Source organism: Mus musculus, chromosome 16 (genome assembly GCF_000001635.26).
Source record: "Mus musculus strain C57BL/6J chromosome 16, GRCm38.p6 C57BL/6J".
Classification (NCBI taxonomy): domain Eukaryota; kingdom Metazoa; phylum Chordata; class Mammalia; order Rodentia; family Muridae; genus Mus; species Mus musculus.
The window spans coordinates 54,339,339-54,411,427 of record NC_000082.6 but is presented as its reverse complement, the minus strand read 5'-3'; the positions used below and the strand labels follow the sequence as shown (position 1 = coordinate 54,411,427).

Genomic DNA, 72,089 nt, shown 5'->3' with positions numbered 1-72,089 from the left:
GCATGGAGAGAACTTGTTAAGAAAATAGGAAACCGAGAGTAACTTGAGACACAAACTAGTCTTTCTAGTCTCTCTGATGCTATCTGTAAACTTAGCCAAGAAGGATTCTTTGAGTGTCAGGAAAGAGGTTGTTCTAATCTGTTCAGTTTCTTTGAAAGTCTTTGAGAATGGATGAGGTCCCAGAACTTGTCATTTCATTTAATGTCCCTTAGACTATGTGCTACAGTGCAGCTTCAGAACTAAAATAAAGATTGTTTGACTGCAAGAATCTAAAATTAAAAAAAACTCATATTTTATGAAAAATACACTTTGTCTCAATATGATCTGGGTAGTGAGGAAAGTATGACCAAAGATGGAAGCAAACCATCTTTGCCTGAAGTCAATTTCTGATTTGACTTTTATTTTTAAAACTTAAAGTATTAAGCAATAATCTTAGAAAGAAAAAAAAGACATGCTCTATCTCACATGTTTAATCTAAACAAAAAAGTATGTATATAGATAAGAAAATATTCATTAAGAAAAGAGAACAACAGCAGAGACTAAATATAAAAGAATGAAGAATAACTGAACACATGTAATACACATGGGTTATAAAAGCCAATAGTTTTGTCAGTTTTAATGTTCTTCTGGATATTATTGGTTTTGGTGGTAGATAGGTAGGGAACAGCTTCTTTTGTGAATGCCACTTATATTATAATAGCATTTTACTCTATGAATTTAAGTTATGGTTAATTTTAATTTTGGTATATATTTTTATTTATTAGCAAGTTTGTTTATAGTTGAATTCATGAAATGTTTATTATTTATTATTGTTATTATTATTATTATTTAATCTTTTATTACAGTCCAGTCCTTGTCCTCCTTCCAGTCAGTTCTATGAATGCTCCTCATTCCATATCTCCTCCTTCTTCTCCAAGAGAATGTCTCCACCATGGCAGGTTCTGTTTCATAGGAATCAAGGATGATACCTTTGATTTCTTGGTTGACCTCATTCTGCCCAATCTTTGCCTTCAAAAAATAACAAAAAACAAAAACAAAAAAACTGTGGGAAACAGGACTCAGGTGAAGTACGTTTTCCCACTCTACATAACTGGTGTGTACCTCCACATTCTCTCATTTACTCCGTGTTACAGGAAAAGGGAACTTGGGCCTACAGAGTATAGATGAAGTTAAACTTCCTGCCTTTTATGCGCTCTTGTGCCTACAAAACTCTCCCTAGGGGGACCTGATCAACACTCAGGGATAATTATAATTCTTATTCCTCTATCAACTGTAGACTTCCAGCTCCGCAAAGGAAATGTCGGAAGCTTCTATATAGAATATCACTGGGCAACAAGATCGCACTAATTGGTCTTATCTAAATTTGTCCCTACCTTCCTTTTCTCTTGACATATGGGAATGTACAAGAACCTAAATTCTCTGCCATCATTTCAAAACAAATGTATACCTTACATCTGCCTCCTCAACTAGATAAGTACCTTCTTTCTTCTGCTGGGCCTGCTGATCTGTTTTTTTTTTTTTTTTCTTCTTCTTCTTTTTTTCACTCCCCAGAGGATACAGTTCAAACTTAACTCAAATATCCATGTTAGCTTAGAATTTTCAATAATATAGAAACCTCAGGCTCTATAGGCTCCACTATTTGACACTTCCATTTCAATACTGAGCAAATGAGACATTAAGACAGGAATGAATCATATAGGATATTGGTGCTTTCACCTTGGTTCATTTAAACATATGTTAAAATAGACCTTTTAAATTTCTTAGCATAATGATATCATACAAGCTTATAATTGTTATCATGCCAGTGTTTGTAGGGTGTCTTATGTTAAGATAATAGAACAAAATTCACTATGTGAATGATCCCCTGAAATATCAGAGTAAAATAATCTATAGCTACATGATTTCTCTCATTCATTCTTCACTGTTCACTGAAATTTATTTTGTGTTCCTCATTTTGTATTTCTTGTCATGTGTATTTGGAAAATACATGTGTACTTGTATGTGAATATGTTTGTGGTTATAGTAAAACACAACTTTTCATTTCCATTCTTCTCCCCCCCAACTACTTCAGTGTCCGTCCTATTCCCTCTCAAATTCAAATTCATGATATCATCTTTATTATTGTTACATGTGTGTGTAAATACAACTTTATTAGTCCAGTCATTGTTAAAAAGTAACATATACACAAACACACACACACACACACACACACACACACACACACACACACACACTTGAAGAGTACAACAGAAATCTATACCCACTCAAATTAAAAGAACAACTGAACATGATGTGACGAATAACATTTGATACATTGACAACACAACAATTACACCTAAGGCTTAGAGACCATAGTGGAAAGGCATACACACAGATTATAAGCCAGGGGGCCAACACACCTGCTGTGAGAATATCTTCTATATATGACAGGGAAGCTACATCCAGAGGCTTGGAATAACATGGTCATGTTAACAAGGCCAATGCAAAGGTGTTTGATGGGAGTTCCACAAGATGCCAGTCCCAAATGAAGAGCTACAGACAACTGATGTATGGAGGGAGAGAGAGAGAGAGAGAGAGAGAGAGAGAGAGAGAGAGAGAGAGAGAGAGAAAGAGATATTTTCATCTTTTTCCAGGGATGAGGCCCCAGGAATGTTATCTAATCCATAGCTGTCAGCTCTAAGAAATGCTACATATTTCATTTTTAAAATACTCTTAAACTGAAATGTAGCTACAAAGAGATGGGTCTCTTGAACTAAGCAAGGGCCTTCTTTTTTCTGGACCTCATTCTTTCTTAGTTATCAGTGGATGCAACCCTGTTACTCTTGCTTAGACTGTTTTAATCTCAGGAAATCTGCAGCTTCCGTAATTTACAATTTCAAGTTAAATTTCCTGGGATATGTGGATTTTGAGCTAACTCCTACTTCGCAAAAGGTAATGTTCCTTCTCTAACTGAAAAAGTAGGGAATTTTGTGGTCTCTCATGTATGAACTACACCCCTCATCAGCATGGAAGTAGTTACAGAAAACACATCGATCATCATCTGTCTACCTCTCTCAGAATATTACATTTTTGGATATGCATCTCTCAAGGAGTAGGTGTGGCAATAAAGTGAAATCTTGAATAAAGCCACAATATCAACCAAAGAATATACACAGTGGGACCCATGGCTCCAGCTGCATATATAGCAGAGGATGGCCTAGTCAGCCATCAATGGGAGGAGAGGCCCTTGGTCCTGTGAAGGTTCTATGCCCCAGTACAGGGGAATGCCAGGGCCAGAAAGTGGGAGTATGTGGGTTGGTGAGCAGAGGGAAGGGGGATAGAGGGTTTTTGGAGGGGAAACCAGGAAAGGGGATAACATTTGAAATGTAAATAAAGAAAATATCTAATTAAAAAAAGAGAAAAAAATAATAATTAAATGCAGCAATTTGAAGTAAAAGATAAGAAATCCTTTCCCAGCTAGATTACGTAAAATAAACTTGGCATTCTCAAGAACAGTTCAGGATATACAACTGTAGGAGAAGGCAGTGTAATGTAAATGACATAAGAGTTCTGAGCCTTGTGGTCTCACAGTTTGGGAGTGGATATGATCTCCTTACTTGGTTGCTTACTCTACTCCTATTTTCAGAAATATTTTTCCTATTTCTAATCACGTATTGCTGGTGTGATTCTTTGTGCTGAAAAGACCCAAGAGCCTGGACACTTTGGTAGGTGGTTTGGGATTCAGATTTGTATCTGTAGCATTTATATAGTATCAATAAAATATATCACAACTGTGAAAGGATTCAGAAAACCTCTATCTTTCACTTCCATATATTATTCTTAGTACTCTTTGAATTCAAAGATCGATCTTTTGCTTTACAGAACACCTGACAGTTTCTAACTAGCTGCGACCAGTGAAAACTCCTTGAGCAGAATGGCTCATTCACATATGACATAAAGCATGGCCAGCCTTCCAGTCCAAAGCCATGTTTCAGAAAAAATCTAAATATGTTTTATATAAATATGTAAGAAATTGATGAATGAAGAGGGCATAAATAAAACCAGATTTGCCTGTTGTTGTTTTGCTTTTGACTTCTTTATGTGCAGCAAAATAATGCACTTTGGTAAATAAGTTTAGCTAATATATAAAAATTGTGTGTAGATCTGTATAAGGTAAGGTATTATGGACATTTATTATGACAGACTGAAGCTTATGAATATAAAATAAATGAATAATTATTTAGAAAATAGTGATTTATATTCAATAAAATGGGGCCTGGGTCTTGAATTCAAAACAAGGAAAAGTCAATCTTAAAGTAATCTGGAACGATCTGCTCTGTGAGCTTTAAGATATTTCCTTCTAATACATACCCAACCTCTTTGTGATAACTTTGAAGCAAAGAGTCAATGTACTTGCATCTTCATATCTGTAATTAGATGGTCTGGGTTTTAAGCTCAATATGACATATTATAAATTAACTTTTCATGTTATGAAGGAAAGTTGGTAACACTTCTCCTAATTAGCTTTTGTGAGAAACATGAATAACCTTTGGGTTCGTATGCCACACAATCTGCTTTCTCTGGAACTGAACCAGCAAAGTTAAATAGAACAGCTACCAACAGCAAGCCTTTATATTGCCCTTCGCTGATAAAAAAGTTACTGAGCTGGGAACTCTGTCACAATTAACATAGTTTTATACAAGAATGGGCCAAACAAGTGACACATTAAATAAATAATGAATGAAATCTACATAAATGATAAATAGAGCCCCAGATTTATTTTCAGCCTCACGTGGCATTCATTTTCAGAAAGTGTTCCTACATAGAGCTTGTCTTCTAATGTTATATTGATAGAATTATGGAAAATGTGGCAGAAATGAAATTTTGGCTATTAATTGAAAGATAAGAACAGTGTAAGAATATCATAGATTATGGATCAGAAAGCTGTAATTTCAGCTGTCATTGCAGGGGGATTTCCTGTGATGGACTCAAAATTTGATATGTATTCTAAATACCTAACCAGAAGTATTTAACAAGCACAGACCACAATACTGCTTTATATGTACAATTTCATATATTCCAAAACCTAAAATTATATAGAATATAATGTTGAAGAAAGATATTATCCTGTCAGTGATTCACTATATTGTGTCCAAAATTCCCTGTATTATATAGGTATATACTTACTATTTTTCCTTTTGTTAAACTTATTTATTTATTTAATATTTTCTTTATTTACATTTCAAATCTTATACCCTTTCCTGGTTTCCCCTCTGAAAATGACCACCCCCTATCCCTTGCCCCTCTCCCTGCTTACCAACCCACACACTCCCGCTTCCTGGCCCAGGCATTCCCCTATAGTGGGACATAGAGCCTTCACAGGACCAAGGGCCTCTTCTCCCATTGATGACCAACTAGGCCATCCTCTGATACATATGCAGCTGGAGCCATGAATCATACCATGTGTACTCTTTGGTTGGTGGTATAGTCCCTGGGAGCTCTAGGGGTACTAGTTAGTCCATGTTGTTGCTCCTCCTATGGGGCTGCAAACTCCTTCAACTCTTTGGGTCCTTTCTCTAGTTCTTTTGTTGGGGACCTGTGCTCAGTCTGATGGATGACTAAGCTTATCCATTAAAGTAAGTAATTTTGTAATGTATAAGTTAATCAGAAGAAAAATATTCAGACAGTCCTAATGTGTGTATTGCAATGGGATTAATACTTGAAAATTTCATTTAAGTGGCTAAATCAGGAAAGAAGGTACCTAGGTAAGAATAAAATTTATTAGTAGAAAAGAAAGATCAAATCATTGGGTTACAACTCTATAGTTATATCTTAGTCACAATTATAGTCAAGTTCTATTCAAAATCTAGAATTTTCAAAGACTAGAAAAATCAATGTATTTTGGATATAAAAATGGAATTTAGAGAGCCTCAGCGTTCAAGAACATGAAGAAGATTCTGAGACACCATCAATTTTGTGTGACACCTTTGTATTGAAGATGGCAGGAGACATTTGACATGTGGTTCTGAGAAAAGGACTATATTGTCATGGAACAGCAAGCATCCTGAGCTTCACACTTCCATCAGTTTTTCTTGTTCTTGAGATTCTGCAGTAGGAATTCAGGTAGATGCTGTTCACATAATAGATGCATAACATATCTGAGGAGCCCTGAGTTTTGTTAGCATCAGTTGTTTTCCTGAGCTACACACAAGCATGGAATTTTTGCTTCCTGCTTGCAAGCACTCTCTTCCTTATCCAAGACTATATGTAGTATAAGCATCCTTGTAAAGGAAACACAAAACAAAAGTGCCTTTGTGCAGAGTATTGCAGAAAGGCTGGAGACTCAGAGAGAATCGTTTTCTTCTCCTGTCTTGAGGAATTCAATTATACCAGGCATGTGGGTGCTTAGTTTACTTTCCCACTCAGGGGTATATTTCAAAATGTTGGAAGCTTATTCTTCTAATTTTGTTAAATATCATTTATCCTATTGGCTTGGTCTTTTGGCATTTCATATAATTACTTTGCACACAGGGCCATTAATGCTGGCAAACCTTTAGTGGAGATATTTTTGACGATCTGGCATGACATTTTAGTGTATTTGTATACTTGAGATCATTTCTATTTTTTATTAAATTTACTATTTATAATTTTACTCTAAAGATCTGAAATTTCTGCTTTCTAAGGTGAGATCTGCGAATCCATTTAAGAAGCTAATATTTGTGTTAATTTACTTCCTCTCATTTAAAAAAATATGAAAATGCAAATCAAATCAAGGTAAAATCTGCATCAATGTCTTTTAATTTCACCTGGTTTGTGTGTGTGTGTGTGTGTGTGTGTGTGTGTGTGTGTGTGTGTGTGTGTGTGTATGAGAGAGAGAGAGAGAGAGAGAGACAGAGAGAGAGACAGAGACAGAGACAGAGAGAGAGAGAACGCTTACATACCAAAAACAGTTAGTCATTAGAAGACACTCATCCAACACACACTAGGAAAAGACCTAAGTTTAAATTTTTCTTTGTTAAATAAGCATCCAGCAAATATAAGAGTCAGTAAAATACTTGGCCTTTATGCTTTGATGGTAACGTGAAGGACTAATTACCAAACTATCATTTTCTAGTTATATTAGAACACCAATATGATTCAAACCACCTCTCTTACTAGTCAACAATTCAGACTTCAGAGACAATGTAATGTATGATCATTGTATTGCAAATTTATTCAATGTTGTCATTTCTGTAAATATGAATCTATTATTCTCATTATAATTGCTTTAAATCTAGGTAAATTAAAGATATACTTATATACTTAGGAATATATGTGTACATGAATATAAAAACATATATAAATTTGCAATTCTTCTCTAAGGAAAAGGACACTGTCAGCAGGACAAAACAGCAACCAACAGATTGGGAAAAAATCTTTACCTATCCCATATCCGATAGAGGACAATATCCAATATATACAAAGAACTTGAGAAGTTAGACTCCAGAGAACCAAATAACCCTAATAAAAATGGGAAAGACAGATAAACAGAGAATTGTCAACTGAGGAAACTCAAATGGCTAGGAAGCACCTAAAGAAATGTTCAACATCCTTAGTCATCAGGGAAATGCAAATCAAAACAACCCTGAGATTCTACTTCACATCAGTGAGAATGACAAAGGTAAAAAAAACTCAGGTGACAGCAAATGCTGTCAAAGTTCTGGTGGAAAAAAAAGGGAGAATCCTCCATTGCTGCTGGTTTTGTAAGCTGGTACAACCACTCTGGAAATCAGTCTGGCAGTTCCTCAGAAAATTGGACATAGTACTACCAGAGGAGCCAGCAATACCAATCCTGGGCATATACCCAAAAGATGCTCCAACTTGTAATAAGGACACATGCTGTACTATGTTCATAGCAGCCTTATTTATAATAGACAGAAGCTGGAAGAACCAATATGTCCCTCAACAGATGGATACAGAAAATGTGGTACATTTACACAATGGAATACTACTCAGCTGTTAAAAACAGTGACTTCCACCTATAGGGAAGGGTTGCAGATTCCCCCAGCTCCCTGAGTACTTCCTCCAGCTCCTCCAATGGGGGCCCTGTGATCCATCCAATAGCTGACTGTGAGCATCCACTTCTGTGTTTGCTAGGCCCTGGCATAGTCTCAAAAGAGACAGCTATATCAGGGTCCTTTCAGCAAAATCTTGCTAGTGTATGCAATGGTGTCAGCGTTTGGAGGCTGTTTGACTTTATATGCCTCAGTACAGGGGAATGCCAGGGCCAAGAGGTGGGAGTGGGTGGGTGGGGGGAGTGGGTAGGAGGGTATGGGGGACTTTTGCGATAGTATTGGAAATGTAAATGAAATAAATACCTAATTTTAAAAATGACTTCATGAAATTTGCAGGCAAATGGATGGAACTTGAAAATAATTATCCTGGGTGAGGTAACTCAGCCACAAAAGAACACACATAGTATACATTCACTGCTAAGTAGATATTAGTCATCTCATATACAGTCACCAAACCTGGACACTAAACCAGGAAGTACTTGCTGATAGGAGCCTGATATGGCTGTCTCTTGAGAGGCTCTGTCAGAACCTAAGAAATAGAGGTGGATGATCACAGCCAAGCATTGGACACAGCGCGGGGGCCCTGATGGAGGAGTTGGAGAAGAGATTGAAGGAGCTTTTGGAGGTTTGCAGCCCCATAGAGAGGGCAACAGTGTCAACTGGCCTGACCCCCTTGGAGCTCCAGGGGACTAGACCACCAACCAAAGAATACACATAGAGGGGCCTATGACTCTTGTCTCCTATGTGGCAGAGAATTGCCTTTTTGGCATGAGTGGGAGGAGAGGTCATTGGACCTGAGGGTGTTCAATGCCCCAGTGTAGAAGAATGCCAGGGCAGGAAGGCAGGAGTGGGTGAGTGGGGGAGTACCCTCATAGAGGCAGGGGAAGGGGAGATGGAATTGCGGGTTTCTGAAGGGGAGACCTGGAAAGGGGAAAACATTTGAAATGTAAATAAAGAAAATATCTAATTAAAAATTGTTAAGAAATAATGAATATAAGAAGAAAAAAAAGACGACATGAGTCACTGCTTTTTAGAACTGACCTTTATTTAATTCAGTAATGATGCCAATGCAGAGCATTGCAACTGATTCCATGAACAGTATTTCTATTAATAGATATCTCACTTTTACTTGTCAAAGGTGATGTTTTAGTTCAAACTATGAAACAGTATTCTTGATTGAGACATGTATGGCAATCAAACAACTAGAACCTGTTAGTGAACGGCATCAGCACAAAAGGGATTTCCCGCTTGACTCTAGTGTCCGAGCAGTAAGGAACTAGGAGTGGGGCAAATTGGTCAGTACATGCCTTTTTCCAAGTAGAAAAGTTATCACCTAGAGTCGTCATTCCATTGTGAAAATTGAGTACATTAACTCAGGATTTTCCAAATTCAGAATTTATGTAAGCAAAATTTTGAGGCTAAGCATGCTTTAGTTGCAGACTGCCGGATTATGAGCACAGCTTTTGATAGGAAGTGGCACTTGAAGACAGTTTTAGGAAATCCTTTCATTTTATTTCTTTTTTTTTTTTTATTTAAAATATTTGTTTGTTTGTTCGCTTGCTTGTTTACAATCTATCCACTGACTCCCTTCCAGTCCTCCCTCCCACAATTTGTCACCCCATTCCTCTGGTCCCCAGTCCCCTAGAGGAATCTCCCCCACCCTGGGGCCTCAAGTCTCTGGAGGACTATGAGCGTCTTCTTCCACTGAGGGACATACCAGGCAGTCCTCTGCTGTATATGTGTTTGGGGCCTCAGACTAGCTTGTGTATGATGCCTGGTTGCTAGATCACTCTCTGGGAGCTCCAAGGGGGTCCAGTGGCTTCTAGGATGACAGAAGCAGTTGGTGGGGGGTGTTAGGCTATTCCTGAGAGGTCTTGCCTCCAAGGCAGCCTTGTCAGCACGAGCCTGGATCTTGTGAAGAAGAAAGCAGGACTCAGTCTTTCTTATGTATTCCTTTAACTAGTCTTCTCTGATTGACGGGAGAGAAAATACTCCAAAAAAAAAAGCTCTTCTATTGAACCAATATTTTCAAGGTGATAAAACAATGTCAGGTGCCATTATGTAAAACAAACCACGTTTAGAATTATTCAAATTATATTATTAGATATGGTGCGATACATTGAAATGTGGCCCAGTGTGTTGAGTAAAATTTTGAACATACTTGAATTCATTACTAATCTGTTTCTAAACAAAACAACCTAAATTTAAGGTTTGAACTTTGGAAATCAAACAATGATGTACTAAAGATTTTCTAACCTATTTTCTCCAAAAAAAATCTACTTCTTTGTATTATACTAGATTTAATCTTAGACCCTGAACATTTATTTTCTACAAGCATTAGACCACTCTAATTTTCTTTACTGTTATGTAATGTCAAAGTCCTTGTAATGGTTTCCATAAGCAACCCTGAATGTTAATAGTGGAGAAATTAATCCTTCTAGGCATTAATTATGTAAAAAATGCCCTGTGAGGTTTGAGAAGGTGTTTGTTATAGTATTGAATTAATGATTAAATAGTAATTATCGAATAGAGTGAGAAGAATATTGTAATCAAAGGCATTTGCAGAAAATTCTAATGTGAAATACAGAGATTTCCTCCCTGTAATGGGTTCTATGGAACAGGAATTCAAAATCCAGACACAAGTATATTACATGTAACCAAAAATAATCAGTAATACCTGCATTAAAGGCTTTACAAGGTTAAATTTAAATCATATAAGAGACATAAAAGTAAGATTTGGAGGATGCAATAAAAACAATTTTTAATGTTATATGTCCCTTGTTTGAGAGCCAATCTACTAGCCCTCATGGTATCCTTAATTGAATATGTCAAAAAAAGTAACAACAGTGTAAATATATTTTTTACAGTATAGATTATTTAATATACAAACAGACAGCAATTCATATTTTAAATGTACAGCAGATTGTATGTAAATCTGGAATATTGAAACACTGTTAGTGGGGTGGCTCCATTTTACTTTAAAAAGTAAAATGACTCTGCTCTTCTAAAACCTTTTATTTTATTTTTACTGTTTTGTGAATCTCTACCATAATATTCACTTGCACTTTCATAGTTTGTATCCCTACATGATTGCTTTTCTCTTAACAAACAAAAGTTCTTTTAGTCCTAACTACTTTAGTATTTTATATATATCTTAAAATACTTTTATATTCTATTAACAACTTTTAAAAATTTATTTTATTTTATAACTTAGCATACAAAATAAAAGGTTTTCTTCTAATATTCCCATACACACTTATTGTACTAATTAGAATGTTAATTGATGTCTTGTAGAGATTGTTCTATGGATATCTTTCAGAGATTGACAATTTTCATTAGTGAAGGAAGGTCCAGCACACTATGTGTAGCACCACACTTCTTTTGGGCTATGTAAGAAAACTAGCTAAACATAATGATTATAGGGAAGAGAATAAGCAACATTCTTCTGTGGTTTTTGCTTTAAGTTCCTTCTGGTCTTCCTGCCCTGATACAATTCAATTATAGATTATCACATGTAAGCATAAATAAATCCTTTCCTCTTATGTTGATTTTGGTCAGCATGTTTTGTCAGAGAGATGAAAGTAGAACACTCATGTTTGGTTGATATAACAGTCTCAATAATTCCCTATATATATATTTGCTCTGCTCACTACTTAAAATCCTTCTACTCAATACCTCCCTGTCCACTTTCATATCACATATGCTCTATTGCCTTCTCTATTTATCATATATGTTATATTGTCTTCCTTATTATCTTTCCTTAAAACCGAATTTTTCTGTCATAGAATCACTTCTATTTTCTTGACCTCTACCCACACTCACACACACAAACATAAAATATAGATATATGTTTATATGCATATATATGAATTAAATATTTTCATATATACATTCATAAAATAAATGCATATGAGAGAGAATATGCAGTATTTGATTTTCTACATCACTTAATACATTTTCTAGTTTCATATACATTCTTGCTGATTTTATAATTTTATTTTTACAGCTGAATAAAACACAATTCTCTAAGTGTAACACATACTTCATTATCTATAAATGGTTATCTAAAATAATCCCATCTCTTAGCTGTTGTGACTTGAACAGAAATAGACATCAGGGTGCAAGTATCTTTGTGGTAAGGTATGCAAATCTTAGAGTATGTTTCCAGGAGTACAGCTAGGTATTTTTTCCTATATCTTATTCTCATGGTTGAAATATTCCAACATTGTTTAAATTTTGATCAGTACACATTCAAAGGTCTTCTAGATTCTGAGTAACTTTCTACCTCATGGCCCTTAACCCTGTATCTTCCTTGAAAGGTCAGCAGACAATCTATACTCAAAATTTAAAAGAATATACTTTTTTTCCTTTTGTAGGGAGGATCCCAGTCATATTTGTAGAGGCAAGGTCATAACTGAGAGCCAAAAAGAGAACAGTTCTGACTATCTGATTTACATAGATGAAGTTACAGAAGAAATAATTGAATCTATTGTGGCTTAACCTAAAAGCCCTGAAACTAATCAAGACTTCCTTCATTGGCATGGCAGGAATTTTACACAAAGTAGTTCTAATTAACTGAATGAGAACACCCAAGTCTACTGCCATTTTCAGGTGTCACTTCCATTGCCAAAATATCCATTGATCTTTTAGCTACTATAACAATCTTATTTTCTTTTCACTTTATTCTAAGGGAAAAGTTATTGCACAATATACCAGTTCTCATTTTTGGAAGTGACTCTCATTCTCACAGGGTTTTGTGCCTGAATTCACTGCTACATAATTTATATCCTTTATTTGTACTAAATCTTTAAAGTCCACAGCACTTTTATACTTACTTGTGTTCTCAGTATGTACTAACATGTAAATTTTCAGTACATACATGAACCGACCTCTGCTTTCTTGATTAGCTAATTCATAATCATTTTTGTTATCTCATGTAACCTACTATTTTTTCAACCCATCCTTCTATGTTGAGACAACTAGATTATTTTTAATATATAAACTCATTTATCTCTCACTACTAGTACTTGTTATGCTTCAAATTTATACAGTTGTATTGAGTGATAATTTGGGATACTATCAGAATAGTTCTTTATGAAAAATTTCCTGTGTTTGTATTGCTAAGTCTTTTCTTTCTTAAACCAAACTGCTAACAGAGACTACAAAACATACTGTATTAGTTGATGTTTTAGAGGATATAAATGATTAAATGTATATGTAGGAAAAGTGAAATATTTACAGAAAAGCAGAAAAGAAACAATATTACATAAAACATGCTATGATTGATATGTATGTGTGTATGTGTGTGTGTGTGTGTGAGAGAGAGAGACAGAGACAGAGACAGAGACAGAGACAGAGAGAGACAGAGAGAGAGGAGAGAGAAAAAGAGAGTCATAGATTTAAAATGCAGTTTTCTTAAATAGTATACTCAGAAAGACTTTCCAGATTTTAAGTTTTGTAAGTGGTTATCAATTAAATTAAACATGTAATCAACATTACAACTGATAAAACACTTTCTCATGACAATATTTTCTAGTGAATTTGTTTCGCTGTTGCTATTTAAAGAAAGAATAATTTAAGGCTTTCATAAAAGTCATTATTAGTGAATACGGTTTATAACAATGCTTTGCTTTAGTTGGTGCCGTATTTATTTCCATACAATGATATTTCTTCACTAATATTCTAAAGCAATATTTTATATGCACAGCAATTAATCCTCTCAAATTATATTGGTGGTTATAAACTGTTCATTTCCTGTATTACCATGGTTTGATGTGATGAAACATGTAGTTTTCTACAGAGATAATTTGTAAAACTATATGTTTTTGCATTGTTTTTATACTAAGTCCAACTGTCAAACATCCCTAACTCCACTATCAGGTTCAGGGACCATTGGAAGGACTCATTGGTCAGAATAACTTATAATCATAAAGAAGGTTTATTAAATGGAAAAGAGAAGAGTTTAACAGCAAATGAAGTAGAATAAGAACAAAGTCTGCCAGAGATCAGTTATGGACTTCTGTGTCATTTCCCTAGTAGGGCTGCACTATAGGGTATAAGTTCTCTTTGTAAATCATATGTCCTGGTATTCACTCAAGGACTGTCAGGAAAACCCCACATGAGGCTTTGTGTATAGAAATTTCACTGTGGTCAGTTTAATACCAACTTCCCTGTCTCTATACTTCAGAGCAGAGGAAGGTAGTCACAAAGTTATCACCAGCATAAACTGCATAGTCAAACTATGCAGCATGAACAAAGGTCATAGACAAGACTTTTTTTTTCCTGATGGTCAGAAAAAAATGCCAAAGTAAGGCCAGTGCCTAAAGTAGACAGAAATGAAACTGTAGAACAATTTAGTCACCTAATCCCATTAAATTAATCCTTGTTTCTAAAATATCTAGTCATGGAATCTGGGGACAAAGGAAAAAAATTATCAACTTTTAATGTAATTTTATAAGAATAAAGGACTCCTCAAGAACTGACTAGGAGCTGATTTATAAAAGTTCATGCATGCAAAAGAATGTCAACCAGTGGGGATAGGATCTCATGAGTGAGTATAATTTTAGATTAATGATATCAGGGATAGGGGCAGTGCCAAAATATAACTCTAGATATTATCAAAAGAAAAAAGTGGAATAATTAATATTCAGTGAAACACCTTCCTACACATATCTTGTAACATTGTTCATTCTAACAGAAAAAAAACAAAAAACAAAACAATGAGGTTTACAATTTTTATATTACATATATATTATTCACACACATATGCACAAAACTTTTTCTGTGTATCCATTAAATAATTGTGTACATACATGTTATACATTGAACTTAGAATGTTCCCTGAAGAAACATTATAAAAGTTTGATGTTCCAGATCCATTCATTTGCCTAAGAATTTCATAAATTCATTGTTTTAATAGCTGAGTAGTACTCCATTGTGTAAATTTACCACATTTTCTGTATTCATGATTCTGTTGAGGAATATCTGGATTCTCTCCAGCTTCTGACTACTATAAATAAGGTTACTATGAACATAGTGGAGTATGTGTCCTTATTACATGTTGGAGCATCTTCTGGGTATACGCCCAGGAGTAGTATTGCTGGGTCTTCAGGTAGTACTATGTCCAATTTTCTTAGGAACCTCCAAACTGATATCCAGGGTGGTTGTACCAGATTGCAATCCCACCAGTAGTGGAGGAGTGTTCCTCTTTCTCCACATCCTTACCAACATCTGCTGTCACCTGTGTTTTTTATCTTAGCCATTATGACTGGTATGAGGTAGATTCTCAGGGTTGTTTTGATTTGCATTTCCCAGATGACTAAGGATGTTGAACATTTTTTTAGATGCTTTTCAGCCATTCTGTATTCCTCAGTTAAGAATTCTTTGTTTAGCTCTGTACCCCATTTTTTCCTGAGTGAGGTAACCAATCACAAAAGAGCATACATGCTATGTGCTCGCTAATAATAATTAGCCCAGAAGCTCAGAATATCCAAGATACAATTCACAAACCACATGAAACTCAAGAAGGAAGAGCAAAGTGTGGATATTTCGCTCCCTCTTAGAAGAGGGAACAAAATACCCATGGAAGGAGTTACAGAGACAAAGGGTGGAGCAGAGACTGAAGGAATGGCCATCCAGAGATTGCTCCATCTGGGGACCCATCCTATATACCACCACCAAACCCAGACACTATTGTGGATGCCAACAAGTGCTTGCTGACAGGAGTGTGATATAGCTGTTTCCTGAGAGGCTCTGCAAGTTCCTGACAAATACAGAAGTGGATGCCCATAGTCACCCATTGGACTGAGCACAGGGTCCCCAATGAAGGAGCTAGAGAATGGACCCAAGGAGTTGAAGAGATTTGCAGCCCCATAGGAGGAACAACAATATGAACCAACCAGTACCCCCAGAGCTCCCAAGGACTAAACCAACAACCAAAGAGTACACATGGTGGGACACATGGCTTCAGGTACATATATATATATAGCATAGGATGACCTAGTTGGTCATCCAAGTGAGGAGAGGCCCTTGGTCCTGTGACAGATCTATGCCCCAGTACAGGGGAATGCCAGGACCAGGAAGAGGGAGTGAATGGGCTGATAAGCAGTAAGAGTGGGGAGGGGATAGGGGGTTTTTGGAAAGGAAACTAGGAAAGGGGATAACATTTGAAATGTAAATAAAGAAAATATCTAATAAAAAAGAAAAAGAAAGCAAAATGCAAGGTTTTTTGTTTTAAAAAAGCTTGATGTTCAATATTATGTAGCTACTAGAGATGGGAAAAACCTTCAATAAGTGAGACTTATCTAAAAAATGTTATTTGGCGTGCTTACATTGGTCTGTAGCTCTTTCTTGTATGTCTTTAAATTATTCCTAGCTACAAGGAGTTGAACACATCTCTGCAATGTCTTCCTTCTTTGATATATGTTTATCAAAGTAGAACTGGTTGAATAAATAGCATCACCCAACTATGCCCATTCACCTATGAAACCATGAGCCAATTAAATCTTGCCCTTGATTACATTGAATATATTAAGTAATTAACTCATAGTCATGGAATATGAACTAACCAAATGCATACTTTTGTGCATGCATGTGTGTTCAAATTACTCTCCGTATATTCATGAAAAAAGAAAGTAGAAATAAATTGATGAACTACTATATGCTTTTTAAAATTTGTATTAATCATTTTATTTTTTTACTTTTTAAATGTTATCACCCTTCCTGGCATCCCCTCCAGGATCGCCACACTTCACCTCTCTTTTGCCTCTAAAATGGTGCTCCCCCACTCACTTACCCACCCCTGCCTCACCCCTTTACCACCCCCCTTCTCAGAGGCATCAAGCCTCCTCAGGACCAAGCACCTCCCCTCCTACTGATGCGGAATGAGGCAGTCCTATGGTTCATATGTAGCTGTACTCATGGACTTGCCCATGCATACACTTTGATTGGTGGTCTAGCCCCTGGGCACTCTGGGGGGTCTGTTTATTTGATACTCTTGTTCTTCCTATGGGATTGCAATCCCCTTCAGCTCCTTTAGCCCTTCTCTTAACTCTTCCATTGAGGTCCCTGGGCTCAGTTCAATGAATGGTTTTACCTGCATCTGTCTTAGGTGCTGGCATAGCCTCTCGGTGGACAGCCATAACAGGCTCCTGTCTGTAAGCACATCTTTGTAGCAGCAATAGTGTCACTGTTTGATGTCTGAGGATGGAATGTATAACATGGTGGGGGCAGTCTAGGGGTGGTCTTTCCTTCAGTCTCTGCTCCACTTTTGTTCCTTCATTTCATTTAGACAGGGATAATTCTGGATTAAAAATTTTGAGATGGGTTGTTGGCCCCAGCCCTCCACTGGGGGCCATGTCTATCTACTGGAGGTGTTCTCTTCAGGTTTTGTCTCCCAGCTGTTGGGTATTTCGTCTAATGTCATACTCAATGGATCCTGAGAACTTCCCATCCCTGGTGCCTGGGACTGTCTTGTGGTTCACCAAGTTCCTCACCCCCATTGCTGCTTATTTCTATTCATTTTCCTGGACCTCTGAACTTTTCTCCTGTCACTTCCCATGATTATTTTTTTATTAAATAGTCTCATTATTGAACTTTGAATTATCCTATAATACTACCATTTATTCTTTCTGGAAAAAACTAACTTCTCATTTTCTGCTCTTGCCTCCTCCAAACTTCTTTTCAGTTTCCTATACAATTCCTGTTAAAAATTCATGAAATGCTAATATTTCTCTGGATGCCCTCTTACTCATTTGCTTATTCAAGCTTTTAAAGGAAATTGATGTACATAAAATTGACTCTTGTCTTGAATACTTTTCTTACTTTTAAATGCTTGTGACTTCCCTTTTCCTGGTGTCTAGTGTTCCTATGAGAGAATCCAACAAAATTAATAATTACATGTATTTCTTATCTAGCTTCACAGATACCTGAAATTTGAAGCTTGTTTTTATAAAAAGGATTAGTAATAAAACCAAAGAAAATCCAGGCATTTTTAGAAAGAGGCTCAAATCACAGACCTCAATTTGCTTCACAGAAAAGTATTCATATATTTGTGCTGAGTGATCTATTCTCCTGTTCTGTCCTTTCCTGTTTCTTCCCACTACAGCCATCAGAGGGCATCAGATAAAGACTTAAGTATAAGCCTTAAAATCAAGGAAATTGAAACTATAAAATAAATGATTATTGAGATTGCAGAATGTAGCAAGAAGAATTAAAAATATTGTTACATTTGGCTAGTGTGAGAGCTAGACAACATATCTGACCCCTAATATGAAAGTTTGATGGCCAATAGAGTTATTCAGTGCTCTCTTTTTAAATCCCATTTATAGTGTTTTATTATACATTACATATATTTTCTATACCTCTTATGAATATGGCATAGCCAGTTTTATCACATATTTGATACTCATCTTAGTTCAAATACAGGAATTATTAAGGAATCTAACAGGTGTGCTTACAGAGAATGAATTGCTCTCCTTGCCAAATTCACATAACACCAGATGCAAACCTCTACTGTTTTCTAATTAAATCATAGGCATTTCCCATCATTATGTAGCTCATGCAATGAATGGTAAATCTGTGAAGTAAAACACATTTAAAGATGTGTATGAGGAGCAAATACAAAGATCTGTATGAATCAAATGTAAGGGAGAAGTGTTTGTGTATGTCTGTGAGGTGTGTGTATGTGTGTGTGTATGTGTGTGTGGCAGACAGACATAGACATAGACAGAGAGGGGACATAAACAGAGAGAGAAATGGAGAGAAGCAGACCATGATTATACTTTCTTCTTCTTTTTCCATTTTTACACCATGTGGTATTGTCGTAAGCACAATTATTTGGAAATATGCTCATGAGCACATGCAGAATTATGATTTCATAGTAGTGTATGAGCTTTTCAACCCAATAGAATAAAATTAAGATCCTTCTTGTCAACTTGATATCTAAATAGATTTCTTTTTTTTCTTTTTTTTTTTAATTTTATTAGGTATTTTCTTCATTTACATTTCCAGTGCTATCCCAAAAGTCCCCCATACCCTCCCCCCACCACTCCCCTACCCACCCATTCCCACTTCTTGGCCCTGGCGTTCCCCTGTACTGAGGCATATAAAGCTAAACAGATTTCTGTAGAGTGTAATATTCCATCCTTGACATCAAAAATAAGTATTACAATGTAAAATCATTCTGAGTTCATCTTCATAAGTTTTCATGGTCTTAACAATTTTTACTCTGTTCAAAAGTCTTATTTCAAAATCTTTTTTTGAGGCAAAAGACTCAAGAACAAAATTCTGTATTTCAAATAATGACAAAGGCTGAATATTCCCTGTATTAAAGGAAAACATTGGAAAAGAAAGCTGGAGTGACAGAAAAAGCATATAACCTAGGCGGTAAATAACAAACAATCTCTGTGGACTTTGCCTCCCCATGGAGCAACACCTGGAGAGTCTATCCTGAATCTACAAAGAGATTTAGGCTCACTTTTATAGAAAATTGGAAAAAAATCTCCTTGCAAAGAATTTTCAATATTTATTTATATACCTTAAAGTTTCTTCAAAGATATTAAAATCCTTTTCAACTTCTGGCATCCCTTTCAAGGCTTGTGCTGCATAAAAATCTTTTTGGTCCAATCTAAAGGCAAATAGACAACGTATAAAAAATAACCACTTAAAAATATCCTTCACTGTTTTCAAACATTTAGTAATGGAGAATTCTTGTCAATTAAAATGCTTAAATCAAATAGTACTACATAGGCATAGTTTTGGACATTATAGCTTTAATGAGTCATCTATTAAGAATTAACATCAAATACATTTTAGTAGATAATAGCGCAATCTGGAAATTAGATATTACAGGAGAGGCAGTAGAAGATATATTTCATGGACAGAGGATCCAACTTACCTTTACAATGCTCAAGCTATTAGTGTCAGTCCATATACATACTTTGGTTGTGTAAAATTGCTACTAATATTGGTATTTTAAGACAATATTTCTGTAAGTTTTCTTAACTTTCATGCTTGATAGTGATGCCACATTAGTGTTTCAATTCTCAGTCCTTTTGTAGCTAATGAGGAAGGCACAAAGAATTTTTAGGGTGAGGTCATTTTTTTGGAGACGAGGGGTTGGCAGGAAGGAAGCTGAGATTAATTGCATATGTTAAAAAAAATCACAGCATTATATTTTCAGATTGCATTCCAGTCTGAAGCATTGTAAAGATCTACACAACTAAAAATTTGCATGTAGTTTCATCAGTTTTTATTACATGATGCTTGACAACATGGTCTCTCAGATATTTAATGACTGCTGTTTCTTCCTTTCTCTGTTTCAAGATTTCTCCATTCAGTCTGCTTTTTAAATATTGGAATGCCTTGGGTACTTACAAATCCAGGAGAGTGATGCTTCTGGAAAACTTGGAACCTACAAGCTTCCCATGGGGAGTCTAAATCACAAGGGTTGCTTGTTACTAAAGATTAAGTTGAATAATTTTAGAAGTGAAGCTGAGATCTCATTCTATTTGACTAGAAAATGTACACAAAATATTGTTTATAAACATTGAATGTATTAGAATATTTTATTAAGGATATAATAATTATGAAATGTACATAAATTTTTCTATGTAAAATCTGTAGTGTGCTGATCTATGAAGCATTTAAAGCTTAAAATGGCAATATAGTATGAAATAAGTTCAATGGATAGTAGTCAAACATTGTTTCATTTTATGTGCAATGAACAAAATATGTCACAGACATTTTAAGTTTCTCAAGCCTGAGGACAATTCACTTAGAAATAGAAGAAGACACACATTAGATTTCAAAAGGGTCCTATTAAATATTTAGCAGCAGGTGTCATGATCAAATTAGACAAAAATATCAAAGGACTAAATAAATGTTATTCAGAAGATGGCCTAGTCGACCATCAGTGGAAAGAGAGGCCCATTGATCTTGCAAACTTTATATGCCTCACTACAGGGCCAAGAAGTGGGAGTGGGTGGGTGGGGGAGTGGGTGGGGGAGCGTGTGGGGACTTTTGGGATAGCATTGGAAATGTAAGTGAAATAAATACCTAATTTTAAAAAGAAGAAGAAGAAAAAGAGAAACAACAAAACAAAAAAACAAAAACAAAAACAAAAACAAAAAAAACCCCACAAAAACAGAGTTAGAGGATAGTGGTCAGATTAAACAATCATAATTATAAAATGTCTAGTTTGGTAAACTTTAAACGTTCACAAAGCTGCTCTTGGGATATTTAGAGACAAGGCTGGCAAGTACACCTAACTGTTCTATAGGTATTTTTATCTTTCATTATAACTATAGCATTTCATACTAAGTTTTTAGCATTTAACTTTAATATATTTTTTCTGGCTATGATTTAGCAATTGTAGTAAATGAAACTGAAATAAAGCATTGAAGAATTGAAATTTCAGTATTTTAACTTCCATCAGACTCAGGAAAGAAATGGGTTTAAGCAGGCATATCATTCCATATCCATTCAAATATCAATTGAATAGAGTGCTTGGTTACAATGAACTATGTTAAAAATGCTATATTATGTTTAAAATTCTATTTTGGATGCTTCCTGCCACATTACCATTACAAACCATACAGTTGCTCTTACCTCCTTAAGATGAAAAACAGCAAAGCATCTTAAGAAAGGCTTTATGAAATGGAAAAAGAAACAGAATAATTCTGTACATCTGAAATGGGTACTCAGCTGGCTATGATAAGAGCATCTTTGAACATTATTCACACACACAGACACACACACACACAGACAGACACACAGAGACACACTTTGTATGTGTGTGTATGTGTGTCTCTCTGTGTGTGTATGTATGTATGTGTTTTCATTCATAATTGTTCCTTCCCTGGATTTGTTATCATATGCACAAGTTTCTTTTAGGAATTTTTTGCATTAGTAATCTCTTTCATGACAAAAGCTGCCTTCAGGAATAAAATTAAAAATCTTTCTCCTTTACCTAGGCTATAGCCACATAACCTGTGTTGGCTAACAGAGCATTTAGAAGTGAGTGCTCCAACAATCAACAATCATGGTAGAAATGTACTGAATGACACATCTGTGATATTAGTGTAAGTACAGTGAAGAGGACCCAGCAGCAAAGAATCAAAGCAGCTGTATAACTTATGGCAAGGAAGTAATTTAGGTTATGTTATAGGACAGAAACTGCTTGAACAGAAAAAAGATTGACATCTACTGTGAGGCTAAATTTCCCAAAAAAATAATAAATAAATAAAATCAATGAATCTGAGTTTAAATTTATTTGAATGATGGAATTTTACAGAGGTACTCTGGAATCCAAACATCTGGATGTAAGCAACTACAACTAGACATTCTCCAACAGCCATCTAAGGGACAATGATGGGATATTGCTATGACACTTCCAAAGGAGGTGGACTGAGAATGAGGAAGAAAATGGGCAAGGGAGTTCCTCTAGTGACCATAACAAGGACTCCTAAGGACTTTACTCTTCCAGGGTTATTCTTTATTGAATTCTTTTTTTTCATTTAGAATCATCATCAAACATTTCTCCCTTTATATAACTACAAAAAAAAAATGTCACCACGATACACTTTTATGGGGGAAGATGGAAGAATTGTTTTCATTCGATGGAGTTAGAGCAGAGCAACAGGAAAAAAACCTATGACACACATAAAGGAGCTGACACATACAGAGAATACACAGGTTAAATTAATTACAGCAAGAAGCTACTGCATGTTCTCTGCTCTGAATGTGGATGAAGTTTAAGAAAGTCCACCTGGATTTGGGAAACAGATTCAGTGCAAACCCTTTGTCAGTTGCAACCAAAATGTATGCTCCATTTTATTAGTTACAGTTGTCTTATGAAACATGGTGCAGTCAAATACATTTGCAGCCCTCCCTGGTTTGTCATTGACCAAAGACCTATGTGAAGATAGAGAAGCCATTGCTGATGTGGAACTAGAAATGCTGGCTCCAGTCTCTGAACCAGTGGAAGAAGCTCATGTGTGTCCTCTATGCTATTGTTTTTATATTCAAACAGCATGTGATTGCCACGGCAAAGTTCATTCTGTTGTGAAAGTGTAACACCCCATTCATCTCTTTTAAGGGTATACAGAAGTATTCAACAACTCCACTCATCACTAATCCAACCAGAAATATCAGTAGTAGTATTTATCTATGTACATCATAACTAAACTCCCACTTTCACATTCAACAACTGTATTAACAACACCTACTTAACATTCCAAGTATCTACTTAAAGCACAGATGTATAAAATGATTCATTGAAAGTAATTATAACTTTTCTATGCCCTATCTATCTATCTATCTATCTATTTATATTTATATTATTTATTTACTTATTTATATTTGTTTACATATTTATTACAAGCTTCTTGCACTATAGCTGGGCAGGGATCATTTATTCTGAACCCATTCTAACAAGCATAGGTGTATCTACATTGTGGAAGCTGAAGTTAGACATTGTGTTAAATGAATTTATCCATTTAGGCTACAATATTGAATTTCTTTGGCTAGGTTATTCATGGTATTTATTTATTTATTTATTTATCTATTTATTTACTTACTTATTATTTTTAAATGTGTTGGATATGTTTTCCTTCAATATTGTCATTCATAGCTGTGTTTTCTCTTCACTGAACTGAGATCCTGGGATTTAGAGATACTATTCAGTTTATTGACTCAACATGTGACAATTGGAGTTTTCTTCTGGTCCCTCCTTTCGTAGAATAGGGAAACCCCATGTAAAGGGGAAGAAAAGATTGTGAAAGTCAAAGAAGATGTTGGACACCAGAAGAGCATGGCCCACAAAATCAACTAAGCAGGGCTTACGTGAGCTCACAAAGACTGAAGCAGCAATAGCAGGGCATGCATAAATCCTGTGTGTTTGTTATGGGTGTTTAAGCTTGATGTTTTGAGAGACTCTTAACAATGAAGCAAGTATATCTCTGACTCTTTTGCCTGCTCTTATGATACTTTTTCTCCTTTTGGATAGCCTTGTCCAGCCTCATATGAGGACTTTAGCCTTGTCTGATTGTTTTGTCCTGATTGGCTGTGGTTCCTTCGAAGCATTGTCTTATCTGAAGAGGGAACAAAGTGGGGTAAATTTGGGGAAGGGGAGATGTGGGTGGGAGGGTGAAATGGGAGGGGTGGAAAGTGTGGTTGAGATATATGAGAGAAGAATCTATTTTCAGTAAATAAAAATATTTGTACTATTTAATGTTGAAACATTTCTCCAGCCACTATCATATTGATAATATAAATTTATTTTTGGGGGATGAATTAGTGAACTAGTTTTCATAATGATCTGTGAGAAGCATATCCAATTTTGAAAATAAAAATATAAAATTAAGGAATTAACAACACAGATTGATGGGAGACCTTATCTAATTTCAAGAACCAAAACCACAAAAATGTCTGAGAGCAGTTTAATATATGAAATACAGCCCAGTGGAATCAAGGAGAATTCATAACAGTATTATTTTTATAGAATGAATTGAATTTTCAACTTATATATCAAAATAAGTAAGTAGGATAAAAGTGTCCTTTAACAAATGCTGCTGGAACAAACAAAAAGAAATAGTCCTAGTTTTTATTATTGTGCCTGAATATAAAATAACTTAAAATGGAATTGCTGTGGATTTCCCAATATTAAAAAACTACTGAGTTTCTGAGTTAAAAAAAAGTTCTTTATAATAATAACTATCTCCAAGAGAATGGAAAAAAGCATAAATTATGCCAAAATTAATAGGTAGAATGGACTTTATTAAAATAAAATTATTGCTTTTTACAAAACACTCAGTATAGAACACTAAAAGTCATAGACAATGGCAATAATATTTGTATACTAATGCTATGACAAAAATTTTGCATATAGAACTAAATATGTATGTAACTAAATTACTTCTACACCAATGATATTACATTTTCTTAAACAGGTATCTCAAAAACTTACATAGAAAGGATAAATACATATAAAGGATAAATAAAGTTTGGTGAAAGATAGAGATATTATTCTTCATACAATGGTGATGTCTATTATATTATACAAACACTGGAACGTTATTCAGGGTTAATAAATATAAGAAATACTGTAAATTCAAAACATGGATGAAGTTAGAAGATATAATAAACTAAATAATTAAATGCAGAAATTAATTTGTGAAATTAAATGCATTTCACAGTTGAAACTAAACAGGAGACAGTCTTAGGAGGTAGTATTAGACTGATGTTGAAGACAGACTTGTAGATGGATGGAGGTTGATGGGACAATGTTGGGCAAATACTGGGACTGGAGAGATTCTCAGTGGTTAAGAGCATTTGGTCTTGTGGAGGACCTGGGCTTGTTGCCTGGCAAGCACATGGTACCGAACAGCTTTCTGGAACTTCTGTTCCAAAAAATCCAGTGTCCTCTTAATGTCTCTGAGGGAACTGGGCATGCTGTGGGTACACAAATATGCATGACTGTAAATGATTATACACATTAAATGAAATTGCATGTAGACAGTTGATATATTTAGAATGTCTATTGCATGCCATGTTGTCCATTGATAATATATTGAGAGATTTAATAAATGCAGATTCTGTATTATCATAGTCACACTCATACATACATGCACAAGGAAACTTTTAGATGACATAGTGACTAAATACATTATCAAAAGTATTTCTATGTGCCTATCTGTTTTATATCATTATTTAGAAAACTGGATAGACAGTTACTTATGAATTATACTTCCATACATATGTGGAAGTGACACAGTTATGTATTTAAAGGATCATTTAATAAAAATATATCTCAGAATAAATAAATAATAAAAATGTAATAGCATAAACTAATTCTATACACATGCATGCAAAATATATTTTATGTCATATTAAATATTGTATGGAATATTCATTAAATTTTATCCTAGAAAATCCACATGGCCTTGGCTAATTTTATATTTCTGGAATTTTGTTGCATAGTTTAAGAATTTTTATATCTTGCCGAGCGATGGTGGTGTATGCCTTTAATCTCAGCACTTGGGAGGCAGAAGAAGGAGGATTTCTGAGTTCGAGGCCAGCCTTGTCTACAAAGTGAGTGCCAGAATAGCCAGGGCTACACAGAGAAACCCTGTCTCGGAAAAAAGAAAAAAAAAAAAAAGAAAAAAAAAGAATTTTTATATCTTAACTCATCATCATTTAAAAAACACATTTGTAAAGCAAATTATGTGCACAAAAGTTTGCAAAATTCTTTGAGTGGAAATGCTCTTTGGTACAGCTTACACCAAAATTTAATTGATCCATCCATGAAATTTGAAAAATATTAACTGTATTTAATTGTGTAATATGTTGTTTTTCTTGTGATTTTGTTAATACAAACAAACAAACAAACAAATTAACAAACAAAACCAAACTTATCCATTACTATGAGAAAAATTAAAATAGCCACCTTAATATATTGAAAGAAATTCTGGCAGAGATCAGCTTCATGATCCTAAATAAGACATCAAAAGAGCATCCCCACACGACACCACACATACACACACACACACAAAACACATACACACACACACACACAATCAAAACACACAGTCATGCAACATACACACATAACACACACCACAACACATGCACACACCACACACAGATACACTCACACATGCACACACACACATGCACACTTAAACACACACACCCTCATGGTTATTGCACCTGCAGGTCATTTCTTTCTTCTCTTTATCCAGTTAAAGTTTTGCTTTTCTCATTGCTCCTCCATTTCTTTGTCAGCATATTTGTCTCCATGCAGTAAAAGAAATCTCTTATTGTTATTAAATTTCTGTTTCTGTATGCAGGGGCATGGAGTTTTCTGTGGCATGTCCCCAGTGCTAAAATTACCCTCAGTGAGTGCTTTGACAGAACCCATGGTTAACCCTTCAATTAAATATGCGAGTCTGTTTTTGTTTTTTTAAACAGAGGACTTGTGGGTGTTCAAAACAGATATGCATTAAATAAGTATTTCTGCAATGTTACAGTTGTTAGAACTAAGAGACTTTTCTAAGCCATGAAAAATGAAAGCAGAGCCGAGGAGGAGGCTGCGTTTCCAAGGGCCTGGCCCTGCCCATGTGTCCACTAGGCAAAGCAACATTGAAACGGCTGTGTTCTTTGAAAAGAACATGTGGTTATATGTGAGCAGAGCCATTCCCACACAGTCTCCAATGCACCTGGCTGCCTGCCCAAGGTGGGAGAATTTCAGTTGGCATTTACCTCCTAATTCCTACTTTCACATAGTTACAATTCTCTCACAATCAGCATGCAATTTTTATATAATTACAAACTACATAAAGAAGCTATTTTTGCTGTGAAAAAAAATAATGCTATTCCAATGCAATCCAATATGTCTTACAATAGTTTTATGAAATCTATTATATCTGCTTCTCAAAGAATAATTTGAAAGGAGAAATGATTTTATGTTGAACGGTCTCTTGGACTCTGTTTCTTGAAAATATTGCCTCTCATTCTCATTCTTAAGTGGTAACACTGAATGGAAACTTATTTTCATAATTTACTTGCTTTTTTATTGTTGAATTATGTGTGAATAGATTTCCCTAGTGATATATTATTTAAATGTGTATTTTTAAATATGTAGCAAATGATTGATTCTGTGTATATGTATTTTTCTGTTACTTTTACTTTCTACTTTGCCTTAACAATGAAAGGATCATCTTGCTTGAGGCAGATATTATCCTTGGTTCTTAGCTTTCCTAGAAAAAGGATGTTATATAATACATTGTGTTCAGCAAGTCTATTTCCTGTATCCAAAGAAGAGTTTTATACTCTATCTATCTATCTATCTATCTATCTATCTATCTATCTATCTATCTATCTATCTAGTCACTACTTGTCTATTGATTTTCAGCATTTTATTAATATTTCACTACCTTGAGTATTATACTGTATAATTTTATTATACATATCTATTTTTTTCTCAGATTTTGTTACATTGTAGGCATAAGAAATCAGTAAGAAGCTGGCATTTCTTTTCAAACATAAGACTGAGGTTTTAAGCAAGGCTAGCACTGCTGTAACTGCATTCTAGAAACTGAAACGTGTGGCTTTTTAGAATTCCCTTTCTTACTTCTTCCTTCCCTCATTTATCCTTCTTCCTTTCCTCCCTTCCTTCATTCCTTCCTTCTTTATATTCTTTTTCTCTCTCTTCATAAAATGCTAAGTGTATTCTAATTTTGAAAAAATAAACAGTGCTATTTTTCAAACATAAATTCTTTTTCTAATTATATTTTATTTATGTATCCCCCCCCAAATGTTTCACCTGCTCCAGGAACCCAGCATACTTTTTCCACCATCCCACATCCCCTTCGCAGTCATTCATCTGCCTCTTATGTGCCTGGGATGTCAGACCAGTCTTTATATGCTCTCTGGTTGGTAGATTAGTTTCTGGAAGCTTCCCGGGGTCCAGATATTTAAGATGTTTGGTCGTCTTATGGGTTGCCAACCCCTTTTATTTCCTTCACTAATAATTTCATAGCGTTCCTGGACCTCAGTCCAATGCTTGGCTGTAAGTACTTGCATCTGTCTTAGGTGCTGGTAGAGCGAGCCTCTCAGAGGAAAGTAATGCTAGGCTCCTATTTTCAAACACAACATACCATCATTAACAATGACAGGGTGCAGAGCTGGGCAAAGGGATGAATCCCAAGTTACGCCAGTCACTGGTTGTCCATTTGTTCAGTCTGCTCCACTTTTGTCCTTGCAGTTCTTTTAGACAGAAATAGTTTGGGGTCGAAAATTTTGAAGGTGGGTTAGTGTCCCTGGCTATAGTAATCTGGGCAGGCATCTGTGGTCCATTAAGGTCTATAAGGTATCTGTCTGGGATGTTCTGGCTTTTAGAGTCTCTGCTGAGAAGTCAGGTGTGATTATGGCAGGTCTACCTTTGAATGTTACTTGACCATTTTCCTTTTCAGCATTTTTTCTTTATTCTGTATATTTAGTGATTTTGTTATTATGTAGAGGGGTGATTTTCTTTTCTGGGTCAATATATTTGGTGTTCTGTAGCCTTCATTAATATTTGTATCTATTTTTTTTTCTTTAGTGAGGGAAGGGTTTTGTAGGGTTTTGTTTGTTGTTTGTTTTCCGATTTTGTTGAAGATGTTTTCTTGCCCTTTGAACTGGGAATCTTTTACTTCTTTGGTTGCTATTATTCTTATGTTTGGTCTTTTCATTGTGTCCTAAATTTCCTAGATATTTTGGGTTAGAAACATTTTAGACTTGGTATTTTCTTTGACTGATGTATTGATATCGTCTGTAGAATCTTCTGTATCTATTATTTTCTTTTCCATGTCTTGTATTTTGTTGGTCTTTCATTTGTAATTCCTGTTTTCTTTCCTAGGTTTCCCATCTCCAAGGTTGTTCCCATTAGTATTTTCTTTATTGTTACTATTTCCATTTTAGGTCTTGAACCAACTGTTGGTTTAATTGCTTCACCTTTTTTATTGTATTTTCTTGTATTTCTTAAAAGTATTGTATTTGTTTACTCTTCAAGGGTTTCTACCTGTTTGCCTCCTTGAAGGCATCAATCATCTTCATGAGATGGGATTTAGGATCAGAATCTCGTTCTTCATATGTATCAGGATTTTCATGTGTTGTTGTGGTAGGAGAGCTAGGTTCTGATGGTGCAAAATTGTATTAGCTTATGTCAGTTATGTTCTTGTGCTTGCTTATTGCCATGTGGCTGTCTCTGGTGTTAACTGCTCTGAGCACCTTGGACTGGAGTAGGTTTCCTCAGAGGCAAGGGAAGCTGTGTGTTTCAGGTTTGAACAGGCTTCCTGGGAAGCAGACTGGGCTGAGGAGTTGGGGAACAGGCAATTCCATCTATCAAGGTTCAGGTGGAGGTACAAACCAGAAAGATGATGGGGCTCTGGTAAGTTTGGAGAGATTCTAAGTTTTTTGGACTCCATGGGTGTCCCAGGTCTTGTAGATACAAACACATGCACACTTATATGCACACACACACACATATATATATGTATATACATATATATATGTATATATATATATATTATTGTGATTGATTTTAATTCTAGTAAGGTAGAGAAAGTTATATTCAGTTTATACTCTTCTTATATATTTTTTTATAAATTTCTTATACTTTTCTTAGATTTTCTTCAGTTAAGTATCATGTTTCGTATATTTGATTTGGTTTATGATAAATTTTAGATATTTGTTCAAGTCTGTGGTCTATTTCAAACTAAAAATTTTTAAATATTTTCAAATATATATCCAGCACCATAGAGCAATTTTCTTCCCCACTGACTTGAATTTTAATCCTTCTTAAAATAAATATTTTAATACACTTATATAATCTATTTTGTGTAAGTCTTTAGGGTGGTGAGTTATGGGATTGGATATGCTATAGTAGAGGATGAATATGATCCATTTATGTGACGTAAAACACTTAAGGGCTAATTAAAAACTATAGTATGAAAGTTAGAGATATTCATTGAAAAACATTGAATTTATATATTGTTAGCTCGTCTTACTTAGGGTTTCATTTCTGTGAAGAGGCACCACGACCAAGGCAACTCTTCTGAAGGACAGCATTTAATGGGACTAGCTTGCAGGTTCAGAGTTTTATTCCATTGTCATCAAGGTGGGAGCATGTTAGTCATAGGCAGGCATGGTGCAGGAGGAGCTGAGAGTTCTACATCTTACTCTAAAGGCAAACAGAAGACTGGTTCCTAGGCACTTAGGACGGTCTCAAAGCCCAGCTCCACAGTAACACACTTCTTCCAACAAGGTTACACTTATTCCAACAAGGTCAAACCTCCTAATAGTGCCATTCCCTGTGGGGCAAGTATATTTAAACTACCACAAAGTTAAAGTAGAAACTTCTCTATTTAAGATATTGAAAATTTGAATATATTGCCCCTACTTGTTTAATCATATTTAATTTTTCTAAACATCTCAGAGGTTGTATTCTAGAAAAATTTTCAACATTGCTTAAGTAAAAATCCCCTTGTCCTCATAGACCATATGCTATCACTTAATTATTATATAATATGAAATATTTTGAAATTCCCCTGACATCTATTTTCTTTTCGATGCATAACCAGAATTATGCTGCTCAACTATGCAATATTTGGCACTTATCCAGAATTCAGTGATATTAAAACTAACATATTTAGGATTGTCACAGTCAAGATTTAGTCATTTAACATATGCAATATATTCTTTATACCCTACATTAATGACTATCTTGGATAACTTACAATTCGATCATTGTTTGGAAAAGAGTGAAGGTATTTCACTCATATAAAATCACAATATACTTTACTAGATAGATTTTTTTACTTATAATTATTAACTTTTTCCATAGAGATATTTACTGAATTTCTGTTTGAAGCATGTACATTCATAGAGTTAATGACCTAATAATAAATATCCCCCATTTTTTAGATAATACTTTATTCTTAAAGAATTTTGCATCCAACACTAAAATATGATATACAAATCACATTTTCACTGTTTGTAGAGTACATATTTTCCTATATTAGCATACATCAATATAAATTACACCCTTCAAATATATAAAAAAATGAAACATATATCATGGTAAATATGGAAATGCCATTTATTTTCCTTTGATTTGCTTAAGTTACATGATTCCTTTTCAAATAATATATGTTTTACATTTATGGTACATTTCTTAACAGATTTGCCCATTCTGATATGCAATTTATAATTACTCATTTAAGCATCACAATACATAATTGATGACTTTATTATTTTGATTGTGTGAATTTTCTGCTTGTCAATCTGCTTTGTTGTAAATATTGATATTATTTTTATTTTTATTTACTTCATCCATATTTTGAGTGAAATTCAGTTTTTTTTCTTTTTCTTTTACTGGTATCCCTTGAAACTGCACATTACTCTTAAATTGCACTTAGTATTTGTGATTAATCATTTGTTTGTTCTTCACAGACATGCATTTCCATATTTTTCATCTCCTAATTTCTGTTCTGCTATGTTTATTATGTAGAGGCTATCACCATACATAGTACTTTAAATTAACCATTCATGTATACTTAAATAAACCAAAGCAAAATAGATGACCTTTCCATATTACCATGATATGTTGTCTTGGTTTATTTTGAAGATTTGATATTTATGTATGTTAATGACATTAGAATATGTGTCTACGTTTTCTCATAAATAATGTTAATGATACATCTATCAGCATTTAGTTTTCTGTGACAAGATACCTTACAAAAAATATCAGGAGAAGAAAATAGAACCACAGGCTATGTAAGTATAAAGTTGACTAAACTACTACTTTGTGATAGATGGTATTTTGCACTGTACTTTTCTGTTTCTTAAGTTGTTTGCTGACTCGGGGTCTCAGGGAGAACAGATTGAGGTCAAACGTTGCATGTGCCTGAGGATGGACTGTAATCAGGATGCTGTTTCCTCCCCTACACAGTTAATGAAATCACAGGCTTTTGCTACCACACGTCCTGATACCATTCATTTTCACTTTATACAGACTTCTAAGATGAGAGTGTCTTTAATTAATACTTCTTTTTTATGGAAGTGTATTAACCAGTTGGTTGTACTATTCCCATAATTTCTCCAGTTTTGATTTCTGATCATTCTAATGCTTTTTGATGTTTTTCAAACAAAAATTTTAAAACAAAAACATATTATGAGGTTTCAGAGAGACTAATTTTCTCATTCATATCCTGTTCCTGCATTTCCCAGTTTTAGGACCTCTCCACTCACTGTCTATTTGATATTTATTCTGACCAATTACTTTTCTTTCATTCTGAGCCTCCACACATATACTGACTCGCATGCTCCTCTACTTGTTTTTAACTTATTAGTCTTGATTATTTTATTACATGTCATACTTTTGACTTTAATATTTATAGTCTGTTTTTCTTGGTTACCTCTTATCTACCATTAAGCTTATCTATTAAAAAGGAAACACGCATTGCTTTAAAATTGCAAATTCTTCATACAAACATAATACTGCCTAATTCTCTGCTGATTCTTTCAATGCTAGAGCACTTTTCTTATACTTTACCGGGTATAATTATAATTGCTGCCTTAAATTAATATCCTCTCATAAAATTGGGGGGGGGGTAACTTGAGTAAGTCAGTATGTCTGCGTGAAAAACTGAGAACAGGTCAATGTCTTTGGATCCTTCATATGTACAGTAACTGAAGTTTCATCCCTAGATGAATAACCTTGTATATGTATCACACATAAAATTTTACTAATTTTAATTAAATATAATTTGATCATGTCTCGCATCCATGTTTCAGCCATCCAGTCCACCCTTCCATTTCGTAAATGTGAATTTCAATCCAGTGCACTTACTGACTCATTGGACTATTTATACTAAGAAAGTAGTTCAAAATTTTCTTGTTTTAATTCATCATTTTTCATTTGACCCTTATTGTTGAATTAATTATATCAGATATACAGTTAGATTGCCAATATTGTCCCTAATTGTCTGAATAAATAACTAAAAATTCAGTCTCTCTAACCTGTAATTATTCACTTATTTGCTAATGAAGACTGCGGTATTCTGCTGGGGAAAATGTAAAATTTAGATGTAAATATTTTACTGGTTTTTGAGTTTCATTTTCATTATTTTTATAATATATACTTTCTAGTCAATGAAACTATTTTTTTTTGTAAAAGACTTAGTTGACATTATCTGTCTGGCTTAATTTGCTTAATATGATTACCTCAAGTGGCATCAATTTGCATTCAAAAGATATATCTTCACTCGTTAATACAACTCAAAAAATATATTGTCTTCGTTATGTCTTTTTTTGAAATCTATGTTAAGTGACTATGGAGTTCATGCATGGAATTAAAAATCCTTTCAGTTTCTAGCACAACATTTAAGCATCTTGATATAGTTTTATTTACCTCTTTGATTTAATAATTACAAATTATAACTCATTGAATCTTTAAGATAGCTCTATTATTTTAACCATTGTAGTTTTCTGCTGTAGTGGTTTTAAAGATAAAGTATGATTTTTCAGCGTTTTTAGTTTTCTGTGGTACCTCAGCTTTGTTTCACATACACTGAACAAGTGTTTTACCATGAGCTATATACACCCGGACCACTCTCAACTTTATTTTTTAACTTACGAAGCATATCATGGACTTTTTTGAAGATTTTTTAATTAGATATTTTCTTTATTTACATTTCAAATATTATCCCCTTTCCTAGTTTCCCCTCAAAAACCCCCTATCTCCTCTCCCCTCCCACTGCTCACCAACCCACCCACTCCCTCTTCCTGGCCCTGGCATTCCCCTATACTGGGGTATAGAACCTTCACAGAACCAAGGACCTTTCCTCCCATTGATGACCAGCTAGGTCATCCTCTGCTATATATGCATCCTCTGCTCCATATGTAGTTAGACCACAAGTCCAACCATGTGATTTCTTTGGTTGGTGGTTTAGTCCCAGGGAGCTCTGGGGGTACTGGTTAGTTCATATTGTTCCTCCGATGGGGCTGCAGACCCCTTCAGCTCCTTGGGTCCTTTCTCTAGCTCCTCCATTGGGGGCCCTGCGCTCTGTCCAAGGGATGTTAAGCATTCCCTGTTCACCCCTGTGTGACTACATTAAGCATCTTTTGCAATTTGCAATTTTCATTCTTTATGATCCTGTGGTTAAATTTCCCAATATTTATCTTTTTATGTTGTCCTGTCTGTCTGGAAAGCTATTAGTAGTTCAATGCTCAACAGTATAAGTATATATATATATATTATACACACACACATGCACACACACTATTATTATTATAACATATTTCAGGCTATATTTATTTTTCTATTAAATTTAACAAAGTTACTCCAATTGATTCTGAATATGTTTGTGTTTCTTTCGGATTTCCCAGTATGCTTTTTCCTCAGGTAAAAATCTTTCCAAAGGGCAAAGACTTGGATTTACTCAGTACTTCTTGTAAATTATGAAGTACCTAGGAAACTATTGACTAAATACCAGATTTGCATATATATTTTTAATTAAATATAAATTAATTTTATTCTTTATTTCTTCATTGTTTTGAAGAATTGTATAAATATAATTCACTAGATTAAAGAAATTTAGATTCTCGATAAAATGTATGTTATTTTGAAACTGAGATGTTGAAATTAATAATAATAATCATTTTGGATCAATAAAAGTTGGCACTAAACTGAATCTTTTAAAACTGTGTTTAGAGGTGGCAAGATTACTTTAGTCAAACTGTTGAGTTGTGTATATCAATAACAATTCTTTGGATATACATTATATATGATTATACACACACACATACAAACACACAATCCCATATCCTCTCAACAGAGCTCTCTGTACTTTTCTGGGCTATTTTCTGTAAGTTTTGCCCCTATGCATCAAATCATTAAAATTCTTCCAACCTATATTTGTGGACTATCTTATCTAATTTATAGAAAATTAGTTGGAAAAAATGAAAAATAAGTATGAAGGAGGGAAATTTTACTAATTATGGTCAATTAATTTTCACAATTTATGGCTGTACAGCTGTACAGTTTAAATGTAAGTGTACATTCCAATTTCTTTAGCAGAATTGACCCATACTTTACTTTCAGCTCTGTAAAGGGAACTGCAGTATAAGTTAGCAGACTAAAATGTCATGAATGGTCCTAAAATGGAGAGGATTGGATTTTTTCATTTTCATCTCTCAACAATTGCTGTGTCCTTGAATTTCTCCTTCTCTGCATGTTATAAACATGGTCACTCCATTTCAAAGCAGATGAACTAAGTCCTATTTGACACCACACTAATCACAGAAATGATAGTAGGGAGGTACAAATGCAAACAAATTCCATCTTGCTAATTTTTCTTCTCTTTGCATAGCATTTTGGTGTTAAAAGGATATGTAGATGAACTTACAACTACTTTTCTTTAAGACAAACATTAGAAAATGAAAAATTATATACAATTTTAAAGAGCAAATAAATGCTTTCAACATAGTTCATGAATTTCAGGCACAGTGTTTCTGTAATGTCAAACAAACTTGAAAGACATAAATAACATATGAACAATACACACTCCTGTAATTTAACACCTGCTGACTATGAATAGGCTGTGGCATTTTCAAGCTCAAGTGTGTACGAATGCAATATGTTGCATTTTCCCTCCTACCATGGAATATCTTGAGCAATGCTGAGAGCATTTTGAACTTGGCTATATCACGTTTGTTCCAAGGCTCCATATGCACTCTCCCCGTCCCCAGTCAGATTCATGTTACCTTATATGCATTCTAAATTGTAAATGTCACTGCACTGTTTAAGCGTGACTCCTGCAATAAGAAAAGAGGAACTTTTACTTAATAAAAATGTAATAAAAAAGCAGATAGTTGGAAAATATTTATAACAAGATAAAACTTTTGGTGCAATATGCTTATAAGTTGTTGATACTAAAATGAAAATGTTGTGGGCAAGATTTTACACTGCACAGAAGGTATGTAGTTTACTAGTACAGAAGGTATTGTTCTTTGACTATCTGAGACCTATTTTGAAATACATTGTATTTTATAAAATGTAAACTATTTTCCCTTCTCTTTCATATTTCCTTTAGGTTTGAGTGTCTTTGATACAAAAGGATGTGCTTAAAGTGCCAGGTTTCAAAGATTCCGGAAAGATAAAATGACATTTTCAGAACATTATGAAATCTTTTAAGTTTTATTATACTCTCTGGTCCTTAGAAATAGGAAATCATGAAGCTTTGTTTTCATGTTTAAAGTGAGAGTAATAAAAGAAACAGGTGTGGCTGATGAAGGATTTTACTGAGCATTTAATAAATCATATTTCTGTACTAAGAATGGATGAGCTCAGGCTATGCTTAACAATTTCTCATAACAAAGAGAACACACCATTCATCCTCATAACAACCCAAGACTGTACCAATGCCTTCGTAGAGAAATAAAAGGTACACCAGGCAAGCAAAAGATACAGCCAAAGTCACAGCAAGAAGGAAATAATTGAGAATAACCAGAAGTAGAGTGGCTTTGTATTCTTCCCTATTTTGTTGCATATTTTGTCTCCCAAGTAGACACTCACTGTGATATATAAGACCATTTTGTTGCCTCTTCCTCCTAATTCTTACTTTAAGCCCATGTGGAAAACACGCTAGATATGTGTCTTAGTCAGGGTTTCTATTCCTGGACAAAACATCATGACCAAGAAGCAAGTTGGGGAGGAAAGGGTTTATTCAGCTTACACTTTCACATTGCTGTTCATCACCAAGAAAGTCAAAACTGGAACTCAAGCAGGACAGAAAGCAGGAGCTGATGCAGAGGACATGGAGGGATGTACTTTACTGGCTTGCTTTCCCTGGCTTTCTCAGCCTGCTCTCTTATAGAACCAAGACTACCAACCCAGAGATGGCACCACCCACAAAGGGACCTCCCCACTTGATCACTAATTGAGAAAATGCCCCACAACTGGATCTCATGGAGGCATTTCCCTAACTGAAACTCCTTTCTCTATGATAACTCCAGCTATGTCAAGTTGACACAAAACTAACCAGTACAATTGACCCTTGTCAACTTGACACACAAACACATCACTAGTAAGCCTGAACCCTTCGTTCTTATTCATCCCCAAGATCTAAATAACTTTAAAAGTCCCATAGTCTTTACATATTAAAAGTTCAATCCCTTTAAAATATCCAGTATCTTTTAAAATGCAAAGTACTTTAAAATTCAAAGTCTCTTAACTGTGGGCTTCACTAAAAAACTTCCTTCAAGAGGGAAAAATATCAGGACACAGTCACAGTCTCCAACCATCTAATGTCTGGGATCCAACTCATGATCTTCTGGGCTCCTCCAAGGGCTTGAGTCACTTCTCCAGCCATGCCCTTTGTAGCAAACACCTCCTCCTCTAGGCTCCAGATGCCTGTACTCCACTGCTGCTGCTGTTCTTTGTAGTCATCGCATGGTACTGGCATCTCCAAAATCCTGCTTTCTTCCACTGTTACTTGGCTTTAACAATAGCTTCTCATAGGCTCTCTTTATGGTTCTAAGCCTCAACTCCTTTGCAAGACCCGTCAGTCCTGGACTATCAGTTGTAACTGAGGCTGTACCTTCAACAATGGCCATCAACGCCCTCAAACAGTGCTGAGCCTCAGCTGCTCTTCGTGACCCTTTCATGCCTTCAAAACCAGTACCACCTGGGTTACTATTACACATTACCAAGTCCCACTGTAGCATGAGGTACAACCTTGGTTATCTCTGGAACACAGCCTCTGTGCTCTCAAAAAAAAAAAAAAAAAAACACTTCACAGAAGATATGACCTCAATGATGCTGGTCTCTCTCTCTCTCTCTCTCTCTCTCTCTCTCTCTCTCTCTCTCTCTCTTTTAATTTAGATATATTTTTTAATATTTTTATTAGGTATTTTCCTCATTTACGTTTCCAATGCTATCCCAAAAGTCCCCCATATCCTCCCCCCACACTCCCCTACCCACCCACTCCCACTTTTTGGCCCTGGCGTTCCCCTGTACTGGAGCATATAAAGTTTGCATGACCAATGGGCCTCTCTTTCCAGTGATGGCCGACTAGGCCATCTTTTGATACATATGCAGCTAGAGACAAGAACTCCGGGGTACTGGTTAGTTCTTATTGTTGTTCCACCTATAGGGTTGCAGTTCCCTTTAGCTCCTTGGGTACTTTCTCTAGCTCCTCCATTGGGGGCCCTATGATCCATCCAATAGCTGACTGTGAGCATCCACTTCTGTGTTGTTTAGGCCCCATCATAGTCTCACAAGAGACAGCTATATCAGATTCCTTTCAGCAAAATCTTGCTAGTGTATGCAATGGTGTCAGCGTTTGGAGGCTGATTATGGGATGGATCCCTGGATATGGCAGTCTCTAGATGGTGTCTTTTTAATCACCACTAATTTCTTAGCTCCAGCTAACCAGCATCAATAGTTCCAGTAATGCAAAGTTTTGCTTTATTAGTTCTGGTATCTTGTTAATCACAGCTGATTCTTCAGCCCCAGCTAACCAGAAGCACAGAATCTTCACAATCCAAAATAGCAATGGCCCTGAAGAGTCTTTAATCTTCCCTCTGAAATTTCACAAGCCAGGCCTCCATTTTCTGCACTGTTCTCAACATTATCTTCCAAGTTCCTATGCAACGTCTCAAAGAGCTCTTAACACCAAATGGATCTCTAGTCCAAAGTTCCAAAATCCTTCCACAGTCTTGAAAACATAGTCAGGTAGTCGCAGGAATACCCCACTATGCTTGTACCAATTTGTACTGGCTAGTTGTGTGTCAACTTGACACAGGCTGTAGTTATCACAGAGAAAGGAGCTTCAGTTATGGAAATGCCTCCATGAGATCCAGCTGTAAGGCATTTTCTCAGTGATCAAGTAGGGAGGTCCCCTTGTGGGTGGTGCCATCTCTGGGTTGGTAGTCTTGGTTCTATAAGAGAGCAGGCTGAGCAAGCCAGGGGAAGCAAGCCAGTAAAGAGCATCCCTCCATGTCCTCTGCATCAGCTCCTGCTTTCTGACCTGTTTGAGTTACAGTCCTGACTTTCTTGGTGATGAACAGCAATGTGGAAATGTAAGCCGAATAAACCCTTTCCTCCCCAACTTGCTTCTTGGTCATGATGTTTGTGCAGAAATAGAAACCCTGACTAAGACAATTTGTTAATAGACCAACTCAATATGTGTCCTCATTTTGCAATGGCATTTTCTGAAAATAAATAAAATTTACTTTTAATCACAAATATTATTCTAATAGTATAGATTAATCTTTATATGTAAGGATTTGGTGATGGTGCTAACTAAAAAAAGTAAATTAAAGTACTTGAGCTGAATTGGGACAGATTATACAATACTAGTGACATACACCTAGATCAGTGGGTTGGTTCTTATTTGGTTCTGAGAGTCCTTCTTACTGTCTATTCAACTATTATTTTATTAACTTTTGAGAAGATTCTTTCAAGTATAAAATCCAGGGCTAACATACAAGATCATTGGGCACAATGACTTTCTGACCAGCTTGTTATGTCATGAGGACTTTATCATAGCAATCAAGGAAGCACAAAAATATTTTCATTCATGTGTTTACCTTGCATTCTTGCCCCAATTTCTTGATAAAGTTGTTGAAATTCATCCTTACAACCTGTAAAAATATAGTTTCTAAGAAAGGGTCTCACAGGGATGTTTATTGATTAGAAACACAAGCCACTCTAATAGATGGGAGAAACCCCTAACCTTTTAAGTATGTACCTTTTGCACTGCTGTATCTGGCATTTGTCTTTATTTTTGATTAGTTCTTTGGGTGAATTTTTCCATCTACTCACTTGTTTTAAAGCACGTTTGTTTACCCTACTTTTATCTTCTCATTCTCTTCTGAAAGAAATCCTGCCGAAATTGAAGGTACTTTTCTTTAACCTCAAAAACCCAAGACTATATATTATTCTGTGTCAGTGTGATCCTTCTTATACCTTTCTCAGCGACTAGTGAGTTTCACATGCACAAACAAAACCTTTTCCTTTTAAATCTTCAAGTTTCTAGGGCTCCCCACAAGGTTCTCTGATGACTCCATGAATGGTCTTATTCACTGATTGTTATTTCACATGATCAATATAGTATAGTAATTCAAACTTTATGATTCCTTACTGATTTACTCTATAGGTAATATACCATGTATCCTATGGTGTTAGATACATCGAATATTTTTAAATGTATTTGGCTGTTGAAATACTAGTTATAACTTTAAAAAGATACCTAGATAAATGCAGATATATAGGAAATAGTAGTTAGTAAAATAGAGATAAATGATTAAAAAGGAAGGACAAAAAACCTAGTTGAAACAAATATATCAATGGCAGACTTTTCAAGGCTGAAACACAAGGGAAGGAAGCCAAGAGAGCTGTCTAACCTCACACCAGTGATATTTTCTAATAACTGTAAAATGTAACACCATTTTCTTTTCTTCTGTACTACCACAAACACACTCCAGTGAAGTCCACTTGACAGGCTGAGAAGCCTAAAAGCCACTCATGAGGCAAAGAATTTCACAGAAACTCACCTCCTGGAGTTTTGGCATTCTCATTTACCCACATACTCATACCCTACTCCTGCATTGTCTGGTGTATGGAACTATGAGCTTGAATCTGGCAGGAATGCAGTAAAGAAGTTACCTATTCAGTAACTAATTGAGCATTACAAAGGATGGAGCCAGTAGCTCAGAGCTGGTCTGCAAAATATTTACTAAGGACAGTAACAAATCTCACCCAAACAAGGGAATACCAAAATAGAGCCAGGGAATCCTACTGAGATAGAAATCTTCAGTACAGGCTACATTGCATATTAGAAGCAAGTTGGTAAATTCTTCTGACAAATGGGGAATCTCCAATTACTTAAAAGTTACACTCATATAAGAATTTAGCAAGGCCTAAGAGATAGAGGGGTTGTGATATTGCATTATTCATGAGGCCTGCCAAGAGCAGAATCCCCTGGTGCTAGCCTTCACAAGGTTCAAAGGTATAGCACTAGAGTGTATAATCCTTACCTGTCACTAAGCTGACCCTAGGCAGGACTGCTTTATCTTTACTGTAAACATTTACCTGGTTTCTGTAAATCCTTTTGAAGTCATTCCTTTGTTTTGTATTAGGTGACTTCAACTTATTTTGCCTGCTACCCTTTGTATTTTCTGTACTATATAAGATTGGTGTTCACTTTGTGACATTACATTCAGATTCTACACAATCTTGCCTGTTGATCTGTCTGTCACCCGCCGACTCCTTGTCCATCTGCCCCAGAGACTCATTCCACGCAGACAAAGGGACCCAGAGGGTCTGTGGCATTTTACCAACGTTTGAAATTAATCTTGAACATTTGCCCTCTCCATCCAGAGAGATGTTGGCATCCAAAACTCAACAGTTATTATGATTCAATTTTACAAAGAGAACATTGAAAGTGCAATTTGCTTACAATGCCTTGCACTTCAAGCTTATTTTCTTCAACTCATCTCTACCTATTTATTTTTAATTAGTTAGTTAATGCTAAGAATAATGTACCTATTTCCTATAGAAATGTAATCACTTATCTTCTGTTTATGAGCGTTTCATCTCTTAGAGGCCACTTGTTTAGATTCCAGTGTCCTCAGACTGTATATCTTTGTTATCTGCAACCACTGACATGTACACATTTAGGATACAATCCATCTCACCCATCAGGTTTATGTGCCATCTGATGCACTTCACCTATATGTGAAGTCCTTAAACTTTCTCTTGCTGCATTGTCCAAATAGTACAAATGTGCTGGCTGTTTTATGTCAGTTCCATACAAGTTGAGTCATTTTGGTAGAAAGAATATAAAGTGAGTATATACCAGCCTCAAGCTTAGTATGCGGGGGAGCCTGTGGTGCAGCCACATGATTAGTGAGTACTGTGAGATGGGCCAGATCATTTTTGGGGGTTGATATTTCTGGGATGGTGATCCTAGATGCTATTAAAAAAAAAAAAAGCAGGTGGATCATATCATGGGGAGGAAGACAGTAAGTAACAGTACAACATCTTTAGCTCCTACAATCAAGTTTCTGCTTTCATTTCCCATGATGATAGAATATAATGTGGGATTGAGGGCTGAAATCAACCGTTTCCTTTTCAAATCATTTTTATTCATGGTGTTTTAGTCCAGTAATAGACACAAAACTCAACTTAGACACCAAACCTAAGTGGCAAGGCAACAATTGACCATTTGGCTTTTAATCGTGTAGAAAACCCAATAGTACACTCTGTTAGTGATCTTTTGAGTGCTCTTAGTCTCTTTTATTCAACTAACATACCTCATCTATTGTCTGCGAAACTTTAATGCTGTCACAGTACCAGGTTATGACCTTTCATTAGTAATTTTTATCTAAATATACTAGAGCTCATGTAAGCTATCAATCTGAATATATTAGTGTTAGTTCAATAAAAATGACACAGAGTTGAATAAATCCTTATTACTAAAAACACTCTTAAAATAAAAGATAAAAGGTAAAAATTACATAACAAATACTGTGTCAATGCTACAAGGTTTGCTTGAAGATTTTGGCTACTGTTCAGAGCATACATAGAAGACTATAAATATATAGAAATACTTAAGCATAATAAAAGCAATATACAGCACATCAGGAGCCAATATCAAACTAATTGGAGAGAAACTTGCAGCAATTCCACTAAAATAAGGGACTAGGCAAAGCTGCATGTACACTTTATCCCTACCTATTCAACATAGTACTTGAAGTACTAGCCAGAGCAAATCGACAACAAAAGGAGATCAAGGGGAGACAAACTGGTAAGGACAAAGTCAAAATATCACTATTTGCAGAAGATATGATAGTATATATAAGTGACCCTAAAAATTCCACCGGAGAACTCCTAAACCTGATAAACAACTTCAGTGCAGTAGCTGGATAAAAAATTAACTCAAACAAATCAGTGGCCTTTCTCTACACAAAGGATAAACAGGCTGAGAAAGAAATTAGGGAAACAACACCCTTCTCAATAGTCACAAATAATATAAAATACCTCGGTGTGATTCTAACTAAGGAAGTCAAAGATCTTTATGATAAGAACTACAACTCTCTGAAGAAAGAAATTGAAGGAGATCTCAGAAGATGGAAAGATGTCAGATGCTCATGAATTGGCAGGATTAATATTGTCAAAACGGCTATCTTGCTGAAAGCAATCTACAGATTCAATGCAATCCCCATCAAAATTCCAACTCAATACTTCACAGAGTTAGAAAGGGCAATTTACAAATTCATCTTTAACAAAAAACCTAGAGTAATAAAAAAATATTCTCAAGAATAAAAGAACCTCTGGCGGAATCACCATGCCTGACCTAAAGCTGTAATACAGAGCAATTGTGATAAAAACTGCATGGTACTGGTATATCGACAGACAAGTAGACCAATGGAATAGAATTGAAGACCCAGAAATGAAGCCACACACCTATGGTCACTTGATCTTCAACAAAGGAGCTAAAATCATCCAGTGGAAAAAAGACAGCATTTTTAACAAATGGTGCTGGCTCAACTGGTGGTTATCATGGAGAAGAATGTGAATTGATCCATTCTTATCTCCTTATACAAAGCTAAAGTCTAAGTGGATCAAGGAACTCCTCATAAAACCAGAGACTGACTCTAGCACCAGGGTTCCTTGCCCGCAGAGTCTCCAGACACCTGCAAGGACCCACATGGGATTCCCCCACTGGATCTTAAGACCTCTGGTGAGTGGAACACAGCTTCTGCTCCAATCCAATCACATGGGTCCTGAAACTGCATTAACTAGGGAAGCAGATAACCAGGCCTGATCAGGGGCACAAGTCCTTTCCATTCCACTCCAGCACCAGGGTTCCTTGTGCTCGGAGTTTCTCGACACCCCAAGGTTCTCACAGGACCCTCCATGGGATCTTAAGACCTCTGGAGAGTGGAACACAACTTCTGCCAGAAGGCAGGTTCGAACACCAGATATCTGGGCACCTTCCCTGCAAGAGGAGAGCTTGCTGCAGAGAGTATTCTGACCACTGAAACTAAGGAGAGATCTAGTCTCCCAGGTCTGCTGATAAAGGCTAGCATAATCACCTGAGGAACAAGCTCTAACCAGAGACAACTATAACAACTAGCTCCAGAGAATACCAGATGGCGAAAGGCAAATATAAGAATCCTACTAACAGAAATCAAGACCACTCACCATCATCAGAACACAGCACTCCCACCCTACCTTGTCCTGGGCACCCCAACACAACTGAAAAGCTAGACTCAGATTTAAAAGCATATCTCATGATGATGGTAGAGGACATCAAGAAGGACTTTAATAACTCACTTAAAGAAATACAGGAGAACACAGCTAAACAGATAGAGAACCTTAAAGAGGAAATACAAAAATCACTTAAAGAATTGCAGGAAAACACGACCAAACAGGTGATGGAATTGAATAAAACCATCCAAGACCTAAAAAGGGAAGTAGACACAATAAAGAAAACACAAAGTGAGGCAACACTGGAGATAGAAACCCTAGAAAAGAAATCTGGAACCACAGATGCGAGCATCAGCAACAGAATACAAGAGATGAAAGAGAGAATCTCAGGTGCAGAAGATTCCATAGAGAACATCAGCACAACAATCAAAGAAAATGGAATACGCAAAAAATCCTAACTCAAAACATCCAGGAAATACAGGACACAAAGAGAAGACCAAACCTATGGATAATAGGAGTAGATGAGAATGAAGATTTTCAATTTAAAGGGCCAGCAAATATATTCAACAAAATTATAGAAGAAAACTTCCCAAACCTAAAGAATGACATGCCCATAAACATAAAAGAAACCTACAGAACTCCAAATAGGCTGGACCAGAAAAGAAATTCCTCCCGACACATACTAATCAGATCTACAAATGCATTAAATAAAGAGAGAATATTAAAAGCAGTAAGGGAGAAAGGTCAAGTAACATATAAAGGCAGGCCTATCAGAATTACACCAGACTTTTCACCAGAGACTATGAAAGCCAGAAGAGCCTGGACAGATGTTATACAGACACTAAGAGAACACAAATGCCAGCTCAGGCTACTATACCCGACCAAACTCTCAATTACCATAGATGGAGAAACCAAAGTATTCCATGACAAAACCAAATTCACACATTATCTTTCTACGATTCCAGCCCTTCAAAGGATAATAACAGAAAAAAACCAATACAAGGATGGAAATAACGCCCTAGAAAAAGTAAGAACGTATTCCCTCAACAAACCAAAAAGAAGACAGCCACAAGAACAGAATGCCAACACTAACAACAAAAATAAAAGGAAGCAACAATTACTTTTCCTTAATATCTCTTAATATCAATGGACTCAATTCCCAATAAAAAGACATAGACTAACAGACTGGCTACACAAACAGGACCCAACATTCTGCTGCTTACAGGAAACCCATCTCAGGGAAAATGACAGACACTACCTCTGAGTGAAAGGCTGGAAAACAATTTTCCAAGCAAATGGTCTGAAGAAAGAAGCTGGAGTAGCCATTCTAATATTCAATAAAATCGAATTCCAACCCAAAGTTATCAAAAAAGACAAGGAGGGACACTTCATACTCATCAAAGTTAAAATCCTCCAAGACAAACTCTCAATTCTGAATATCTATGCTCCAAATGTAAGGGCAGCCCCATTCATTAAAGACACTTTAGTAAAGCTCAAAGCACACATTGCAACTCACACAATAATAGTGGGAGACTTTAACACACCACTTTCATCAATGGACAGATCATGGAAACAGAAACTAAACAGAGGACACAGTGAAACTAACAGAAGTGATGAAACAAATGGACTTAACAGATATCTACAGAACATTTTATCCTAAAACAAAAGGATATACCTTCTTCTCAGCATTTCATGGGACCTTGTCCAAAATTGACCATATAATTGATCACAAAACAGGCCTCAACAGACACAAAAATACTGAAATTGTCCCATGCATCCTATCAGACCACCGTGGACTAAGGCTGCTCTTCAAAAACAACATAAATAATGGAAAGCCAACATTCACGTGGAAACTGAACAACACTCTTCTCAATGATACCTTGGTCAAGGAAGGAATAAAGAAAGAAATTAAAGACTTTTTAGAGCTTAATGAAAATAAAGCCACAATATACCCAAACCTATGGGACACAATGAAAGCATTTCTAAGAGGGAAACTCATAGCTCTGAGTGCCATCAAAAAGAAACTAGAGAAAGCACACACTAGCAGCTTGACAACACATCTAAAAGCTCTAGAAAAAAAGAAGAAAATTCACCCAAGAGGAATAGACTGCAGGAAATAATCAAACTCAGGGGCGAAATCAACCAAGTGGAAACAAGAACTATTCAAAGAATTAACCAAATGAGGAGTTGGTTCTTTGAGAAAATCAATAAGATAGATAAACCCTTACCTAGACTCACTAGAGGGAACAGGGACTGCATCCTAATTAACAAAATCAGAAATGAAAAGGGAGACATAACAACAGATCCTGAACAAATGTAAAACACCATTTAGTTCCTACTACAAAAGGCTATACTGAACAAAACTGGAAAACCTGGACTAAATGGACAAATTTCTAGACAGATACCAGGTACCAAAGTTAAATCAGGATCAAGTTAACGATCTAAACAGTCCCCTATCCCCTAAAGAAATAGAAGCAGTCATTATTAGTCTCACAGCCCAAAAAAGCCCAGGACCAGATGGGTTTAGTGCAGAGTTCTATCAGACCTTCAAAGAAGATTTAATTCCAGTTCTGCACAAACTATTCCACAAAATAGAAGTAGAATGTACTCTACCCAACTCATTCTATGAAGCCACTATTACTTTGATACCTAAACCACAGAAAGATCCAACAAAGATAGAGAACTTCAGACCAATTTGCCTTATGAATATCGATGCAAAAATGCTCAATAAAATTCTCGCTAATTGAATCCAAGAACACATTAAAGCAATCATCCATCCTGACCAAGTAGGTTTTATTCCAGGGATGCAGGGATGGTTTAATATACGGAAATACATCAACGTAATCCATTATATAAACAAACTCAAAATCAAAAATCACATGATCATCTCCTTAGATGCTGAAAAAGCATTCCACAAGATCCAACACCCATTCATGATAAAAGACTTCGAAAGATCAGGAATTCAAGACCCATACATAAACATGATAAAAGCAATCTACAGCAAACCAGTAGCTAACATCAAAGCAAATGGTGAGAAGCTGGAAGCAATCCCACTAAAATCAGGGACTAGACAAGGCTGCCCACTTTCTCCCTACCTATTCAACATAGTACTTGAAGTCCTTGCCAGAGCAATTCGACAACAAAAGGAGATCAAGGGGATACAAATTGGAAAAGATGAAGTCAAAATATCACTTTTTGCAGATGATATGATAGTATAAATAAGTGACCCTAAAAACTCCACCAGAGAACTCCTAAACCTGATAAACAGCTTCGGTGAAGTAACTGGATATTAAATTAACTCAAAGAAGTCAATGGCCTTTCTCTACACAAAGAATAAACAGGCTGAGAAAGAAATTAGGGAAACAACACCCTTATCAATAGTCACAAATAATATAAAATATGTTGGCGTGGCTCTAACTGAGGAAGTGAAAGATCTATATGATAAGAACTTCAAGTCTCTGAAGAAAGAAATTAAAGAAGTCTCAGAAGATGGAAAGATCTCCCATGCTCAAGGATTGGCTGGATCAACATTGTAAAAATGGCTATCTTGCCAAAAGCAATCTACAGATTCAATGCAATCCCCATCAAAATTCCAACTCAATTCTTCAATGAATTAGAAAGAGCAATCTGCAAATTCATCTGGAATAACAAAAAACCTAAGATAGCAAAAACTCTTCTCAAGGATAAAAGAACTTCTGGTGTAATCACCATGTCTGACCTAAAGCTTTACTACAGAGCAATTGTGATAAAAACTGCATGGTACTGGTATAGTGACAGACAAGTAGACCAATGGAATAGAATTGAAGACCCCGAAATGAACCCACATACCTATGGTCACTTGATCTTCGACAATGTAGCTAAAACCATCAAGTGGAAGAAAGACAGCATTTTCAACAAATGGTGCTGGCACAACTGGTTGTTATATTGTAGAAGAATTGATCCATTCCTATCTCCTTGTACTAAGGTCAAATCTAAGTGGATCAAGGATCTCCACATAAAACCGGAGACACTGAAACTTATAGAGGAGAAAGTGGGGAAAAACCTCAAAGATATGGACAGAGGGGAAAATTCCTGAATAGAAGAGCAATGGCTTGTGCTGTATGATCAAGAATTGACAAATGGGACCTCAGGAAACTGCAAAGTTTCTGCAAGGCAAAAGATACTGCCATTAAGACAAAAAAAAAAAAAAAAAAAAAAAAACACACACACCAACATATTTGGAAAGGATCTTTACCTATCCTAAATCAAATAGGGAACTTATATCCAATATATATAAAGCACTCAAGACGATGGACTCCAGAAAATCAAATAACCCCATTAAAAATGGTTCTCAGAGCTAAACAAAGAATTCTCACCTGAGCAATACAGAATGGGTGAGAAGCACCTGAAAAAATGTTCAGCATCCTTAATCATCAGAGAAATGCAAATCAAAACAATACTGAGATTCCATCTCACACCAGTCAGAAAGGCTAAGATCAAATTTTCATGTGACAGCAGATGCTGGTGAGGATCTGGAGAAAGAGGAACACTCCTCCATTGTTGGTGGGATTGGAAGCTTGTACAACCACTCTGGAAATCAGTCTGGTGGTTCCTCAGAAAATTGGACATAGTACTACCGGAGGATCCTGCAATACCTCTCCTGGGCATATATCCAGAAGATGTTCCAACTGTTAAGAAGGACACATGCTCCACTATGTTCATAGCAGTCTTATTTATAATAGCCAGAAGCTGGAAATAACCCAAATGCCCCTCAACAGAGGAATGGATACAAAAAATGTGGTACATTTACACAATGGAATACTATTCAGCTATTAAAAGGAATGAATTTATGAAATTCCTAGGCAAATTGTTGGACCTGGAGGACATCATCCTGATTGAGGTAAGACAATCTCAAAAGAACTCAAATGATATTTACTCACTGATGAGTTTATATTAGCCCAGAAATTTAGTATACCTGAGATATAAGATACAATTCGCAAAACACATGAAACTGAAGAAGAACGAAGACCAAAGTGTGGACACTTTGCCCCTTCTTAGAATTGGAAACAATTATCCATGGAAGGAGTTACAGAGACAAAGTTTGGAGCTGAGACAAAATGGTGGACCATCTAGAGATCACCATATCCGGGGATCCATCCCATAATCAGCTTCCAAACGCTGACACCATTGCATACACTAGCAAGATTTTGCTGAATGAACCCAGATATAGCTGTCTCTTGTGAAAGTATGCCGGGGCCTAGCAAACACCGAAGTGGTTGCTTACAGTCAGCTATTGGATGGATCACAGGGTCCCCAGTGGAGGAGCTAGAGAAAGTACCCAAGGAGCTAAAGGGATCTGCAACCCTATAGGTGGAACAGCAATATGAACTATCCAGTACCCCCAGGAGCTCATGTCTCTAGCTGAATATGAATCAGAAGATGGCCTAGTCTGCCATCAGTGGAAAGAGAGGCCCATTGGACTTGCAAACTTTATATGCCCCAGTACAGGGGAACGCCAGGACCAAAAAGTGGGAATGGGTGGGTAGGGGAGTGGGGTGGAGGGTGTGGGGGACTTTTGGGATAGCATTGGAAATGTAATTGAGGAAAATACGTAATAAAAATATTAAAAAAAAACAGAGACACTGAAACTTATAGACGAGAAAGGGGCGAATTACTTCGAAGATATGGGTACAGGGGAAATTTTCCTGAACAGGACAGTAATGGCTTGTGTTGTAAGATCAAGAATTGACAAATGGGACCTCATAAAACTGCAAAGCTTCTGTAAGGCAAAGGACACTGTCAACAAGAGAAAGAGGCCACCAAAAGATTGGGAAAAGATCTTTACAATTCCAAATCTGATAGAGGACTAATATCCAATATATAAGGAACTCAAGAAGTTAAACCCAACAAAACCAAATAACCCTATTAAAAATGGGGGATAGAGCTAAACAAAGAATTCTCAACTGAGGAGTATCAAATGGTTGAGAAGCACCTGAAAAAATGTTCAACATCCTTAATCATCATGGAAATGTAAATCAAAACGACCCTGAGATTCCATCTCACACCAGTCAGAATGGCTAAGTTCAAAAATTCAATTGAATGCAGATGCTGGCGATGATGTGGAGAAAGAGAAACACTCCTCATTGCTGGTGGGATTGCAAGATGGCACAACCTCTCTGAAAATCAGTTTGGCAGTTCCTCAGAAAATTGGACATAGTTCTACTGGAAGATCCAGCAATACCTCTCCTGGGCATATACCCAGAAGATGTTCCAACTTGAAATATGGATACATGTTCCACTATGTTCACAGCAGCCTCATTTATAATACTCAGAAGCTGGAAAGAGTCCATATGTCCCTGAACAGAGCAATGGATACAGAAAATGTGGTACATTTACATTACTCAGCTATTAAAAACAATGAATTTATGAAACTCTTAGCAAATGGATGGATCTGGAGGATATCATCCTGAGTGATGTAACCCAATCACAAAAGAACACACCATGTTATATACACACTGATAAGTAGATATTAGCCAAGAAACATAGAATACCCAATATAAAATTTAGAAAATACATGAAACTCAAGAAGTAGGAAGACCAAAGTGTGGATACTTCAATCCTTCTTAGAAGGGGGAACAAAATACCCATGGAAGGAATTAGAGTTACAGAGACAAAGTTCAGAGCTGCGATGGAAGGAAGGACCATCCAGAGATTGCCCCACCCAGGAATCCATCTGATAAAGAACCACCAAACCCAGACACTATTGCAGATGCCAATAAGATTTTCTTGACAGGACCCTGATATTGCTATTTCCTGTGAGGCTATGCCAGTGCCTGGCAAATACAGAAGTGGATCCTCAGTCATGTATTGGATGGAACACAAGATCCCCAATGAAAGAGCTTCAGAAAGTACCCAAGGAGCTGAAGGTATCCGCAGCCCTATGGGTGGAACAACAATATGATCTAACTAGTACCCCCAGAGCACCTTTAGACTAAACCACCATGTGTAGCATATGTAGCAGAGGATGGCTTAGTCAGCCACCAATGGGAGGAGTAGCCCTTAGTCTTGCTAAGATTCTATGCCCCAGTTTAGGGGAATGCCAGGGCCAGGTGCTGGGAGTGGATGGGTTGGGGAACAGGGGGAGGGGAAGGGGGTATAGGGAATTTTCAAAGAGGAAACTAGAAAAGGGGATAGTATTTGAAATGTAAATGAAGAAAATAGATAGATAGATAGATAGATAGATAAATATAAATGGAAAAATTTAGGCAAACTCCCCTGAAACTAGTAAAGGAGATTGCTTTTGAAATGTAAATGAAGAAAAATAAATAAATAAATAAATAAATAAATAAATAAATAAATAAATAAATGAAAGTAGCCAAGGAGCTAAAGGGATCTGCAACCCTATAGGTGGAACAACATTATGAACTAACCAGTACCCCGGAGCTCTTGACTCTAGCTGCATATATATCAAAAGATGGCCTAGTCGGCCATCACTGGAAAGAGAGGCCCATTGGACTTGCAAACTTTATATGCCCCAGTACAGGGGAACACCAGGGCCAAAAAGGGGGAGTGGGTAGGAAGGGGAGTGGGGGTGGGTGGGTATGGGGGACTTTTGGTATAGCATTGGAAATGTAAATGAGCTAAATACCTAATAAAAAAATGGAAAAAAAAGTTTTGTATTTGCCAAAAAAATAAATAAATAAATAAATAAATGGAAAGATTTAGACAACTTCCCGTCTAAAAATGTGTTAGACATTGAATACTATCTAAAATTATTATTGATACTCTATTCAGTCAGATTTTTGTCTTCTAGATTAGTGTTTGACTATCACTACAAATCATCTTAATGTTGACATTTCTTTTCTATTGGATTAATTATTATTATTTTTATTTACTTTATATCTCACTCACTGTCTAGCTCCTAGCCTCCCCTCACACAACCCTTCTACCCTCCCTCTCTTTTTTTCTTCTCAGAGGGTTGGCCCCTTCCTTTGTACACCCCCCCACACACACACACACATACACACCTTGCACTTCAAGTCTTTGTGAGGCTAGGCACTTCTTCTCCCATTGAGGTCAGACAAGACATCCCAGCTAATAGAGCATATTCTATATACAGACAACAGCTTTTGGATTATTTCCTGCTCCAGTTGTTCAGGATCCATATATGTCTAGCTGCACATTTACTACATATGAGTGGGAAGGCCTAGATCTATCCCATGTATGATCTTTGGTTGGTGGTTCAGTCTCTGAGAGTCCCAAGGTTTCAAGTTAGGTGACTCTGTTGGTCTTCCTGTGGAGTGACATTTCTTATGAATGTCTTCCATTAATAAAATTCCAAATTAGAAATGAATAACAAAGGAGTTGTTCATTTGTGTGATCTCAAATATAAATATGTTTATAATTTATAGTTTAGACAAAGTACAATTTATATTCAAGAATGGAAAATACTAGTGATCTATCTTAGTTAGACTTCATTGCCTGCTACTCTCTCCGGTCGAGTCAGCTGGAGAAGCTGAAAGGCTTAAAAGTCACTCATGAGGCAAAAGAGTTTCAAAGAAGCTCTCCTCCTGGAGTCTAGCGTTCTCTACCCATACATTAATTTTTCTTTCCCGCGTTCCATTACCACATTAGTCTAGTGTATGTCTAGTCTAGTCTCTGCTCTCTTTCAGTATTTTCCTATTATAAGTGCCTTTTAAATTGAATTCTGACATGGCTTAAGCCTTCCGCCAGTGTTCCAACAGTCCTAGAACGTCCTTAACCAAGATCAAGGGCTTGGAATTCAGTAAGATTGTAAAAGCTAGTCACTCCCTTACACAGGAATTTACCATCACTAAGGAAGAAAGAAGTTTCAGACCAAAGGAGAAACCAGAATAGATTCTTAGAATTGTAGCAGAGTTATACCCATACACACATATTTACAATGGCCTAAGGGGAAGGTGGACTATACAAGAGACTAAAATAGGAACTATGGCAAGGGCGTGAAGCCCTTGACCCTAGCTTCTAAGATTAGTGAATCTTAGGTGGAGCCCTTGTTGATCCCAGCTGTTATCAATGAATTCTATCCCAGGTGGTTCCTGTTAGACCTTTTGTGTTTGCATTCCTCTGTTTTATGTAAGATTCTGGTTACCTCAATTGTACCTTGCGAATATGTCACCCAACTTCCTTATTGTCCTCTGCATAAAAAGTCTGATGCTCGATTTGAAAATTACACTCAGATTCCACATGATCTCTCCTGTGTGCGTCTGTTTGTCATTCATCCACGCTTTGCCCACCCCATCGAGAGACCCGTTCCACGCAGACACAGGAACCCAGAGGGTCTGCGGCAATTGCCCTCTTTATAAAATTACGTTTGAGTCTTTCCATATTTTTTCCATATAATTTTGGAAATTATTTTAAGAAAACATGCACCTCTAGAAATGTTAGCCATGCTAGTGATCCTATGCATACACATTTTAGAGTTTATATAGAATTTCAGAAATAGATATTTGCATTCTTCACATTCACACAATTCTTATAACAAACTTCAACTATCAAATTCAATTAAGGAAGTTTGTGTTAGACATTTTAAAGGCAGGTGGGGAAACTAATTTCTCTTGATTTTTTCTTGAAAATTGTATGATTAATAAAATTCTGACATTTTTAATGACTCTCATTTATGATAAAAATTATTTGGAATTACTATTAAGTGGAAAATATGTTTTCTAAATAATTAAAATGTAAATGTAATTGACTGGTTTTGATTTTAAAAGGAAATATAATTGAAAAATAATTTTTAAAATAATAAATACAGGATTTTTTAAGGAATAGAAATTATGAAAAGAAATGAGAACCAAGGTATTGCAGCTTTATAAAAATTAAGTCAAGTTCATTTTCAGCAGGATAATCATGCAGCATACAAAACTAAATATTGTTTTGTGGATCCTGCTTATTTAATAAACCTTGTCCTAATATAGCAGAAAAGTATAAGAAACAAAATGTGAAGTGTCATATAATTGTATGTTTTTATCATTACTATTATAAACATGCTTTTATCTCAGGTTTACTTAGAGCCAGCTAGTAGGGTAGAAATACTAGTGTTCGTGCTTGCAATTGATGTCTTTGTAACCAAAATGCAAGCACATTATGTAAACAAGGACATGCTGCATCTTTAGTAGATATTTTTTCAAGCAGAACCAAGTGGGATTTTATTGATATGAAGAGCATCTATTCTCTTTTTGCCAAGCTATTCAGGGAGTCTTGTGAATGTGTTGGGGATAGTAGTGAACAAATCGGAGGGCGTCAGGAACAGCACAAGAAGACCTAGAGTCAACAAACCTGGGATCAAGGTGATATCACAGAGCCTGGACCACCAACCAGGAAGCATGCAGGAGCTGGACCTAGATCCCCCCTCCATGCATTTTTTAACAAATGTGCAGCTTGGTCTTCATGTTGGTCCACTAACAAGTGGAGTGAGACTGTCTCTGACTCTGTTCCCTCTCATTGACCTCCCTTCCCCTACCTGGAATGCCTGGTTGGACCTCAGTGGGAAAGGATGTGCCTAGTCCTTCAAGTTCCAGGATGGGGTGATACCCAAGGAGTCCTTCCCTTCTTCAAAGAGATGTGGAACAATGAGGAGAGGGATTTGTAAGGTGGAACTGGAAAGGTAGGATAGAGGGTGGCCGTGATGGGGAGGTAAAGTGAATATGAATACATAAATAAATACACACATAAATACTTAAGTAAATGAATAGCTAAATAAATATATAATTGGACAAAATCTTTAAAAAAAAAAACCAAATTGTATGTAATTGTATCCTTGATGAAAATTAAAGGAATTGAGACATAGGGACAAATACAGTTGTTTGGGGTTATGTCAGGAGAGACACATGATACAGTGCAAACAAATAGAGCTTCTAAGTCACCTGTGGTGGGGGTTTCTTAATTTTGAAGTGGGGGGGGGGGTAAACTGACCAATTTAAAAATATCCATACACTCTCATTTGAGTTTGCATTATCTCCTAGGATGTGTGATCATCAAAAGAGTTCATTTAAAGTTTAAAAGAACCAGGAAGAATGAATGATAGAGAGTTATTGAGGAATACATCTCCAGTCATCATCAGTGATGGTTAATTTCAAGTGCTACTCTCCCTTCATTATAAAACTGTATGCAATTTTTAGTAGTGTCTGTAAAGTTGTTTCCAGAAAAAAATGGTGGGTGATTCCTTTGATTCAGTGGATCTCAGGCAGAAATTGAAAGGCTGTGAAAAAGAAGTCTTTTTCCTCTCTTTTTTTCTTGGAAGCTGGGACCATCTTCTGTCCTTGGGTTTCATAATTGCAGCATCTCTGACCTGTGGACCCTAGTGCATTTAGCCAGAAGACATTGACATAGGTTCTCTATCCTTTCATCTTTGGCTGGGAGTTAAGCTTCCCTGGTATGTAGAGTTTTAGACCTGGACTCAACCACATTGCTACCAATGTTCCACTGTTTCCAATTTTCTTTCTTCTTCCTTTTTCGTTAAGCCATGAGGTTTATTGCACAGTTGTTGAGGAGGAAGCAAAAAAGTTTACAAATTCAATAGAGAATCTCTTTCACTACAGTCATTCAGGAACCAGCAGATAGATGAACATGGGCACAAGACAAGAGGTTTTGGTGCTAGGATTTTGTATGTCTGAGTCTCCCATGACTTAAACAATTACCAAGTAGAGTAAAAAGTTGATTCCTGGTGATCTAGGTAGACTATGTCTCCAGGTTCACTTTGGATGGTGGACTTCCTCACCTTCTGGTGTGTCTACTAACACCTGAGAGGCAAGAAGGAGTAGTCAGCCTTCTCTTACCACAAAAGCTACTTGAGGTCTCCCATCTACAGCAGCAATGGAAGACTTGGAAGGCTGTTCCACAGGAGGATACAACTGCAGCTTATGAAATAATTGCACAGCTAAGTCACAAAGAAAAATTCCCCAAGTCACATGCCTGCTTTGACCTCCCTTTCAGAAGGCTCCAAGGTTTCTGCCTAGTGCTGCTAGATGGCATGCAGTGAGCCTGCTGTCAACAGCCATCACATAAAGAGACCCTGTGTGACATGTGCTAAAAATACCAGGGTTTGGCAAGGACAGGAGCTGACCTTCCAGACATCAGGAAAGGCTTTCAGCATACTTTACCTGCAGTATCAATGACTAGGGCACAAAAGACTATGATTACTTTCAGAAACATGGGGACCTATTTCTTCTTAGTAGTTCTGTATAGCTTGAAAGCTAAGACATTATCCAGCATTGGGAATGGATACTCTAGCCTAATGCAGATTTCAAACTGATAGATTACATAATGACGTCTCACTGGGCCTTGTAAACATTTTTCAGCAAATATGACTTCAGAGACCCATGTCTCCTCTCAGTTGTTCCTGTGTGTATTTGATATTTTCTTAGAGCCTGCTAAATATCAATTATTGGGTTAATTATTAAAGTCGTTTCAGGAACTATATCGTAGTGTCTACTTATAAGGCAGGTCTGAGTCTAAGAAAAATTATTGCATTTTTATCTCTTTCCTTATGAGACACAGACATACCAGGCTGCTGTATCAATTATGCTGCCCTACGCTTCCCACACACTCATTAAATGTGAGAGAACTGTGACAAAATAATGAGAAAATTGTATTTTAGTTATTTCCTAACATTATCATATATGAATTACAGTATCAGTTTCACATACCTTGATGTGGCTTCCCCCTTTCACAATCCTTTCATAACAGTTTTTCTCTAGAACATTAGGTTTGTCAGTGAGTCTAAAACAAAATGTATTAAACTAAAGTAAGTAGAAATATTCTGGAGTTAAAATATACCAATTGATTTTTAAATTGGTTGCATCAAATTGCTTCAAGTAAGCAGCTGTGTCATTTTCATGGTGGTGAATTTTTTCCATTTTTTACCTTAAGCAAAAGGCTATGGGTATAGCTGATGTGCATCTCCCATAGTTTCTCTGCCAGAGGTTTATGTGGATGCTTTAATAGGCAGGGTCAGACATGAGGTGGTTAGGTTGCTGTGTATAGTGTCTATGGAAGAAATGTGTATAACTCTGGTGAGATCCCTGTCAGTTCTCCTGGAAGCAAGTTTTATAGAGAATGAGCTTGGTGCCTGGGTTCTTGAACTTATTCCTTAACATGATCTCATTGGCACATAGTCCTGACTTGATCATACCTCTCAGGCCAAACAGCTGATTTTAAAATATTAGCTGCCAAAACTGCATACTTAAGTGACAGGTTTTCTTTTATAAAGCATTGAGATTAACGGCTCAATCATATGTGTTCTCTAGTTTGTGAAAACTGTGGCATGTAAATTCTTAACATTCTGTTGAAACTACCAAATCTCTTCTCTTCTTTGTTACCAGCTACTTCCTATACTGGTTTTGATTACATTTTATTTTTAAGAGTTGCTCATTTATGTAAATGAGTACACTGTAACCGTCTTCAGACACACCAGAAGAGGGCATCACATGCTATTACAGATGGTTGTGAGCTACCATGTAGTTGCTGTGATTTGAACTCAGGACCTCTGGAAGAAAAGCCAGGGCTCTTAAATGTTGAGCTATCTCTCCAGTCCCATGGTTTTGATTGTGTTTTCCCTTTCATTTCTAGAACAATTTGCTACATTTGTTCATATTTATTGGTAAACTAATATTACCTCAGGCTTTTTGGTAATAAAATAATTCTTACACAGAATTAATGATTATACCTTTACCACAATCATAGACTTTGGATTGTCAGGATTCTACAGTGTTCACTAGGAATTCCTGTGAAGCAGCAAGAGCTGGAGTCTCATGCTAAATACACGCATACCTTGATCAAATCAATCAATGCCATGATCTGTGTTGCTTTATTTTTAAAATAGAGTTTATTAAGGGCATGAAAAGGGGAGATAAGAGGGTGAGAGAGAGAGAGAAAGAGAGAGAGAGAGAGAAAGGAGCAGAGAAGTAGAGGCTGGTCATGAGCATGTAAGTGGGGGGGGGAAGGATGTGGAAAGAGGGGGAAGGGAGGAGCAAGAGAGCAAGAGCCTACTGTTGCTGTTGCTTCTCATACAAGTTTTTATTGTGAAAATGGTTAGTACACTTCCGTTAAAGTAGAAGAAAATGTAAATGGCATGTTTCATTTTATGAATAAATACAATTTTAAAAAATTAATATAGAATAAAGATATAATTAGATAACCTTTGACCTAAAATTAATTAGTATTAATGTTGGAAAAATGTATTTGTTCAAGGGAAGTTTTCTTAAGTACCTAATACAAAAAAAAATCCCAATTTCTAACATGGTAAAGCAATGACTCTGTCTCTAAAAGATTCACTCGGATGTAGTAGATAAAGCATGAATTGTAAAAATAGGTAGTTTGTATCTTGAGTGCATTATTTAGTAGTACCCTGAATCCAGACAAAATTTTTAGTCACCATAAATCCTATTAGTACCATCTGTAAAATGGAAGATTATAATAACATTTTCAGAATGGCTGAGAATGTCTCAAAAGCTAAATAATGATCTAATAAATAATAGATGCATGGTTAGCTATTTCTATTATATTAGATTTTCTAAGTTGGGTTGAGAGATTTGAGTAGAAGTTTCTATTTTTAATCTTTGTATCTGTAGCCCTCAGCACAGTAAAAGCAGTACAAACTATAAAGGTGTTGCTGGATTCTAATTGTTGCCATGGTTACTATTGAAACAACCTGATATATATGGTATTTTAAAATGACATTGTTAACATAGTTATATGATGTGTATTTTCTGAAAGAGACTTTTGTCTCTAAAGAACACAGAAAATTCTTGAGAAATAAATGTGGCTAAAGTCTTCCATGCATATTTGTGGAACATAACATTGTAGTTATGTTACTTTAAAATGATATATTTGAGGTAGAGAGGCTCAACTTTCTTGAACAACATGACTTAATTGCAGGTGTTTTCTGGATTGAGTGTCATAGGGGAAAAGAAAAATGAAAACAAAAAGGATGGAAATATATTAAATACTTCTATGGTTTCATGTAGAGACAAGAAAAACAAATGTAAGCACCACCCACAGTTTTGTTTGCTGTAATACTTTTCTTTATACTCAATGGTGCCAGTCAAGTTCTTGGTGTATATGCTACAAAATTAAAAGGAGACAATAACAAGCTACAATAACTTACCATCAGAAAACTCTATGAGAGGGTTTGAAAAAAATCATGGTGAATTCCTAGTCAAAGGAGTTCTTCTCATTCACATCTAAGAACCTAACCATCTGCTTTCTCTGAGAACAATAGGTAATATTTTGTACTTCATGTGCCCGGTGTGGAGGTTTGTGTGGTAATTGCCTTAGCCCTCTTTGTCCTAGTTAGGAAACAGATCTTATCAGACCTACACGCAAAGGTTCCTACTGAGCCTCAAATAAGATATTCAGGCAGTTGTGAGAAACCTTCTAAGTCCTCAACACCCAGCATGTTACTGACTGCTGCTATTATCATGTCCTTGTATTGCTTAGCTTGAGTTTTCAAGGATGCTACTCCTTTAAAAGCACAAGTTTTTTTCCCCACAACCTGACATATTAAGAAAGCTGGCAGCCAGTTACTACATCGCTCTGAAACAAGATCAATTGTTTAAAGATTCTATATTCAGTGATAGCCCCCAAATTGAATTTTAGGAGGAATGTGTGCAATTCTGAAATGCCTTGGATCAGGAGAGAGAGTTGAGCAGCAAAGGTGGAACAGAGGTTCCCAAAGCACAAGCCAGGAGAAACTGAAGTATCTGAAACTATGAAGAGCTTTGAGATAAAAGAGGTTAAATTTTAGCTAGTATGCGATTTTGATATGAAATTTAAAAAAAGTATGCCATTGTCTAATTGTAATAAATAAATAAATAAATAAATAAATAAAGTATTGCTTTCAAATTATGGATAAGTGTAAAAACCAGAATAGATTCAAGGAAGGATAGAAAAACAGGGGAAATTAGGGGGATATGTGATCAAAAAGTAACCTGACTGAAGTCTCCTGCCAGTTAACACTCGGGAATTCAAGCACACTTGTCAGTATTTGCTGGGATGACTATGTACAGAATCTCTCTCTCTCTCTCTCTCTCTCTCTCTCTCCCTCCCCCTCCCTCTCCCTCTCTCTACCTCTCTCTCTCATCTCTAATTTCTCTCCATATACATATACCTATACATACATACATACATACATACATACATACACACTTGTGTGTGTGTGTATATACAAAGAGAGAGAGAGAGAGAGAGAGAGAGAGAGAGAGACTTTCAAACAGCAGTATTAAAGCAGTAATGAGTCCCTTGGAAAATTCTCCAACAGGACCTCGGGCAGAAACTTCACTAAGGTGGGATGAAGAACAGCATCTCGAAAATAACCAGTAATGGAGAGACAAAGCCAATGTGTCCAGTCATGGAGAAAGTGGAGGAAGATGGTTTCTTTGAACAGGAGCACTGGAACAAGATGGAGCTTGCTTGTGCTATCAGCAATGGGAGACATCATTGGCTTAGGCAAGATCTGGAGGTTTTCCTATCTCTGTTACAAGAATGGGGGAGGTGAGAGCTACTGTGCCACCTCAGTTTCCCCAGGAAGGAGAATTCTTCTGCCTACTACACTTACTGTCCTCTGGGAAGTCCTATACATAGAATGCTGGAGTTGAATGACCCTGACAGGCCAATGAGGATACTTTGCAGGACTCTGAGACTTAGATAACTCATCTGGGTGTCTTAGGGCTTTCTCTCTTATAAGCGTTGAGTACAGGCTCAGATCAAAACAGATCAGGCCATGGATTCTACCTCTGATCTTACCTCTGTGTGATCTTGGTAAATTTCCCAATGATCCCAGAGACTTGATGGCTGCTCCTGTAAATCAAGATAGCAATATACCTGTTTTTCTAAGGATTGGCAATACTACCCATAAAGTGCTTAATAGATAAGATCTTCAGTGACTCTGCTGCTGATACTGGAAAAAATTAATAATGAACCACATTAACTAGTAAGGCTATATGATCTTCAATATAGGCTTACTCCTTACCCAGATATTTGCTATGAATTTTACAATTAGTAATCAACTTCTGTTTACACTAACCTTATCTTTTTCTGAAACTTCTATACACTTGGGTCTTAACAGTCATGGCCATCTTCATGTGCATCTCTTTCACCAAAACAGAATATAAGTTTGTCAAATCTTTGATAGTCATTTCAGAAGCCAACAAAATCACATGGCTCAATCAATATTCTTAAAACCTCACATGTAATCGTTTCTCTGTTTGCTTCCCCCCCCCCCCCGCCCCAGAAAGGAGTATTAACCCCAAGCTAAAAATCTAAGTTCAATTTCTTATATAGCAAGAACAACAATAATAATAGTAACAATAATAAAGAAAATTCTGGTTCATGCTGCTTTTTCTTACAATTCTTTTATGTGACAGAGGCAAGAATTCTGCTTTACTAAAGAAGAGGCCTGTAAAAATAAGTCCTTATTTGCATCTCAGGCCCATGTCTTACTGTCCCTGACACAACAGAGTCTACAATTATCAACCATAGATATTTTCATATACATTACAGTTTTTGAAGACTGTTTATATCATTCCTGTTTAACATCTTTTTCCCCCCATGCTGGAGATTGAATGCAGAATATCATACATGTTCAGCCTCTTATCAGGGAGTTGCAGCTTTTGTATGTCTACCACAAAGCATTAGTTAAACAGAAACATGTACTATTTTCACAAGATGTTAAATGCATTAGTAATTGCACCACTTGCTTCCTTGGTAACCACACAATTTGTTTTAGATATTTGAAGATATTATTTTAACAAACATTTAAAAAACTCTTGCACTCAATATATGGAAAATTGAGTCACACAAAATAGTGAAGAATGTTTGAATTGTAGATAACAGAAACATTCTGCAGAGGCTAAGCAAACGATTGAAATTCTACACCAACGCAGTATCGGCATATTTCTGAAAACAAGAAAACTGTATACACTGATTTTATCTGCTCTTTTACAACTTGAATAAATTAAGTTTGTATGATAACATCGAACATTTTATCTGGTATGCATGATACTAAAATACTTCTCTGTCATACGCTCAGGCCTGATCTTGCTTGTTTCATAAATATGATCCAATCTGGAAGGATAGCAGCATCTCCTTTTGTTATTATATTCTAACTTCTACTATAAAATTTCTATGTGACTGTCATTACCTAAATTTCAATGCTCATTTTCTCATTTGAGTAATGAAGAAATTGAACACTGTGGCTCATTTAGAATTTAAAGTCTATTCCAAGTACCCATGATTCTTTGATTAATTTTTATTTTTATTTTGTTCCTACTATAATCATGTGCCCTATTAAAGGATTTTGATGTGTATTTTATTCTTTTGATTTACTTCACAGTCAATAGGTGAAGTCCACCTATTGTTCACTAATAGTTGAAGCTGATTTGATATTGATGAATACATTATGTTTCTAAAATCACCTAGATATTTGTAAAGATTCTTCCAAATATTAATTTTAAATAAAGGTTTGTCCCATGGTGAAAATACGGCATGTGTCTCAGAATTTTATACATATATATTTTTTAGCCCAAATCAGTAGAGTAATTATTTTGGTCAATTAGAACTTTCATATATTGCATGGAAAACAATTTCTAAATCTGTCTTAATTATTTGGCAAATGCTTTTTCCTCTGGTAGATATTTTAAAGGGTAACTTAAGGACATTGTTAAAGATATTGTTAACCCCCACCCCAAATCCTTTTCTGGTTTAGTAATGGTAAATGCACATTTTAATTTTGAAATATTAGGAAATTAGGAATATCATTTTGTGCTGCGACCATATCATTTTTCAAGAAGACATATAAGGACTAGGAAGGTTTGATGTGTGCAAATAAGGTTTTCTTAAGAAAACTCACACTTCCTGATAACATTGAATTTTACACAATGATGTTGGGAGCTTCATATGTTCATAAAATGTATTGTCCTCCTTTAATCATCCTGAAGGAAGATATATATATCACTAAACATACACACACATATGTGGATGGGTGTATATGGATGGGTGTACAGATTATAGCCAATAATTGGACTGGACAATCAGAAATTTGGAAAATATCTCTTGGCAAAGTATGTACAAAAGACATTTGAGGAAAGAAACCACTCCAAATGAGTGAAGGATATGAAGATGGCTGTGTGCATGTAATTATTCACTAAAAAGTAAAACCAAAGTGATTCATTCTATGAAAAGTAGTCAGCAGCTTTCTTAAGCATCCCGGACACTGCCCAGTGATCATGAACAAAGTTTCCAAGGTGTCAGAGATGTCATTTCTGCATGACTTCAACCACATAGTTTCCATTCAGAAAGACTGATATTGGTATGGCTGGTATTGATTACCACATTTGCCAGCAGTTGTCATTATCAATGAACCTATAACATTGTACTATTCTTCAGGGTAACCAGCCATTGACCTATTGTCAGATTGACTACATTGAATGACTACCACTGCATAAAGGTCAGTGCTTAGTCCATAATGGAATCAGTGCTTAATTCTAGGTATTGACTTATCTTCCGTGCATAAAAAGCTAGAACGACCATCATGGACTTTTATTATCCAAGCTCATTGTGCCTTATACAGCATTGCTTCTGTCTGTGAAATTTATTGTTCAGCCCCCAAAGTACATCAGTGTCCCTGTTCTAATGGAAATCCCTAGTCTGACTCTTTCCCACCATGCTGACCCACCTGAGTTAATAGAACTCCGTGTGATCTACTCAACAAAGTTACAGCTTTGACTATGTCACTGTTGCTTTGAAATGTGGTTACGCTGAATAAATTCCCTTTCTTTGCTTTTCACTATAGTTTGTCTCTTTATTTGACCAACTGAGGACTGACTGGTGACTAAGCATAGAGATAGATGAAAAAATCAAGGTTCCCTTTCTGGGATCTTAGTCTCTTTAATAAAGGAAGAAATGACTCAAATGGAAACTCAGAGACAATTTTATTAGCTTTTCAAATAAAAATCCTCAAGGCAGGCAAGCTGAAAACTTCAGTAGCTCTCAGTAGGAGAGAGGAGGAAAGAAGGAAAACAAACATTCCAGCTGAGGCAAAGTGGGAGTCAGATAGGCAGCCGCAGGTCAGAGATGCAGTCTTTAGAGAAAACGAGAGGCAGCACAAAATGTTGGCAAAATGCAAGGTGTTCAAAAAATAATCACAAAAAAATAGAAAGAAAAGGGGATGATTTATATGATTCTGAAAAGCAGGCTAACAAATGAAGCTGTGTGCCTGCAGTCTGTAAGGTACTATAGTAGTAACTGAGGATTCTGGCAAAGAAAAGTAGTCTCAGTAATGAGTGGCTTGAAGTGAGCCAGCTTTCCTAGGGCTGGTCTCTTTGGTAGGTTATTAATCCTGTCTAACTGGTCTGATAAGTCTCCACCCAGGCAAGGGTTGTATTCTCTTCACAGTAATGGAGCTTTATGGTTCTTATAAGTGTAGATTGTTAGGGGAGCCAGAGTCTAGGTTCAGAACTTAATAGCCCTGATAACATTCCTCTATAGAATCTGTGCTTATTGTATTTATCCTGTGAAATATTAAGAATAAAAATCTCAGTAAATGTAACAGGATTGTATGCTATACATTTTGGTCATGCTTTCTCCTGTGTCACTTTACCTGTAAAAATAAAAAATCCACTCTGTTCTTCAGCCAAAATCCCAATAGCTCTTATGTAATGAATTAAGTGGTTTGGGGGATAGGAAATGGGTAAAGGGACAGATTGGGGCCATCTTTTAGATAGTGAAAGGATTATTAACATATCAAGAAGTATTTCCATTCCTATGGTCCTTATGTCTTGAGTAATGCTATTAAACTTTTAAAGCATCTCATAAGCTTAGTAATGAAATAAAAACACAAGGACAGGCAATTTTTACCCAAACCCAGGCAGTTCTTTATAATTGTTCCTTAACCCACAAATTGCATTCACCTAATTAATTAGTTGATGTTGGCTAAGCAATCTGAGGATGAAAGGAATTCTGAAAGTGTTAGAAATGGGCTCAGTCCTTCTCTTTTTTTCATCATTGTATTTTAAAATGTTTTTAATTGAAATTCAGTTATGTCACTTCACCTTCTTGTTCTTCCCTATGTCCAACATTTCCTATGTCCATTTTCCCTAGGTCCAGTTAACTTAACATTTTTTGGATCTACCCCATAAACCTCCTACCCTCAAATTGATCTCTCTCTCTCTTTCTCTCTCTCCCTCTCTCTCTTACACACACACACACACATACACACACACACACACACACACACACACACACACACACACAGAGAGAGAGAGAGAGAGAGAGAGAGAGAGAGAGAGAGAGAGAGAGAGAGATGCAAGCACAAAATATATGAATAGAAATAGAACCTGATGAGTCTATTTTTATTGGTTGCTTGGTTATGGTTCCAAGGCTGATCATTAATTCTTTTCTCAAAAATACCCATAACTCAGGAGCTGACTGCAGTGTTCCTAGGTGAGGACACATGAGCAAATTCTCCTTGAAATTTCTTCAGGGCAGAAACTTCTAGACTGCTGCATGTTAATATCTGATCTTGTGGAGAGTTTGTACATCAAACTTCATTTTTTTATATTTTACCAAATACAAAAATCCTTGTGAAAATAGGAAAGGGTGCTCTGTTAATGGTAACTAATAGACAAAATCAATTAGAATTGTGCTTAGTTTTTCACATTCCCCTTTGCATGTGAAGAGCTCTGGACACTGCCCCAGGATTGTTTGTGAAGAATCTCCAGTCATCAACAGCACCATTCAATCAACAGCACCGTGGCTGCTCTTCAGGTGTCACTATAGCATTCTCTGTTATAGACTTAACTAGTAAAATACTTATGTATGTGTGTATTTGGATGTAGAACACTATCACCTTCACTGTTGCTCCTCTTAGACATCCTTTCCAAAACAAAATGATCACTCTAAATACAGAATTCAACTACTTTCCCATTAAGCAATGCAAGTGAACAAACATATTTATATTGCAGAGATAATTATAGTTGTGAACTGATTTGTTAAATCCAGAGAAGTTATCTTAGAAGAGATAACATTTTGATCTGTTTCTTGAAGTAAAATTAATCCTTGTTTTTACAAGTAGTCTCTATTTAACTCCAACACAGTATAGCAATATAAAAATTCTCAGCAGACAATTAAAAAATAATTTATTTTAATTTAATTTTCAATTAGCCCAATGATACCCCAGTTTTTCTTTTTTTCTTTTTCTTTTTTGTTTTTGTTTTCTGTTTGTTTGTTGGTTGGTTGGTTGGTTGGTTGGTTGGTTGGTTGGTTTGGTTTGGTTTGGTTTGGTTTGGTTTGGTTTGGTTTGGTTTTTCGAGGCAGGGTTTCTCTGTGTGGCCCTGGCTGTCCTGGAACTCACTCTGTAGACCAGGCTGGCCTTGAACTCAGAAATCTGCCTGCCTCTGCCTCCCAATTGCTGGGATTTAAGGCGTGCACCACCATGCCCAGCTAAACGTCAGTATTTTTAAAGTAACCAAATAATAGGTCTTATCATTTTACAAAAATGCCAATAATTGAATATGTATAATTATTGACTATTACTAACACAATGAAACAGATAAAAAAGAAATGGTGATTATATTTTTGTAACCTTTTAAAGTTTGTTTGAAAGCATTTTAAAAGGAGATGGCATGTGTTGTCTAAAATGAATGAGCATTAGTCAAATAAAATGTGCTTCCAATGTGATAAACATATTGTGATTTATTTTTCATGGCTTGGATTTGAAAAGGGAGTTACAGCATTTTTAAAGAATATATTGAAGGAACCATGTAAATGCCTTAGTTATGTTCTATAATTCACTCATTAACAGCCAAATCCCTTAGAAATGATCCTTGGCATTTTGGAAAAAAAATAATGTTGAAAGAAAGAGAAATAGAACTGAAACCGTCTAATATATTTAATTTAGATCTGTCAAGAGTCAGCGCATATAATTCAGAATAAAGCTGAGAATGTATAAAGTTATAAATAGTTTGCTGTTAGACAACATTAGAGGATAGGCTGAGAAGATATGAAGTTTAATTTATTTTCTTTTCCCCATTTAATAAAACACTTAAGAGATAGAACATTTGCTAGCACACAGATGCCATTTTCTGTACTTTGCAATGTTATTTTTCCTGATCAAAAGAAGAAAAATGTGTGTGTGTGTGTGTGTGTGTGTGTGTGTGTGTGTGTTTGTGTGTGTGGCTTTTTAAGTGTCCATACTTAAGTACTGGGTGTTAATATTGTTGCATCTGAAAGGTAAATGACAGATTTTAATCTGTGTATTTATAACTGCTAAGTAGGACAGCCTTTAATATTGTATTTCCATGTGTTAACAGTAACTTAAATCTTTGAATGTATTCTAAGTTAAGAAGCCAAGAATTTTCTGGCACACAGTTCAGGGATTATCATGAAGAGAGGGTTAGTGGATTCTACTGACTACTTGTAGTAAGCCAGTGGGATGTAATAAACAAGGAGAGTCTGGAACCAGACTTCATAAATTCAAGTCTCATCATTAATATCTGAGATCTTTGGAAAATGATTAAGTCTTTTTCCTCTTTTTGCCAACTTATAAAAGAAATAATGGCACTCATTTCTAGTGACCCAAAAACCATTTATTAAGTGTAAGTAAATAAAGTAAATTTGTTACTACATTTAGCCAGACCAAATTATATAATATTATATATCACATACATAAGGGCAGAAGATATATTTTTAAAAGTAACTGAGTTTTATTCTTATTCAAATGTGTGCTAGCAAATCCCACATTCACTAATTTAAGAAGACAATGAGTTTGAAGAAGAGGAAAGGCTTTTATTTTAATATGAAAATGTTCAAATCCTTTGGAGATATCCAGTTATGATTTTAATTAGCCACTTGTGCACATAAGAACTGTGTACTGTACTTTAGAAAAAAATTATACTTGGAATGAAAGGGATATAGTGAGAAATAGATGAAAACTGAATCCTTGGCCCTACATGGTACAGCTAAGAATTTAACAGAGAGAGTAAAATATGAGAATTCTGATTAAAATTTGAAGCAGAGCTTCCTAGCAGGATTATTTTGAATAATATAGGGGCTCACTATGTCAGCCATCACGGTATGTCTCAAAATTCTACTGCCCATGATAAATCCTGCCTCTGTGACCTGGTATCTGTCCTACATCTAGATGTGAGCATTAGAAACAGGACATTCACTTCTTTTCTATTACATTGGCACCTAGCCACATGTTTGCAACTCCTCTGGTGAGAGCCATGGAAGACCAAGCTTTAAATGCTCAACATGAGAGGAAATGGATAAGGGAGTTAGAAAAGATGAGAACTTGTACAGTTCATGCAAATCAGGATAATGCCATAAAGCTGAACTAAAAAGACAAAAGTTGAGGAAGTGTTGGGAAATTTGAAAATCTGTAACTACTTGTTATAGGTCGAGCAGTACATTTTGTTAAGCCTCTGTATTCTACTTATTTACAAGATACTTGATACCTGTACAGGATTTTACCTGCATACCTTCCTGTTGCTTTCTAATAGCTTATGTGTCAAAACTGTTGTTTCTTTCATTTGTCTGCATCTCAAAATTCCAATATTTTTCATCTTGACTGTAATTACAATATAATATCTTTGAGGACACCTTATTTTTCCTTACTAAAATTAATGTCAATGCAAAATAAGAAATAGTATCCACTTAGCTCCACTTCTTTGTTCAGTACTCTTTGTATCTTAAATTTCTTTGCTAAGTAGAAAAGGAAATACATCACAGAAATATTGAGATTAGACGAATACAGATAGGTATGTACATAAATAGGAACACACTTAGTCATAGATAATATAATGGTAGTGTAATTTTTATGATACTGTGTTCAAGAAGTTTTATAGAGTCTACATAAAACAAAAGGTACATAAAATTATTAGGAACTGTGAAGATGAACTTAGATCAGAATTCCTTTTGATCAGAGGCGAGGTGTCCTCCTCCCAAGCCCCACCCACCTTCTAACTGGTGTGAACATTTTGTTCCTCCTTGTAAGTAGCACTGAGGCACCCACACTTTGGTCTTCCTTCTTCTCTACCATCATATAGTCTGTAAGTTGTACCATGGGTATTCCAAGATTTTGCAGTGAGTCCATGTGTGTTCTTTTGTGACTGAATTACCTCACTCAGGATGATATTTTCTAGTTCTATCCATTTGCCTGCGACTTTCATGAAGTCAACATTTTTAATGGTATGCCATTGTGAAAATATTTCCATGTTTTCTGTATCCATTACTCTGTCGAGAGACATCTGCGTTGTTTCCAGCTTCTGGCTAGGAAGAGAGGAGGGTGAGAAGAAAAAAAAATGGAGAAAAGATCAGGTGTGTGAGGAGATGGGGAAGATGTACAAAGAATTAGGAAATTGAACAGAGGCATATAGTAATGGGCAATGGGGAACTTGTGGTAGCCAACAGAAAATCCCAGAGGCCAAGAAATCTAGAGGATCCCAGGACCCAACAGGGATGACATTAGCTGAAATACCCAACAAAGGGGAGAGAGAATCTATAGAGATCATATCCAGTGGTTAGGCACCACTGCCAGTTGATGGATGATGAGCCATCCACCCTTCTCAAAATTTTAACCCAGAATTGCTCCTGTCTAAAGGAAATACATGGACAAAGATTACAGCAGAGACTGAAAGAAAGGCCATCCAGAGACTGCCCCACCTAGGGATCCATCCCATATGCAGATACCAAACACAGACACTATTGCTGATGCCAAGAAGTGCTTCCTGAGAGGAGTCTGGTAGATATCTCATGAGAGGCTTCATCAGAGACTTACGCATAATCATGCGGATGCTAGCAGCCAACCATTGGACTAAGCACAGGAAGCAAAATGGAGGAGTTAGGGGAAAGACTAAAGGAGTTGATGGGCTTTCCAACCCCATAGGAAGAACAACAATATCAAACAACCAGACAGACGCCCTAGAGCTCCCAGAGGCTAAACCACCAACTAAAGAATAATGGGTGGGTAGGGAAGTGGGGGGGGAGGGTATGGGGGACTTTTGGGATAGCATTCTAAATGTAATTGAGGAAAATACGTAATAATAAAAAATATTTTAAAAAAAAGAATACACGTGGAGAAACCCATGGGTCCAGCTGAATATGTAGCAGAGGATGGCCTTGTCTAGCATCAAAGGGAGGGGAGGCCCTTGGTCTTGTGAAGGCTTGATGTTCCAGCAAGAGCAATGCTAGGGCAGTGTGGCAGGAGTGGGTAGGTGGGTTGGGGACCTCCCTCGTGGAGGCAGGAGGACAGGGGTGTTATGAGGGTTTTTTGGTGAGGAAATCAGGAAGGGGGATAACATATGAAATGTAAATAAACAAAATAACCAACAAAAAAATTTATAAAATAGATATAAGGTGTTTAAAAAAAACAGAGGTGAAATGTCTTGGGTAAAGAAGGGATATTTAATATTCTTTTTTTCTACTTCTTTCTTGTACTTATAGCATGTACAGTGGTCTACAAGGCATGGCTTGACATCATCATATCTTCACACACCTCTCTGCAAGCACAGATGCCTAAACCTAGGTTCTATAAGCACTTTGGATAGCATATGTTTAGTCTCATTTACCTTGTATCCTCTAACTGAAGCTGGTAACATTACAAAATAAACAGGTAGCTTTTGGCATTTTCTTCCTATCTTAGGCCTCATATTGAATCAAATACTGACTTCAACACAGTTTTTGTAATAGTCCTATGAACAAGTAGAGTTTTATTAACGGTGTTATGAGCAATGATAGTGCACAATTTGTAATTCTTCTGTTTCTGGTGGAAGCATCTGGAGTAGCCACCCATCTATCAATAATTGTGAATAAGGAATTAATAATTAGTGAGTTATCTATCCTGCTACCTACCAATAAGAAGATACAGGAGTCTCTGTGTCAGTGTTAGTGTGACAAAATATTCTAAGAAAATAAGTAGAAGGAAACAGGGCTCATTTTGACTTAGCAGTCAATAGTGATTCACTCCAAAATAGTGGGTAAGTGTTGGCAGCTGGTGGCAGGACAGGAAGCTAGGTGATAACATTTTCATTCATACACATGAATCAGCAAAGAGAAACAAGAAGTGGGATGGCGCTATAAAGCCAGGAAGTACACCCCTCATGATGTCTTTCTCCTGAAAGGCTGCCACCTCCTAAAAGTTTCATAACCCCCTAAACCATCACTGTCAAATGAGGAGAAAAGCATGTGCAAGCATATGAATGACAGTTCTCACTCAAATCTTGACTTTCTTTCTTTAGCCGTCATGGGCTCATAGATATCTCATAAGGGAAAATGCACTTGGT

General features: G+C 36.2%; 1 non-coding gene across 1 annotated transcript; it reads right to left on the bottom strand.

Annotated features, from left to right (window-relative positions):
* Positions 1 to 56,834: 56,834 nt before the first annotated feature.
* On the bottom strand, positions 56,835 to 56,966 carry Gm25853. Its single transcript, XR_003951984.1, has one exon. It is a non-coding gene; the product is annotated as a small nucleolar RNA SNORA71 (small nucleolar RNA).
* Positions 56,967 to 72,089: the final 15,123 nt, after the last annotated feature.